The following is a 72,089-nucleotide window of genomic DNA, read 5'->3' as shown; positions in this document are numbered from 1 at the left end:
ATGACTTCAACTTATAACCTACAATGCTCTAATCGCATGCAGGTCACAAATAAAGTACTTGCAAATGTAACTCTCAAAAAGTCGTTATTAATCATTAGGGAACATTAACTGGTACTTTAAATGCAAAATACACTAATGGAACAAAAGTGACTTGCTGTTATTGGTAGCTACGCTGGATTAAAATGCCACATTTTCCGACATTCCTTCTATTAAGATATAGAGACCTCTCCCCTTGAATATGGACAGATATTACATTAGTGATGCTGTTTCTGTTTCTGGACCCAGGCCTCAAGAATTGGTGGATTCATTTTCCTTCCTCCAAGAAGACCCTCTTAGGCACTAGATAAGAAATCCAACACCTTGAACATTCTATGTCATGAAGAAGCCCAAGCTGGCCACATAGACAGGCCCCAGGGATAGAAAGTGAGAGAAAAAGACCTCCATCAATTCCCAATTGTTCTATTCCTCCCAGCTTAGATACTAGACATGTAGGTGAAGAAGTCTTCAAATGACTTCAATTTCATCTGTCATCTGACTGCAATCACATGGAAGACCCTAAAAAGGAATCACTCAGATAAGCCTGTCAATGCTCAGGAACATGAGGGATAATAAATTACTTTAAGTCACTAAGTATTGGGGTAGTTTGTTATGTACCAATAGATGACTAGTGTAGTGACCAATAACTAATAAAAGAACATTATACTGTGGCATAATATTTTTACACTTTGGAAAAAATAATTGAAAAGGGAAAACATTTAAATTAAGTTATCCAAATTGGAAAAGTCTATTTTCTGCCTATCTTCTGGTTCTCTTTGTATATGAACTTATTTTTTTAAAAAAACACAACATATGTCTACTGCTACATAGATTAAAAAGCTGCTCAACATGAATGGCAATGTTATGTACATAGCCCCATTTTATCTTTTGTCTATATCCGGTGGATTTAGATGGGTGTGCCTCCTGTTTTAGAATATTCAGTCTTCTTTCTGTCATCCTGATCAGTGATGCAACCAGAAACTTGAACACTGATATAAAGATTTCCTTTTCCTCCTCCAGAAAGTTCTTGCCCTTGAGCAGGACTCAGTAGAAGCCTGCAATATTTGAAGCAGTCACCTACCAGTTGTTTAATGTGGATGACTATGCCCTGCAGGCTTATACAGAAGGAGATAGAGCAGGTTGTCAATTATTTCTGCACTCAGGGCTATAGACTAACAATATGCTTGAGTGAGGCAGAGGTTACGCATCAGCTGCAACCCCACAGGCAATCCAAATCTGCCATTAATGGTAAGGAACTAAGAGTTTCAACAGGGTTGAGTTTCCTTGGTTGTGAGTTCCCAGTGAGGCAAACTTGGACCAGGATATAACAGTTCTTGTTAAGATAAGTCAGTGCATCAGCTAGAAGACGAACAGGTAGGAATGGCAGCAACATGTCATCAAATTATAGTTCAAACTCCAAGGTCTACGTGTTGTTAGGCTTTTATGACTCTGAGGCCTGCATCTTACTGACAGCACATGCAATCGGAGAGTTCCTGTACATGTTACTTCCTCGGGAATAAAACTGTTGCATGAATTTATCTTATTGTCTTTCCAAAGTATAGCCATTTTACAATGAAAAAACTATGGAAATAACCTAATGAAGTGATTTGGGCATCTAATTAGAAGCCTCAGATTCAAACTTTGACATGATTTAGGGTAGTCTGTGGTAAACATATTTGTTAAGTTATAGAATGAGGTGGTGAAGACATGAGCTGTAAATATTCTGTCACCTGTTGGTAGAAAGGACACTGATCTAACAAAATTTTAGGTTAAATTAGTTCCACGGCAACAAATACTGAAATAGTCCCCAAGGCAAGACCATTTCACGTAAACATCATTTATTTTTCTAACAAAATGAAGTCTCCTCTTCTTTGAGAATGCTGTACTCCTTTATAGCATATTATGGGGATAGTTTCAGTTCACATGCTATGGGATGGTCACAGTCCTCCAAGATCTTTCTTTTGATCTTTCCCATGGTAGATTCAAAAAACATGTTTCCTTTTTCACACATTTATCCAGATATGTGGATAAATCTAATGAAATAAGAAACACAGGTTATTCTACTTTTAGATCATATGAAATATTTATCATTTCTCCCCTTGTTGAATTAAAACTTAGTGGAATAGGTTAACCATGGTCCCATCAAGGCCCTGCCTTTCTTTTCCACTCCTTTGTCTCTCACTCTTCTGCTGTTTCCCTCAGAATCATAAAAGCAGATTTTAACTAGTCTTGGAGTTTAGGAGATAGTTGAGAGAAAATCATCCCTGGCAGACTTTTTTTTTTCTTCTTCTGAATTACTCATTATGCATTAGCTTCTGATATTCACAAGACTGGGATTTTGCAATGCTTCCATGAAACAATGGATGGTTCTGAGTTTAGTCTAAATGGGGAAAGGACCAGGAAATAAACAGGAATTAAAGGAAATGAAAATCACAAGGAACAAAAACACACTAATATGTAAAAATATTGCTTTCCTCCTACATCAAATACAGTGAATCCACTGTAGGTAGAACCTTTCTTCTTTTAGCTACATCCTCGTATCATTTTTTTTCTCCTTTCTCTCTCTCTCTCTCTCTCTCTCTTTCTCTCTGTCTGTCTCACTGGAGTGCAGTGGAGCTATCCGGGCTCAAGTAATTCTCCTGCTTCAGCCTCCCGAGTAGCTGGAATTACAGGCACCCACAACCACACCCTGCCAATTTTTGTTTTTTTAGTAGGGACAGGGTTTCACCATGTTGTCAAGGCTGCTCTCAAATGCCTGACCTCAAATTATCCGCCCACCTCAGCCTCCCAAAGGGATGGGATTATAGGTGTGAGCCACCATGTACCCAGTCTTTTCATATCTTTTTAAAAAATGTCTATTTCAGATTTCTGGATAGGGACCTAGGATACTTATACTCCACAGGGTGTGACGACATCTTCTCTCCTGGCTATTAATTTTCTTTGTTACTATTACTATAGAAAACTAAAGCAGTCAACTTTTAAACAATTTTGATAGGAAATTATAGTGGTTAGGTTTATGTGTCAGCTTGGCTAGGCTTAAGTCCAATCTATACTTATTTAATCAAGCATTAATTAAGGCATTGCTGTATTTTGCAGGTGTGATTAAGTGCATAATCAGTTGACTTTAAATAAGATTTCCTGAGTGGCCCTGATTCAATCGGGTGATAGGTCTTAAAAGTACAACCGAGGCTTCTCTGAAGAAGAAATGTCAGCCGTGGGCAGCAGCTTCAGCTTGTGCCTGAGAGTTTTCAGCCTTTCCTTCCTGAAGGCTTGTGAACATGCCTAGTCACCCCCCATAATCTGTAATTTATAAGCCAATTGTCTGCAATAAATCTCTTAATATCTATCTCCCGCTCGTTCTGTATCTCTGCTTGGACCCTGTCTGATACAGGGAGAAAGAGTTAATGGGTGATAATGGCTGAAGATGTTGTCTTCCTATAAAAAGAAATGCTTTTTAAATGCTTTCAAGGAGACTTTAAATGTTGGCCTTATAGGTTCTGCCCTGTACAGTTCTCAGTGGCACCGTTTGTGTATCTTACGTTTTAAATGCCACCTCCTGAGGATTTTCAGTGTGATAGTTTTGGTTTTAATGCTGTTCCTTGAAGTAGTGAAAGTGTGGCAATTTGAGTCACTGTAGACGTCAGCTGTCTTGGGCTTCAGCCACTAGATGCTGTTGGTGGCTTCTCCACCTATGCATAAAGGCAGCCCCAGTGTACCTGGATTCTGAGAGAGTATTATGGAATCCATCTATTAGCCAAACTGCAGAGAATGAAGGATGAACCTTGCTCATAAAGAATTGCTGCCGTCGAGGTTAAATAGTTGTGTTCCTAACAGCATGACATTCTTTAGATGGAGACCTTGGTGTTTGGAAAAGGGCTGGGTACTGTAAATTAGATTTCTAGTCCTGGTATTGGAAAACAGCATATAAGTCATACTGTTCTGCAGGGCTGGTGGTCTAACCACCAATCTAATCACTGCCAAGTGGAGTTGTACTTTCTGGAACCTCTCGGGGTTACTCCTCTCTCAGAGATGACACAAAACATTTACTGAGTAGAATATGTATCTATTTTTTTTCAGTATTTCCTTGCGTTTCCAACTTTCTTCCTGTCTTTCATCCTCACTTCCTGATTTCTCTTAGTTTCACTTAAATGATTCAGCAGGGAACTCACAGTTCTGATAAATTATTCTTATAAAAATAAGATTGTTTGGCTTATGATAAAATGGCTATACCTTTGTCAGGGCTTCAAAGGAAGTTTTACCTCAGATGTTTCAATGTCAGAGCACCCTATAAAATTATCTAGAAGCACTGAACTATCTGAAATAATTTTACAAAACCCCCCATCTTTTAAATTCCATCTAACAACTGTCAGTATTGCAGTGTCAGATCACCCAGCAGTATATGTGTGACCCCGCAGTATGTTGTCTTTTTAAAAAGCATGCACTCTTTCGCTTCCCCTAGTCCTTTTCTCCATCTGCCTGCTGACCCATGTGGCTGTTTTAACATCCACCTCAGTGGAAGCCTCATACCTGCCTGGCCAGCAGAAAGTAACACAATGACAGCAGTTTCTGTGGGACTGAAGAGGAGGGGATGAAAAACCTTGGATGTCCTGTCTTTTTCTGGACAGCTAAAATTAAGATAGAGGACAGCTCCAGGAAAAGTCATGCCCTGGAATTTTCAATCAGCATGCGTCGGTTTAGAGAGTGGGTGAATAAATGGGCAATCTATTTCAGGGCAGTTTCCCTTCTGGAAGAAGGGGCAATTTGTTTTAGGGTCACATGCTGGGTACCTATCTGCATAAGAAACCCTAATAGTTTCCAGCACGAGTGATTCACCGGAGAATCTTGTGACGACTTTCTCAGGAAGGTTAGTTTATAATGAATCAGAATCTGTCAACAAACCGATCACAATTGTGTTCACCCCAGCAATCACCGAAAGTGTGTTCAGGGTGTAACTGCTTCCTTTGAGAGGACACAAGATTATTTACAGGCTAATTTTCATCCGAATTTCTTCCACACTTTTTAGCATGACATTTAACTGATACAATTTCTTCAAACGATCATGTAGCCAGTTATGTTGAGAGACCAAATCCTCTTTGCTGAATTACATGAAGCAAAACAACATTTTAAAAGGAAACTAGCAAAAATGTTATTTTTACCCCTAACCCCCAAAATGACCTTTTTTTCATTAAATGTTGAGATAAGTAATTTTTCTCATTAGAAAAGGATGTCTTTTTTTTTTTTAAATAATTGGGCTCAGTAGATTGAAATTATTGACTCCAGAAGACTATATAAAAGCCTTTTTATACTAATATAATTCAAATGTATTGATAGTTTTAAAAATACTTAGTTGTATAAACTATCTAATGGATGTGTTCAAGGCTAAGTTATATTAATGCTAGTGGACATTACACCAAACATACACGTGATTGCCAGATTTTATTTTGAGATTTCAAATTTATTAGAACCTCAAACTCACATTAAAGCTTTTACCATGCGTGGTAAAAACAAAGATTCCCTTAAACCTCTGTGAACTGAAATTGCCATGTCTCATATAGCTGTAAAATCTTACACAGGAACGCTGTGGTGAGATGAAAGCTCTGTTCTGTGACAGCCTCTGTGGTATTGTTCTGTCTCCAGCTTTCTACCCTTGAACAGGCCCGTTTGGTGACTTCTGTGTCTTTGTGGGTAACTCAGGAGATCTGTCTGATGTAACATCTCGGAAGGCACAACTCCAGGCTAACTGATCAGAAAACACTTACACAGCTAGCCCAGACTATCAGTTAGCTCTCTAAATCTTCATTATGTTAAAACAGAAATTGTCATAGTGAAAAAGAAGACAATCTGTCCCCATATGTCTGTCTCAAAAAGTATGTTTGTTCACTGATGACGCAAGGACTGTTCCTAAAAAATGAAGTTGGTCAAAGGCAATCAAAGGCAACTCTTTATTTTGGAGAGAATTCAAACTTTGAGCAGCTGACTCCTCTCTGTTCAATAACAGCAATCTCTTTAATCACTGTTAGGTCGATAGTGAAATATTTACTGTGGATGCTTCCAGAATGATTTGAAGCCAGCTCTTTGGAGAGCATTGATAATCTCAGGGTAATCTGAGCCATCCTTATGTGCGGTGTCAATGTGCTGAACTGAACAATGCCTCTGATACAGATCTGTGGGTCATAAATAATAAAAAGCTATTTTAAGAGGTTTCATAGCCCTAATATAAAATCACCTCTGACTAAGTACATGACAGGGCAGATCTCAGTGGGGGAGAGGAGAAGTGTAAGATTTTAGAATATCAGTAGTAAAGATCAGCACATGGTAAAAGCCCAATTACATCAAAGTTGAAGGACCTTTACAAACATATTTTTAAAGTGGTGTGTGTTTTCTTTGTTATTGCTATATGTGCTAAAACTTTTGCTCTATCTTTTGTTAGCTATCAGTATTTTAACTTTTCCTCTCATTACTAAATGTGCTTCAGCACTTCTGGGACAGAGATTATGAGATTTTCTATATTTAGTTGATCTCACCCTGTGAATTTACTCAATCATTAAACTTCTAGGAAGATACATTGCTAAAAACAAGTGATGGGTCAGTTTTGACTGCAATGCTGTATAAATTATTGAAGTATATCTCTAGAAAACAAGCTTAATAGCCTATTACAAAGCTTATTTGAATAAAAAGACAAGAATAGTCACTGACAGAAATTGTCTAGCAGCACTTCACAGACAATTGCACAAATTATCCAAAGGTGGCCATGACATAAGCTCCATTCCATTTATAATATGACATAGTTGATATGGACCACTGCTTGCGGGGCCATATCTCAATTATTTAAATGGAAAACTTTAACAAATGCACTCAATTAGAGCTCAGTTTTAATCAGTTGCAACCTGGCCTAGGCAATGTCACTTTTCAAAGGAGCAAAACCTTTCAAACAATTACGGGACTTAAAATATTGTATGCATGGGATGAAGCTGTAATTCTAAAACACTAGAAGTGCTCCTGCAGAAACATTTAGTAGTAAATTTGCCTGTGCAGCATACAATTGTGAAGAAAAAAGCTTGGGCAGGCTGTGACATGTTACCACTGCAACATTTAGAGGTGGCTTACTAGTAAGTTACAAATTTCATCTTCTAAATTCAAAATCTACACTATGACAAATTACTGTATAGAAACATTTCATTTTATATATTCCTGATTAGGAAGATTAATGATTTATAACGATAGAGCATCAAGGAATGAGTTACGGTTTTGAATTAATTTACAAAGGAAAACATTTGTGCATAGTAATATTGCTACATTCACCTAAGCTTAAAGTATTTCTTATGTTTACAATCAAACCTGGTTGATAATACCTGCAAGGTGTTTAAAGATACCCGTTTCATATTATTATCTGTATCTATTCAATCAGTCATTTTCCAGATATTGAAAGTCTTCAGAAAGATACAGGAATCCTCCATGTGGGCACAACACAATGTTGTACAAATAAGGGTTATTGGTTACATTTTTAGAAAGATGTCAATGGATATTTTAATAATTTAATGTCCTTCTTGATTGGATTATAATTTGTAATGCAAACACTACAAAAATATGAGAGTCAGAGTTACACGATGCTGCTAAAAACATTCTATAATTTATCAAGATATGCATGCATGTATACGTAAATATGTGTGTGTATACATGTAATATAATTATGTATAAAATTTAATATTCGCCGGGCATGGTGGCTCACGCCTGTAATCCCAGCACTTTGGGAGGCCGAGACGAGCAGATCATGAGGTCAGGAGATCAAGACCATCCTGGTTAACATGGTGAAGTCCCATCTCTACTAAAAATACAAAAAATTAGCCGGGCGTGGTGGCGGCGCCTGTGGTCCCAGCTCCTCAGGAGGCTGAGGCAGGAGAATGGCGGGAACCCGGGGGGCGGAGCTTGCAGTGAGCCAAGATGGCGCCGCTCACTCCAGCCTGGGCGACAGAGCCAGACTCCGTCTCAAAAAAAAAAAAAAAAAAAAATTAATATTCAACTTCAGACTCATATTTAGTTGCCACCCCCAGTAGAAGTCTAACTGAACTGGTGTCTGCTCTGATATAATTATCCTAAACAGATGTCAAATCTTTTAAAATATTACTCTTTGGCCGGGCGCGGTGGCTCACGCCTGTAATCCCAGCACTCTGGGAGGCTGAGGTGGGCGAATCATGAGGTCAGGAGATCGAGACCATCCTGACTAACAGGGTGAAACCCCGTCTCTTAAAAATACAAAAATTAGCTGGGCGCAATGGCAGGCACCTGTGGTCCCAGTTACTCGGGAGGCTGAGGCACAAGAATCGCTTGAACATAGGTGGCAGAGGTTGTAGTGAGCTGAGATCACGCCACTGCACTCCAGCCTGGGTGACAGAGTGAGACTCTGTCTCAAAAAAATAAAATAAAATAATAAAATAAAATAAAATATTACTCTTTGTAAAACAAGGTGATCACGATAAGCAATACTGCTTATTCTAAGTCTCTGGTATATATTAGTAAATTTTACTGTTCATGTGACTTCTGATCAGATTCTTCATGTATTGTGAGGTTCAAACACAATTGGTGCAAATAATGAAAATTTTTCAGAAAAAGATTTATAACAGCAAGATAAAACAAGGCGATCACTTAGCTAAGAAGAGAGGGGGATGAGAGGTTCAAGTACTTAATGCTGAAAGTATGATAACCAGAAGCTGGATATATACACAAATGACAGATCAGAAAGACATTGGTGTAACTGCCAAAAGCCATGAGCACCCACATATAAAATATCTTTGCTTAACCTGGAGGTTGCTTTCATCCCTGAGAAGTTCTGCGTTAGCAAAAACAAGTTTGAAATGTTCAGAACTCAAAATAGTGTTTTAAGGATCACGTTTCAAGATTGTTCTTTCTCTCTCCCTTAAAAAATTTTTTTTCAATGAGACATTTATAGCTGGAAATTTAACATCTTTAATACTTGTATTCTCCTTGTTTAGTTTTCACAGGAAGTAAACTGCCTGAATAATGCCTATTTAAAATAAAAAAATCGTGGCCTCTTGTTTTTTCAGAGCCCAGTAATTCATCTATCTATATATTTATCAGTCAATCAACTATCAGATGAAGAATAAATTGATCTTTTTTTTTTTTTCCTGTGTCATCCATTCTTTCCCATTCTTCAAGTATGGATCATTGATTGCTGTCAAGTTTTTATATTTAAGACAATTTTATGGACCCGGATTATATAAAAGGAATCACATGTTTAACATTTTCAGCATACAAACATAAGACTGTTATTTAAAACACAGTAGTTGAGAGTTAAATGTACATCAATTACAACTCCCAACCCATTCCTGTCTTTCTCTTTAGTTATTTAAACTACAAATTTATGAAAAGAAGCAGACATGATGGTTTAATTGTTTACTTCTGCTATGAGACATACAAATTTGGTTAACTGCTTGGTGATAAAATTAGTCCTACCTAGATCTAAATAATAGATACTTTTTGTTTGGTCCTGCTTATTCCTCTTACTCATATTCTTCAAAAGTTTGATATTCTAAACCAATCATTCCCTGTCTTCTTCCTAAATTTACCATCTTGTACCCGCTTTCGCAATATGAGAAGAAGATGTATATACACACACATATTTGAGAAATAATTCTATTGTGGGTGAGTGGCTAAATGCTGACATTCTATGTACTGGAGAATCTTAATTCTCTCCCTTAGCTTCGTGATTACAGGCTGCAGTTTTATTCTAGACTTTTTATGGAGTTCAAATATTTATCTAATATAAGCAATTGATTATCTAATATAAGCTAATGATTATTGCTTGGTTACAGAAATTGAAAAACTATTTTCATTAAAACGTATGAAACTATATGACCAATGACAAATGTCAGATCCCCACAATTATTCATTAAGATGTTTTGTAAGATTATTTTTTGAGCAGATATCTATATCTATATCTATATCTATCTATATATGCATACACATACATATGCAACTTGGGATAAAAAAAATCATGCCTCTTTTTAGGGATCCAGCTGGGCCATAATTTAAATCATGAAAAGTATCTTTTAATGCACCCAAGTTTGTTCTTTAAAATTTACCCCAGTGCTTTCCCTCTCTGAATGTAACCTGGTGAAACTTTTTCACTTTGTAGTTATTCAGCTCAACTAAATAACTTTCTAGATTGACACACTGAGCATTAGAAAATCAAAAAGAAGATGGTGAAGTTTCACAGTCAGTACTTGATTTGATATTCCTTTAAATTTAAATCATGACCCAGCTGGATCCCTAAAAAGGCAAGATTTTTTATCCCAAGTTGCATTCTATTGAGCTGCTCTGTGAACTGACTTCAGAAGCATCTGGGAACACAGAGGCAGGTGCAGGAATGGTTTAGAGACTGAGGTAGAGATTAAGTTTTTCTGTCTCCTCCATGAGCAAGGGGAAATAGTGTTTCCATAACAGTTAAAGGATTCCACATGTGAAAAGGGGAAATAATGAATTGTCATTTCTACTCAGTTTGTGGAATTTCTCTAATCAGGTACTTTCTTAGGAATCTTGCCTTCTGATTTTGAATAGAAGATAAGATGTCAGTTTATGTGCCAAGAATAGGTCTCTGAAGCTGTATCTTCTTTAGAAAGCCAATTTAGTTTGTGACTATTATGTAATTCATTTGAGTAGGCTGAGAGTAAAAATAATGAAAAACTCAAGAAATCAACTCAACTGATTTTAGAATCAGTCATATAACTAAACCACCACCATCTTTTTTCCCTTTAGGAAATGACTGCTGGAGTTGCCAAGAACTCCTTCCTGTCCTGTTCTCTCCGAAGATCTCTATAAAATTATATTTTCCTGTACAGCTCACAGTACACTTTCATTTCCAAGAGCCATGCAGAGATTTGATGCATTTGCAATTGTGTAAAACTCTCTTCTCTAAAACACTTTGGTGTCTGAAATTGAAAGTTCAGGGAAGTTAAAACGCCACCCATCAGCATTCTTCGGAACACAGGGGAGGCTCTGAGGGGTGAAAGTCAATCACTGGGACCAGGACTACTGCCAATAATCCTACACCTGGACAGACTCATATTGAATTTCAGCCACATCCTGTGCACATGCTCAGCTCTTGAAAGGAAAAAAAAATTTTCCCCTCACATGGGGGATGTAGGCAGAAACAGTGGCTAAAATGGAATCCATTGCATCAAATGGCTTGTGTGCTGACTGAATTTAAAATTGGACTTTCTTATTGCCCGATTTTTGCTTCAGAGATGTGAGAAGGGGGAGGCAGGTGTCTTGTAAATAAAAAATGTGACTCAGCTGTAAAACATGGAATGGGGGGAGTAAAGAGCTCCATTGTTCATTTTTAAAAAGGAAGAAGAATAGGAATCTGTGTAACAAACGGTCTTGGCAGTTACCAGAACTCAGCTTCTGCACAACAAATGCAAATATCATGACGCTTCTCTGATTCTAGATTTTACTAAATTTTAATGAGTGTTGAAATAACTTCATAGGAAAAATCTCACTGGCATCTCTAGAAATCCTTTTCCTTTTATTTATCAAAGCTTCTTTAACACTTTTAAAGAAATAGAAATAAAACAAAAATATCTTCCAAAATATTCCTTGCAAATAAAATATGTTTGTACTCTGACAGAGGGCGAATGTTTACACAATGGCCTACCTATTATGCTCCACTTAAAATTTGCAGTGGAAGTTTAATCTAATAATTTGAAAATGTTTTAGTTTACTTAAATGATTTTCTCAAACTCCATTATTTGAGAGAGGAAGAGATAAAGCAGCCAGCTTCTGTAGGAACAGACATCATTTCATTGCAATGTAGCAGATCCGAACATGCTATTTTCAGTATGTATTAGAGTTTCCTTACTTTGGTTTTTCCATCAGAATCATACACTAGAATTCGATATTCTCCTTTCAAATAAAGCAAATTCCCTGTTGCCTTGAAGAAAGTTGTTCTTAGCCACCTTGAATTTAAAGAGGAAAACTCCAACAGCAGTCAATAAATAAGAAACACATTGGTTACTTAAAAATTCTCTCTTGGGTATTGTCCAAGAGACTCTAGGGACCTGGGGAAATAGAGTATTTTAAGAGAAACAAAAACATACTTCAAAGAAAGAGGTATTGAATTTCTTCATGAATGTTTTTATGTTTAGGTTCTGTTGAACTAGGGAATAGGGATGTAAACAGCCTATATCTTCTTTTAATGGTGGATCTTGGTTGCATACCCATCAAATGGTAAGAATTACAGGAACACTGGGTGTTCTATTCAATTCTAAAAAAAAATAAGACTATGAAAAAAGTAAAAGTAGATGGATGATGGGCAAAATCTTGTCTAGAAACTAAGTTTGCAGTGAGAGGTACAGCAAATAAATCATGGTCCAAAGACGCCTAGGTGCTACAGGTCCTGTAATTTATTTTGTTGTATTGAAAAAACTTTTAAAATATATACAAGATATTGTGGTACCACTGAGGAAAATTAGAAGGCTTTATTCTTAATCCAGAAGAACATAGATTCAAGTGATGGGAGTGGGATGAAAAATCACCTTAAAAAAAGAAGCAGGTATCCTAATTTATTAACAATAATATCAGGCCAGGTGCAGTGACTCATGCCTATAACCCCAACATTTTGAGAGGCCGAGGTGGCAGGGTCGCTTGAGCCCGGGAGTTTCACACCAATCTAGGAAACATAGTGAGACCCCATATCTACATTAAAATAAAATAAATAAATAAATTAGCAGGGTGTGGTGGTGGACAACTGTAGTCCCAGCTACTCAGGAGGTAGAGGTGGGAGGATCGCTTGAGCCCAGGAGAGAGGCTGCAGTGAGCTGTGATTGCACCATGGCACTCCAGTCTGGGCAACAGAGAGATACTCTGTCTCTAAAACAACGACAAAAACCAATAGCAGTATTAGAAAGAGTGAGGAAAAAGATGTCCAGAATAGTCACAGAAAAAAGTAATTGAGTATCTTTGAGGATAATTTTATCAAACACAGAAGAAACGTATCAATTATTGAACTATTCTTATAGAAACCTAAAAAAATGCAATATGGACACAACCACTGTAAATATTTTTAGCATATTTTCTTTCATTCTCATTTCTGTGTTTGCATAAACAGATTGCTTACTCCAATCCTTTTTATTTTTAATCACGTTATCCCCTATTCAGTGAGCAGAGTTAGCTTTAAATACTCCTTGCCCTGCATATGAGGTTATATACAACCTAAAAAATACTATGTTAACTAAAGTGCAAAATGAATTTTGAAATGTATCCCGAGAACAGGATATTGAAATGGAATCCTGAGAAGAAAGCTTTCTTTTGCAGGAACCAGGCTTTGATGAGATAGAATAAGATTCCTATGTTTCAAGAAGTCAGAGCCTCAAAGACTTAATGTGAGTATTTATAATATGAACAAAAGAGTGATTCTCTTAAGAGCACTTTCCTTTCTAAAATTATGTAAGTACAGCTGATTGGCCGGGGATGGGATGTTAGAGAGCTTTGCAATAGAGAAAACAAGGTTGTCACTGCCCACTTCTAGCACTAAAACTGTAGATGTGAGGTTAGTGGAGCCCAAGCAAAAGACTTTTCATGGTCAAATGGTGGTGACTGCAGGTCTATGACAGTTTTCACATACAACCCAATATCTAAGTGCTGTCTGAGCCATGGCAAGAGAAGTGTCTATGTGGAAAATCTCAAGCATGCCACAATAGTGCAGGAAAAATAGCTTCGTTAGTTTCAGGTTAGAAAGAAATTAAAACATGCTGAGAGGAGCAGCTAACTAGTAGAGGACTGAAATTGTGACTAGGCCAACTCAGAGAACACGGGTTTTGAGATCACAAGACCTAACGAGGCCATGGACATAACTAGGAGGCGCGGTGGGTGTGGTGGACACCAGAATCTGCTTAAAACCAGGGCAGGCAGGTTTGCAGGAAAAGGGATAGTGACTCAAACACATGTGTATCTACTGAATCAGAGACATTAAGAAAGCTCCCTAAGAACGTAGGTCTTTCTGGAAAAGAAAAATAGAGAATGAGAAGAGGGAGAATCTTGATTTAACTTAGTTGAAATAATAAATTGAACACGTTAATGACAGAGTTATTGTCTACTTTAACTTGAATTATTTTTTTCTTTGCTTCTCAACTGAAATGAGGACTTATGAACTAAATTGCTTTACATTTTTGTCAAACAAAAGTTGTCTGGCATCCTGATCATATAATTTATTTAATGATTTTATATTGATAGACATTTTTATTATTTTTTCTATTTTAAGTAATATGCTATAAACATTATATATAGATTAGTATGTCTCACTGATTATCTTACAATGACAAATTCCTAGTAGTATAATTACTGAATCAAAAAATCTGATTATTATTACATACTTTAACTTTCACTTCTGAATTAACATATCAATTTATTCTCCAATTAACATTGTCTAAGAGTTTCTGTTTCCCTTGTTCTAACTAACACAGGCAGTTAAAATTATTTAATAATTTGAAAGGCCAAGACATGACAGTTTTAATTTTGTTTCTTTGATTGCTAGAATACGCCAAAGCCTCTAAAGACACTGAGAATACATTACAGATTTTCTAGTTTTCTTCTGTTTCTTGAAGTAAAACAAAAACTACTACTCAGGGAAGCATTAGTTTTGCCTCTTAGATTGGCCCTGTTCATATGTCTGGGTTTGTCTGTTTGCTCATACTAAATAGGGGAAGTGACCTGTGTTCAGAAACGAAGTTAAAATCAGTTGGCTCCAAGAATGTGGAGTCCCTCTTCAAATGTGTCCATGATAAGGGAGAAGAGAAAGTTAAGATTTGCTAAAGTCTTGATTTGCTACATTAAATGATCTGGTTGTCTGAAGGAAGCAAGGAGGGAGCTTTAGCTTAATGTGCCTATCTAGGAAGTATCTTCATTACTGTTCTGAAGATTTTCTTTTCCATTTTTGTTACAGGAGGATGAAGTGAGTGAAAGTAGTTTCATTCTTTTCTATTTGGCATTTTGAGATACGGGGAGAGAGTTTAACAACACATGGACTCAGACTCCCAACGGAGCAGTTGAGTATGTGTTAAGGCTTTTTCCCTTCAGAGGATTTTATGGTTTATACATTCATTAGCAATGCATGAAAATATCTATCCACACCCTCACACGTTCCAACGTATAATGTGATAGACAAACATTCTATGCCAATATTGTGTAAATTTGGATTTCATTGAATGAAAGGTGATTATTTCATATAACTTTTATTACTTATTTTCTTTTCATATATGCTAGTCTAATGAAAGATATAATAATGCCAGAATATCAAACATGTATAATACTGTGGTAATAAATTACTCCGAAACTTAGCAACTTAACCACAAAACTATCTCAGAGTGTTTCTGTACCTAGGGTACAGAAACATACATAGGGTATTTGAGGGTTCTGGATCAGGTTCTCTCAAGAGGTGTAGCAAACATGTTGCCTGGGGGTGCAGTCTTCTGAGGGCTTGACTGGGACTGTTGGATGCACTACCAAGATGGCTCACTCACATGACTGTTGGCGAGTATCCTTGGTAGCTATTGGTAGGAAGCATTAGTTTCTTTCAATGAGGATTTCTCCATAGGCCTGTTTGTGCTGTTACAATATTGGCTTGCTCCAAAGCAAGTAATCCAAGCTAATAAGACAGAAGCCTCATTGTCTTTTATAACCTAGCTTCAGATATTACATTCCGTTACTTCGACAATACCCTCTTGGTAACATGCCAGCCCTATTAATTGTGGAAAAGGACTGTAGAAAGATTTCAAAAGTCAGCCTCCTGATCCCTCCCACAGGGATGCTATTCTCACCCTACTTGAATTGTGATAACCACACCTGGCTGTTCTCTTACACAGACACCTTCATGTCCAAATGGGTTTCAACACCCTGCAGTGTTCTAACGTTTAGTAAAGGGCTGTGTTCACCCCTTATGAGCTGTGAAGCTCAAATTCAGGCTTTCCCAGCATAAACACACTCTCCTTACTATAACAGAACTCTGGCCATCCATTTTGGGCCATTGTATCAACAACGTTCCCAACCTCTTGAGGGAATACCTACTTTCTTCAGTTCCATGAAGTAGGCAAAAGGAAGGATCAAAAGGGAAGATACATTTATTAATGGGAGGAATGCTGGTAGCATTTCCTGAAATAACAGGAAAAAGACAAGGTGCTAAACATCTACATTTCTGTCTAACACTATGCTGAAATTTACATTAATACTAAAATAAAACAAATCAGTAGCGTAAGGATTGGAAAGAACAAGTCAGACTGTTTTTATTGGAAAATGATAAGGCCCTCTTCCTAGAGAAGCCAAAAGAATTTATGAACAAATTATTAAGAATCACAAGGGAGTTTAGCCAAATAATGGGATATATTCGTACATCGGTGCATACAAATACACCATTGTCTTTCTACACACCATTGACAATGACAACAAAAATAGAAAAAATAATTAAAACTATAACTTACAACAGCAATAAAAATGTAAGATATCTTCAAATAAAAACTAAAAGACATGGGTAAGACCAAATAAAATTTTAAAAATTATATTAAATATATTGACAGTCTTAAATAAATGAAATGATATGTCATGTGCATGGAAAGAAGACCCAGTATCATAAATTTGTATAGCTTCTCACTTTGACCTGTAGTTTTGGTGCAACCCAATTAAAATGTCCAAAGGCGTTTCATAAATATGAATTAGATGTTAATTCTAAGATGTTTATTAAAGAGAAAAATTCTAACAATAGCCTAGTCAGCCTTGAAGAAGAAGGAAAGTTATGGGAAGGGGGCAGTTGCCTTATCTGATAGCAAGGCCTCTTACAGAGATAATGCAGCATTAGGCCCAATAGACAGATATATTAACCAACAGAACAGATTATAGAGCACAAAAACGTATCAATTTAATTAAAAATTAAGTGCGAAACATTAAACATTTTAGAAAGAATTAGAAGTCTTTCTTTTTAAATAAGTTTGAAAAAGCAAAAACCATACACACAAAATTAATAAATTTGATTCCATTAAATATAGAATATCTGGTTTTTCATTATAATGAAGTGAAAAGGCAAGTAGCATACTAGGAAAAAATATACACAATATAGATAGCTGACAAACTAACATACAAAAACATATAAATTGTTAAGAAAAATTTCAAGTAAAATAGACATAAACAGGTATGGCAGACAGACGCTAGGGTTGCCGACGCCATGGTCCCTGCCTCCTGGCTGTTCATGATTCCCCTTAAGCATGGGCAGTACCAGTGACTTACTTCTAATGGATAGAATATGGCAACGGTGATTGAATGTCATTCCTGGGATTATGTTACATGACATAGACTGTTTTCCAAGCAGACATGTGCTAGAGGCACTTCCTTTTTTTTTTTTTAATTTATTTTTTATTATTATTCTTTAAGTTCTAGGGTACATGTGCATAATGTGCAGGTTTGTTACATATGTATACTTGTGCCATGTTGGTGTGCTGCACCCATCAACTCGTCAGCACCCATCAATTCGTCATTTATATCAGGTATAACTCCCCAATGCAATCCCTCCCCCCTCCCCCCTCCCCATGATAGGCCCCAGTGTGTGATGTTCCCCTTCCCGAGTCCAAGTGATCTCATTGTTCAGTTCCCACCTATGAGTGAGAACATGCGGTGTTTGGTTTTCTGTTCTTGTGATAGTTTGCTAAGAATGATGGTTTCCAGGTGCATCCATGTCCCTACAAAGGACGCAAACTCATCCTTTTGTATGGCTGCATAGTATTCCATGGTGTATATGTGCCACATTTTCTTAATCCAGTCTGTCACAGATGGACATTTAGGTTGATTCCAAGTCTTTGCTATTGTGAATAGTGCCGCAATAAATGTACGTGTGCATGTGTCTTTATAGCAGCATGATTTATAATCCTTTGGGTATATACCCAGTAATGGGATGGCTGGGTCATATGGTACATTTAGTTCTAGATCCTTGAGGAATTGCCATACTGTTTTCCATAATGGTTGAACTAGTTTACACTCCCACCAACAGTGTAAAAGTGTTCCTATTTCTCCACATCCTCTCCAACACCTGTTGTTTCCTGACTTTTTAATGATTGCCATTCTAACTGGTGTGAGATGGTATCTCATTGTGGTTTTGATTTGCATTTCTCTGATGGCGAGTGATGATGAGCATTTTTTCATGTGTCTGTTGGCTGTATGAATGTCTTCTTTTGAGAAATGTCTGTTCATATCCTTTGCCCACTTTTTGATGGGGTTGTTTGTTTTTTTCTTGTATATTTGTACGAAGATTAATTCAAGATGGATTAGAGACTTAAATGTTAGACCTAATACCATAAAAACCCTAGAAGAAAACCTAGGTAGTACCATTCAGGACATAGGCATGGGCAAGGACTTCATGTCTAAAACACCAAAAGCAATGGCAGCAAAAGCCAAAATTGACAAATGGGATCTCATTAAACTAAAGAGCTTCTGCACAGCAAAAGAAACTACCATCAGAGTGAACAGGCAACCTATAGAATGGGAGAAAATTTTTGCAATCTACTCATCTGACAAAGGGCTAATATCCAGAATCTACAAAGAACTCAAACAAATACAGAGACACTTCTTACTTGTGTGATGAAGTAAACTAACATTTTGACAAAACCTTCATGGCAAAGAACTGTCAGCAACCTCTGGAAGCTAGGGATAACCTCTAGAAGCTGAGGGTGTTTTCCAGATGACAGCTAGGAAGAAGTCCCTGCCCTTAGTCCAACAGTCGAAGAAAATGAAGTCTGCCAACAACCTGGGGGAGCTTTGAAATATATTCTTCCCCCGTTGAATGGCCCAGTGAAAATGCAACCTGGCCATCAAGCGGACTGTAGCCTAGTGAGACTCAAAGCAGAGGACCCAGTGAATCTATTCCTTGATTCTTGACCCATGGAAACCCTGAAATGACTGCTTTTGTTTTCAGTTACTAAGTTTGTGATAAGTTGTTACACAGCAGTAGATAACTGATACAACATGCAGTTCACAGAACTGGAAAGACATATGGCCAAAACAAATATATGTAATCTTATTAGTCATCAGTAAAATGCAAATCAGTATCACAGTGAAATGCCTTTTGTCTATCCAATACATTGGAAAAAAATCTAAAAGTTTGCAAATAACAAGAGCTGATGTAATAGTGAAGAAAATAAAAACTCATTTCAATTTATTTGAAAGTCTAAATTGGTTCACTGCTTTGTAAAACGGTTTGGAATTATCTTGGAAATATGATCAGTAGAGTTGCTCTAGGGTGGGAAGATTAAGAGGCTGCAGCTTGGAAGGAATGAGTTGGCAAATGAAAATTCATGGTACTGTTCTCATTCTTGTGTTGGGTGGTGATTGGCAAGTGTTCACTTTGTTATTATACTTTATAAATAACTTATATGATATAAATATCCCTTTGAATGTTTTATTTATTATGTGATTAAAAAGTAATGAAGGAAAATAATAAAAAAGAAAAGTTAAAATTATTTTAAAGATTTAAAGGGATAAACATGGACAAACTTTGTTCTTGAAAATATCAAAACTAGACACTGAATTCTACTGTCAGTGTGTATGTGGGGGGTGAGGGGGGTGGAGAATAAGAAAGTAAATAAATCAGCAACATTTTGTTGAATCATAAATAATACCATTAAAATATTCCAATACCATCTTTTCAAGAGAAAAGACTGAAGATTTATACAATAAAAATGAAATATTTGGAGTATTTTCATCTCAGATAATAATCGCTCTCGTATATCTAAAATTTAATTTCTTTCTTTTCCTCAACTTCTATTTTAGATTCAGTGGGTACATGTGCAGGTTTGTTACCTGGGTTACCTAGGATGCTGAGATTTGGGGTATAATTGATCCCATCATTCGGGTCCTGGTCGTAGTACCCTTGCCCTACTCCTTCCTCCTCCCTCTAGTACTTTCTAGTGACTATTGCTGCCATCTTTAAGTTCACATGTACCAGTGTTTAGCTCCCACTTATAAGTAAGAACATGTGGAATTTGGTTTTCTGTTCCTGTGTTAATTCACTTAGAATAATGGCTTCCAGCTGTATCCATGTTGTTGTAAAGAAAATCATTTCATTCTTTTTTATGGCTGTATAGTATTCTATGGTATATATGTCCCGTATTTTCTTTATCCAGTCCACCACTGATGGTCACCTAGGTTGATATTTTCACTACTGTGAATAGTGCTGCACTGAACATGCAAGTCCACATGTCTTTTCAGTAGGACAATTGTTTTCTTTTGGATATATACCCAATGATGGGATTGCTGCTTCAAATGGTAGTTCGGTTTTAAATTCTTTAAGAAGTCTTCAAATTGATTTCTGCAGTGGCCAAACTAATTTAAATTCCCACTAACAGTGTATAAATGTTGCCTTTGCAGCCTCACCAGCATCTATTGTTCTTGACTTTGTAATAATAGCCATGTTGTTTTGACTTTCTAATAACGGCTATTCTGATTGCTGTGAGATGGGATCTCCTTGTGGTTTTGATTTACATTTCTCTGCTGATTATTGATATGGAACATTTTTTCATATGTTTGTTGGCTGCTATTATGTCTTCTTTGGAAACATGTCTGTTCCTGTCTTTTGCCCATTTTTTTAAAAATGGGGATTATTTTGCTTGTTTAATTTTTTAGGGTCCTTGGATTCTGGATATTACAACTTTGTCAGATGTATAGTTTGTGAATATAAAATTTAATGTCTACTGAAGCTATTTACAACTCAACATCATATATTAATACTCTTCATTGAGGAATAAATATTATGGCCTTCATTCAAAACTGGAAAAAATATTATACCCCCAGTTCCTTTATTGTGTTGTATAGCTTATGGAAAATATATTAATTTGCTTTCCTCTTGCAGAAGAATGTTTAATGCTATTAAGGAGTCAATGATATAAACTTTAATGCTATCACTATTGAGTAATTACTAACATGATATATGGCCTGACCAGAAAGGATATATTAAATTTATATCAAATTAATTCCATATTTTAGTTTCATTTTCTCCATATAATACATGATAATGAGATCTCTCAAAATTCTAAAGCCAGTGCTACACATAGTATCTTAAATATTAGGCCATGCTAAGTTAAATTGGAGTCTTTGCTACACTAGGAATTTTAAAATCACATTTTTGTTACTTGAAGTCAACTTCACTGACCCAGTAACTCTATTTACTTCCCCATTTTTCCCCAACAATTGAAAAATGGTAACATTTCAATGAAATGTTTCCTAAATGAATAGCAGGAATTTTTTAGTTTGTCTGTATTTTCCATAGGTCCCCAAATTTATACACACAAACAAACACATATAACTGTATATTTTTACAATTTTTAAGGTTAAAAAAATTGTTACAGTTGCCTACTTTAGTGGTCATGTCTTATTTAAAATAACCTTATGGAAGAAAATGAACAACTACAGTATGTATACAACTATAGTATGTATACAAATTTCCTGTAAGATGGTTTTAAATAAGACATGACTACTAACATAGGAAAGAATAACAAATTTTTAACCTTAAAAATAAAAAGATAAACTAAAAGTGTCCTTGTATAACTTCAAGATCTGTTTGACTTTCAGGTGAAATCAAAGACTTTTCTATAGTTTATTCCCATCTTTATATTGAGCTTATTTTAGCCTCAGTAGATCTATGATATACTGTTCTCAGCGGAATAAGAAACAAGTAACATGTGTGGCTTAATAGAGAATTTGACTTTGAATTTATTTCCTATTTAAACTCCAAGAAATTTTCACAAAGACTGAAATGTTTTGGACTATTTTTAAAAGAACAAACAGAATTCTCCCTGCTCATACACTATCTACAGGCTAAAAAGCACTCTGACAGCTAAAAAAAAAAAAAAAAAAAATTCCCTTTGAGATGGCAAAATGGAACCCCTAGTCGAGTACTTCCTCTAGAATAATGTCATTGAACAGTTCTAAGTCCTTTGTTCTTTCTAAGCCTACTTTGAAAATGGAAAAGTTAAAGATGTGCATATAATAGAATGGAATTCTTTGTGCCCCCTGCATGAGAACAGGATATTTCATGATTGAAGGAATCCATTCAACTTTGCTATTGTAGGTCCATCCTTTTCTTTGAGTTTGAACGAAGTTACTTGTTGTTCTTCCTTGTATTTACAAATCCATTATCAATTTTCTTTATGATGATTACATTTCATTTTCATTTAATGTCTCCTTCAAGACAGATACAACTTCTGAGCATCAGATATCCAAGGTAACCATTTTTTTTACACTAAAATGAAATAGATTAAATAGGAAATTATTTGTTCTAAAACTTGTTGTTCATGTTTTAGCAAGTAACAAAAGAACAATTTGTTTCAATGGTGTTTAACTACAGAAAGATATGTTAATATCATTATTAAAGTATTTACTAAGTAAATGTTTATGATCTGGTTGCTTTTGCAAAGGAAGAGAATCTTCCTATGTAAAGTCATAAAATAACACATTTTTTAAACCATTTTCAAATATAGCATTTAACAGGTGCTGTGCAGAATATAACACAGACACTTTTCATAGATATTTCAGGTGGCAGTTTAACCATGGTTGCAGTCGGTGTGTAATATCTGACTGCAAATATAATGGGAAAAATGTTCTCTTAAACACCCCCTTACGTTTCTCCCATCCAAGTTTGAAAAAAAATTATTTCATAAATTACTTGAAATAGTACAGCTAATTACATTAATTTTCTTATTCTTCTTTTAAAGGATTTTACTTTATTATTTTAATAGTCTTGATTTTCAACACCATAATATTAAGAAAAAGAACACCTTACAGCCATTTCCAAGTTTGATTTTACACTTAAATCCCTGGAAAATGTACTGCTACACAAGGGAATAGTTTAACTGAGGCTTGGCATATGTAACTAAAAAAGTAATTTTCATTTGAGATTTACATGTTATATTGCCATTTTTTAGAAACTAATTATACAAAAATATATTCCAGCAGGTTTTACAACAAACTCTATTTTGTTTTTCTTGTCCAACAGTCCAGTACATTTGAACAGTGACTACTGAAATAAAACTAATTAAAGCATAATAAATACATGTACTTGTTTGGTGTTGCTTGGAAGACTTATGATATTAATTTGAACAAAAGCTGGAATGGGGAGCAACGTGATTTGCTGGTAATGATTTAATACCACATTTTATTTACCATTTTAAATAACAAATATTCTAATATTAAAGATAGAGGTACAGTGTCCTTACAGGCTGAAGTTATTTTTAAAAGTGTTATCCACAGCTTGAGACAATGTGAATTTATTCCATAGATACAATATGTCACTATTTGAATATTAAATGGAATATTAACTAGACCAAGGAATAACATAGTATAGTTTAAATTCTATCCTCAGTAGACATAACTAAAGTGAGATGAAAGATAAAAGGTCTCTCTGGATCAAGAGTCAGTTAGAATGACATAAAAATAGTGAGAATCTGATATAGTTTATGATCTGATAGCAGGTAGTAATTTATTTGTTTTGTTTTGTTGTTTGTTGATCCTATTCCTTATGAACTGTGTTACCTTTCAGCTCTCTGTTGTTGTTATAGTTGTGAAATCTCAGTATATATTTGTTCCATTACTTCAAGTTATCTTCAAATTCCCCTTAATCATATGGCCTTTTTGAAGCTTTTCTGGATGTGATTAGTCTCCTTTCCCAAAAAGTTAGATTGTCATTCGTATTTGATGTTAATCACATCATCTGGAGTTTCAATGATGGCTGAATTATTTTGATCTCATTTTGCATAGTAACCAAGCATATGAACATATATTCCTAATAATTGATCTGGTAAAGAATATTTAAAGGCAATTATAATTCTCCTGTAAATGATTGTTGGTAAAGTTGGATGCAGCATAAAACACAACTAAATAGAAACACTCCTGGGATTGTATGTATACCTTATTTAATAAATTGAAAATACGAACACCTATAATTCAACCCTTGAATGATAACATTAAATTACTTCTAATTACTTATTTAAAAGTTAATTGACTACTTTTATAAGAGTAACAAATGAAAAGAGATATTGCATTCCCCAAGCATTTTTCAAAAACTTAATGAGGCAATAAAAGCTATGTAAAGCAGGTAATCACTTATTAATCGATCTGTTATTAGGATCATATTAGAACTAGGGTAATATATTTGCTTTCAGCTTTCTTTAAAATGGACAAGGTGGTCACACCCTTCCTGAAAAAGCTTTAGTCTGTTGCTCAGGTAACTACTTAGCCATTTATTACAATAGAGAGAGTGGTTGACAGATCATTAGTGAAATAAATATATGATCTCTATGAACTCATACCTATCTACATGTACTAAATGTCTTGTGATGTGAGAATACATCACATCCCTCAATAGGCATTATTCCAAAGTGTTTGATGCGAAGAGTGTTATGCTGGGGAAAATATATGCAAAAAAAATCACCAACCTGTGAGAATTAATTTGCTTTGATTTCATTTGCAAATTTCTAGACATATTCAGCAATATTCCTTAGTGAAGCCCACTTGCGAGTTTGCTAGAAGGATAAATGGATTAATTCACCTTTCAGCATTACTTTGTTGGCATCCTTCAAACATGAAAAACTATCAGAATTCATTACAGTGCTTGTACCCCTCCCCCACTCCACCTTCATATTTTAGCCCTAATTATCCTTTGAGCAAGAGTATGTTTTCAGATATTTCAATTATAATAGATTCATCCTCATCTACACACCAACATCATCGTTCTTTCCTTTCATCATATAATTTGGGGGGAGGTTCTTTCTTCTCTGTACTAAACTTAAAATCTGAAGTGCCTTTTTGTGAATTGTCTCTCCTCCTTTTATAAACTTTTCCCCAGCATAACACTCTAAACGAAAAGGAAATATAAAAATATTTTCCCCATGATTTTGAAGTAAAACAAAACAAAACAACAAAACCTTTTCGTTTGTTGTAAAGTTTGAAAGACCTATAATAGCTGACCTGTCCAAATCAGGCATGCTATTTCTTTTCCATCCTAACAAACAAGAGCATATTAATCATGTAGTAAACCAATAAAGATGAATGCCTGATTAACTCCATGCCCAGAATTAATTACAACAGAAGCAGTTGTTCTTACAACTTAAATTAGAGCTTGTAGATGATACGGGTAGTCAATAAATCACCCTGCTTCGGATAAGGTGTTCAAAAACTTGTATTAGACAATCTAATTAACAACAATAACAGTTCTGTTATCCAGTGGTGATGAGATCCAGACTTATTACTTACATATTAGTCTATAATTATACTAGCCATTTTTTATTAAAATTGAAATAAGTCAATCAGCATTGTAGATTCATATTTTACCTCCTGTGGGCAAACTAGCCGTATCATTAGTTCCGATTGGGTTTTGTTGCTCATTGTTTTATTAAAGCTTAGGATTGCTAGTGTGTCAAACTGAATATGCAGTACTGAAGCATTTTATAAGAGGCATAATAAAATAACAGGTACCAATCATTTGGCATAATTATTTTTCCGTGTTTCTATAACTTTGCTTATTCTTATTTTCTCTTCTGATAGATTCTCTTCTACATCCTTTTTCATAAAGATGTTCCTTAGTTTAAAATAAAGGAACTATTTTTATTGCTTTTCTGGACATTTATCATTGCATTTCCTTGTGGAAAAAGTTGAAAAAAAAAATTCCTCACTAGTTTTATTTACAAACTTTTTTTCCAGTTTATTATGATTGATTTTGTGCTGCTGGGCTACTTTTATGACTGTCCTCAAGGTCAAAAACAACTGCCTATTTCCCATCAAACCTATCTCCAACAACCTACAATCAAAGTATTTTGCTTGATATTTTTTATTACAAGTTCTCTTTACAAGTTTATTTTGTGTTTGTGTATCATTTTTAAATGCTTATTGATCTGTGCATCATTAGGTTATTAGGTTATTTGTGGTGAGATATAACCATTGTGGGTTTTGGTAGTGCCTATCTTATTAGGTGATTTTTTCTCCTATTTAAACTTTTTAAAGCTGAAAAAATATTTTCTAACAATTTGGCAATGACTAAAATTCAAAAGGAAATTACATGATTAGTGCTTTGTATGCATGATTATGTTTAATATGTATTTTTAAAGTTGTTTATTTACTGATTTGGAGGATGTTATAGTAGAAGTAACAAATGTTTAAGAATTTATGGATATTAATGCAATTTGTTGTGAATTTTAATGTTCTGCGCTTAGTAATACTTTATTTTTTAACCTTTTAAAAATATCCCTCACAGTACATATATATAGTTAGATTAAAGAAATAAATTCAATGTTTGATAGCAAATAGGATGACGTTATACTTAACAAAAATATATTATACTCAGGTAATAGACTGTCTAAATACCCAGACTTGATCACTATGCATTACATACGTGTAACAAAATTTCTCATGTACCCCATAAATTTGTACAAATAATAATTTTTAAAAATTCCATTTAGCTGGGCTTGGTGGCTCATGCCTGTAATCCCAGCAGTTTGGGAGGCTGAGGCAGGCAGATCGCTTGAGGTCAGGAGATCGAGACCAGTTTGGCCAACACAGTGAAACCCGTCTCTACTAAAAGTGCAAAAATTAGCCAGGAGTGGTGGTGCACACCTGTAATCCCAACTACTTGGGAGGCTGAGGCAGGAGAATCACTTGAAGCTGGAAGACGGAGGTTGCAGTGAGCCAAGATCATGCCACTGCACTCCAGCCTGAGTGAGAGTGAGACTCTGTCTCAAAAAGAAAGAAAATATGAAAAATAATTAATAAATAAAAATAAAAATTTCATTCAAAGATGTTTTAAGGTTGTAAGCATAAAGTTTTAATATATTAATGATTTTCAGAAATTTTCTCTTCTTATGATAGAGGATTAGGTAACTAAGACTAAATCCACATCAAGAATAATTAGAAAATTGGGCAAAATATATATTAAAACAATTTATCTGAAGGCATATTAGTTATATCTTGCTGTACAGAAAACTAACCAAAACTTAATGGCTTAAAATGGTATCAATATATTTAATTCATAATTCTGTGGGGTTAGAATTTAGGTTATCACACTGGTATGAGCTATGTTCGGTTAATCATGGCTGAACTCACAGACCTGTCAGCTCATGTGTTGACGGGAGCTGCTTGGCTGATGGTTGCCTCACTTGGAATGTCTGGGATGACTGGAATTTCTCAGGACAGGGTTTTTCATCCTCCAGCAGGCTAGCCTGAGCTTGTTCCTAAATTGATGGCTTTATTTCCTCAATGTATACTAACCACATAATCCTACTCTTTCAAACTCAAGCACACAACTGAAATCTTTCTCATTAAAGCAGTCAGTGTTTCCTGAAATATATGAATTATCTTTCCTTATTTTGTTTCCTGTTTAACCTCTCCGCTACACTGTCACTACTGATGCTTTTGCTCCATGCTCGTGTCTACCTGTATCCTACTCATTAGTTCCTCATATATTATTCTATTTAATAGGCATTTTCTTCAATTTTCCTTTTTTATTTCATTTTTCATTATATTCATCTATTCCTGGCTCTCACTCATTCTATATCGACTAATACCTCAATCTATACTTCAGCTTTTCCTTTTTCTCCTTATATCTGGACTAATATTACTAATTATCAGATGGGCCTTTCCAACTGTCTTTTTAGCATTACAAACTCAGTATCCCCAAATGTGAATCTATCATATATTTCCATTTATTTGCTCTTTCTCTTGAAGTCCATATTCAATGAATGCAAGGAAAATAAATTAATTACCCAGGCTTGAAACCTGAAATTATGCTTGATTTCTCCTTTCGCTTTTTCTGTATGTCCAAATGAATCTTCCTCTGAAATTCCATTCTAATAATTTCTCCTGGTTTTCACTCCCTGCAGTGAAGTTTGGTTGTTTGTGGTTTCTTTGCCTACTTTCTACTTTTCTTTCTTATGAAAGTATATTCCGAATTTGATTTGAGAAACTAAGTGTTTTGGGTAGAATTACAATAGTATGTTTTCTCTATTCATGGATATTAATTGTAAGCCTGGAGTTCCATACTTTTATCCACAAAAACTAATTTAGTTAGGATATGTACAAATTTTGACCAAAGAGAATCAATCCCAATCTTACAGAGAACTTGAAAGTACAGTTCAAATATATTTTTATACCTGTGAACCGCTTGAGAATAAGTTGTTGGCTGAATGCTCCGTCATTCTCTAAATTTATAGTAATACCTAAAAACAACATTCTCCTATATAGCAACAATACAACTATCAATATTAGGAGGTTAACATCAATGTGCTAATACCATTGTATTAATTTCCTAATTGTTTCTGCACAATTTACACACATTTATTTTGTTACAGTTCTGTAAAACGAAATCCAAATAGCTCTCAATAGGCTAAAATCAAGATATTGGCAGGCCGGGCAGCATTCTTTCTAGATGATCTAGGAAAAAAAAAAACAAAAAACTTTTTTTCAGCTTCTAGAGTCTGTCTTCATTTCTTGGTTTACAGCCTCCTCTTTCAATCTGCAAAGCCAGTAGCTTAACACCTTCAAATCTTTGTAATTCTCTCTCTTTTTATTATAAACATTTTTATGATTACGTTTGGTTCGCCCAGTTACTCCAGACTATTCTCTCTATCTCAACATCTTTAATTTAATCACCTCTTCAAAGTTTCTTATACCATGTAAAGTAACATTCTAGGTTCTGGGGATTAGGATGTGTAAATAATTTGAGGACCACTTTCTGCCTACTACCCCACCTAATCTTCAGTACTCATTCAAGTTTTGCCAGTAGTCCCACCCAATGTGATACTTATAGCAAAATAATAAATCTTAAGTCATGCATTGCATTCAGGCCTCATCTAATATATCCTCAGTATGTGATGTACTTCACTTTACATCTTATCAGGAGGTCAACAAATTTTAATTTGTCACATTTCTGATAATATTCACTTTGATCACTTAATTAAAGTAGTGTCTACTTAGCTTCCCTACTTTAGACCTACCCCTTTTCCTTTTGACATTAGTGAGCATTCTGTGTAGAAGTATGTTGAGACTATACAAATATCCCATTCTTCATCAAATTTTTGATTTACTGATTTCTTTATATCAATATGGATACATGATAAAGACTGACTTCCTATTTTATTCAGTGGGTTATATCCTCTTACTATCATTTACTTTATACTCACATTATCTCTGTTATAGACAGTGAAAATCCCTTTAAACTAATTTCTGTGTTCCTTTGACAGGACCTACCATGCACTGAGAACTTCTGTTTTCTAGCTGTGCTTTGAAATAAGTCATTTCCTTAAGGGAGTTCTAACTAATTTTGGTGCAGAATAATAGCCAGAAACCAATATCTGGATCTTAAGTGTGTTCATTACTGTTGAGGCGCCACTGCTTTTATGTTCTGTCAGAAGACAGAGGAAGAGAATATACATAAACACACATGTCAAAAATTATGTATTGATACCGAACCATCAATTCAAGTCTAATACCACTTTTCAGTTACCCGGGACTATAATTTTTGGGAAACAGGAGAAAAAGAACAAGGGAAGGAGAAGGAAAGGCTCAGGAATTATTTTTTCCCACATGTATTGAAGTGAAATCTAAATACACACACACAAATTCCCTCATTTTAAGTTCAAGATAAGGAATATTTTTCATCCCTAAATGTTCCTTCATCCCCTTGGAAGTCTTCAATCCTCACCTCTAGTTTCTTTTCTTTCACTTTGATTTTGCCTTTACTAGAATTAGACACAAAAAGAATCATACAGTATGTAGTCTTTTGTGTTTAGCTTTTTCCATTTAGCATAAAGCACTTTAGGTTTCTTTTTGCGTGTTCAGTAGTATGTTCTATTACTGAATAAGATCCCGTGGTTCAAATGTATTGCATATATATTGGATATCTGGTATATTTACTCGTTAGTTGATGATCCTATGAGTTCTTCCTAGGTTTTGTTTTATAAACAATTCTGCTACAGACATGTGTTTACAAGCCATCATGAGAGCATAAGTTCTCCTTCCTCTTGGGTAAATAATTAACTTGCCAGCTAAGGGGTATAAGTGTATGTTTATATTATAAGACATTGGCAAACTGGTTTCCAGAGTGGCTGTACTATTTTGTTTTCACCAACAATGTATGAGAGTTCCAATTGCTCCATATTCTCTCTAGCACTTGGCATTGTTGTTCTTTTATATTTAATCATTCTTGTGGGTATATAGTGATATCTTATTGTGGATTTACTTTGTATACCCTTGATGGCTAGTAGTGTTAAGCATCTTTTCTCATGTTTATTGGCCATCTGGGTATATTCATTAATCAAGCATCTTTTAATGTATTTTGCCACTTATAAATTGGTTGTTTATTCTGTTATTCCTGAATAATAGTTTTGTTTTTGTTTTTGTTTTTTTTCTAGTGACAGAGTCACATTGTGTTACTCAAGCTGGAGTGCAGTGTTGCTATAGTAGCTCACTGCAACCTGGAACTCCTGAGTGCAGGCCACCCTTATGCTTCAGCCTCCTGGAGAGACGAGACTATAGGCATGTGCCATTACCTCTGGCTATTTTTTATTTTTTTTAATAAAGATAGGGTCTCACTATGTTGTCCAGGCTGGTCTTGAACTAGCAATAGGAGTCTTTTTTTTTTTTTTGTATTTCAGAAAGTTTGTACTAATGTATATTTACTTCAGTAGAGTATCTACTTAGTCTGTAGAATTATTCATAGTTTTTCTTAATTTTAATAGGTGTTTGTGAAAAACAGTTGCTTTTAATTTGCTTTTTTTTCCTTTTTTTTAAATTTTACTTTAAGTTCCAGAATACATATGCAGAATATGCAGGTTTGTTACATAGGTATACAGTGCCATGGTGGTCTGCTGCACCTATTGAGCTGTCCATCAAGTTCCCCCCCGACCCCCACCCCCCTGACAGGCCCTGGGTGTGTGATGTTCCTCCCCCTGTGTCCATGTGTTCTCATTGTTCAACTCCCGCTTATGAATGAGAACATGGGCTGTGTGGTTTTCTGTTCTGGTGTTAGTTTGCTGAGGATGATGGCTTCCAGCTTCATCCATGTCCCTGCAAAGGACATGATTTCATTCCTTTTTATGACTGCATAGTATTCCATGTGTTTATGTACCAGATTTTCTTTATCCAGTCTATCATTGATGGGCACTTGGGTTGGTTCCATGATTTTGCTATTGTAAATAGTGTTGCAATAAACATACATGTGCATGCGTCTTTACAGCAGAATGATTTATAATATATTTCTATTCTTTTGTCTATATATCCAATGATGGGATGGCTGGGTCAAATGGTATTTCTGGCTCTAGATTATTGAGGAATTGCCATACTGTCTTCCACAATGGTTGAACTAATTTACATCCCCACCAACAGTGTAAAAGCATTCCTATTTCTCCACAGCCTCACCAGCGTCTGTTTTTTCTTGACTTTTTAATAATCGCCATTCTGACTGGCATGAGAGAGTATCTTGTTATGGGTTTGATTTGCATTTCTCTAATGATCGATCAGTAATGTTGAACTTCTTTTCATATGTTTGTTGGCCGCATAAATGTCATCTTTTGAGAAGTGCCTGTTCGTATACTTTGCCCATTTTTTGATGTGGTTGCTTGTTTTTTTCTTGTAAATTTGTTTGAGTTCCATGTAGATTCTGGATATTAGACTTTTGTCAGATGGGTACACAATAAAAAATGATAAAGGAGATATCAAAGGATTGCAAAGACCTTTTCTGCATCTATTGAGATAATCATTTGGTTTTTGCCTTTGGTTCTGTTTATGTGATGGTCTGAAGTTTGTTTGTTTGTTTTTTTATTATACTTTAAGTTCTAGGGTACATGTGCATAACGTGCAGGTTTGTTACATATGTATACTTATGCCATGTTGGTGTGCTGCACCCATCACCTCGTCAGCACCCATCAATTCATCATTTATATCATGTATAACTCCCCAATGCAATCCCTCCCTCCTCCCTCCTCCCCATGATAGGCCCCAGTATGTGATGTTCCCCTTCCCGAGTCCAAGTGATCTCATTGTTCAGTTCCCACCTATGAGTGAGAACATGCGGTGTTTGGTTTTCTGTTCTTGTGATAGTTTGCTAAGAATGATGGTTTCCAGCTGCATCCATGTCCCTACAAAGGATGCAAACTCATCCTTTTTTATGGCTGCATAGTATTCCATGGTGTATATGTGCCACATTTTCTTAATCCAGTCTGTGACAGATGGACATTTGGGTTGACTCCAAGTCTTTGCTATTGTGAATAGTGCCGCAATAAACATACGTGTGCATGTGTCTTTGTAGTAGAATAGTTTATAATCCTTTGGGTATATACCCAGCAGTGGGATGGCTGGGTCATATGGTACATTTAGTTCTAGATCCTTGAGGAATTGCCATACTGTTTTCCATAATGGTTGAACTAGTTTACACTCCCACCAACAGTGTAAAAGTGTTCCTATTTCTCCACATCCTCTCCAACACCTGTTGTTTCCTGACTTCTTAATGATTGCCATTCTAACTGGTGTGAGATGGTATCTCATTGTGGTTTTGATTTGCATTTCTCTGATGGCCAGTGATGATGAGCATTTTTTCATGTGTCTATTGGCTGTATGCATGTCTTCTTTTGAGAAATGTCTGTTCATATCCTTTGCCCACTTTTTGATGGGGTTGTTTTTTTCTTGTATATTTGTTTGAGTTCTTGGTAGATTCTGGATATTAGCCCTTTGTCAGATGAGTAGGTTGCAAAAATTTTCTCCCATTCTGTAGGTTGCCTGTTCACTCTGATGGTAGTTTCTTTTGCTGTGCAAAAGCTCTTTAGTTTAATTAGATCCCATTTGTCAATTTTGGCTTTTGTTGCCGTTGCTTTTGGTGTTTTAGACATGAAGTCCTTGCCCATGCCTATGTCCTGAATGGTACTACCTAGGTTTTCTTCTAGGGTTTTTACGGTATTAGGGCTAACATTTAAGTCTCTAATCCATCTTGAATTAATCTTCGTATAAGGGGTAAGGAAAGGATCCAGTTTCAGCTTTCTACTTATGGCTAGCCAATTTCCCAGCACCATTTATGAATAGGGAATCCTTTCCCATTTCTTGTTTCTCTCAGGTTTGTCAAAGATCAGATGGCTGTAGATGGGTGGTTATTTCTGAGGACTCTGTTCTGTTCCATTGGTCTATATCTCTGTTTTGGTACCAGTACCATGCTGTTTTGGTTACTGTAGCCTTGTAGTATAGTTTGAAGTCAGGTAGCGTGACGCCTCCAGCTTTGTCCCTTTGACTTAGGATTGTCTTGGCAATGCGGGCTCTTTTTTGGTTCCATATGAACTTTAAAGCAGTTTTTTCCAAATCTGTGAAGAAACTCATTGGTAGCTTGATGGGGATGGCATTGAATCTATAAATAACCTTGGGCAGTATGGCCATTTTCACGATATTGATTCTTCCTATCCATGAGCATGGTATGTTCCTCTATTTGTTTGTGTCCTCTTTGATTTCACTGAGCAGTGGTTTGTAGTTCTCCTTGAAGAGGTCCTTTACATCCCTCGTAAGTTGGATTCCTAGGTATTTTATTCTCTTTGAAGCAATTGTGAATGGAAGTTGATTCCTGATTTGGCTCTCTGCTTGTCTGTTACTGGTGTATAAGAATGCTTGTGATTTTTGCACATTAATTTTGTATCCCGAGACTTTGCTGAAGTTGCTTATCAGCTTAAGGAGATTTTGGGCTGAGACGATGGGGTTTTCTAAATATACAATCATGTCATCTGCAAACAGGGACAATTTGACTTCTTCTTTTCCTAACTGGATACCCTTGATTTCTTTCTCTTGCCTGATTGCCCTAGCCAGAACTTCCAACACTATGTTGAATAGGAGTGGTAAGAGAGGGCATCCCTGTCTTGTGCCAGTTTTCAAAGGGAATTTTTCCAGTTTTTGCCCATTCAGTATGATATTAGCTGTGGGTTTGTCATAAATAGCTCTTATTGTTTTGAGGTACGTTCCATCAATACCGAATTTATTGAGCATTTTTAGCATGAAGGGCTGTTGAATTTTGTCAAAAGCCTTTTCTGCATCTATTGAGATAATCATGTGGTTCTTATCTTTGGTTCTGTTTATATGCTGGATTACGTTTATTGATTTGCGAATGTTGAACCAGCCTTGCATCCCAGGGATGAAGCCCACTTGATCATGGTGGATAAGCTTTTTGAGGTGTGCTGAATCGGTTGCCAGTATTTTATTGAGAATTTTTGCATCGATGTTCATCAGGGATATTGGTCTAAAATCTCTTTTTTGTTGTGTCTCTGCCAGGCTTTGGTATCAGGATGATGTTGGCCTCATAAAATGAGTTAGGGAGGATTCCCTCTTTTTCTATTGATTGGAATAGTTTCAGAAGGAATGGTACCAGCTCCTCCTTGTACCTCTGGTAGAATTCAGCTGTGAATCCATCTGGTCCTGGACTTTTTTGGTCGGTAGGCTATTGATTGTTGCCTCAATTTCAGAGCCTGCTATTGGTCTATTCAGGGATTCAACTTCTTCCTGGTTTAGTCTTGGGAGAGTGTGAGTGTCCAGGAAATTATCCATTTCTTCTAGATTTTCTAGTTGATTTGCGTAGAGGCGTTTATAATATTCTCTGATGGTTGTTTGTATTTCTGTGGAGTCAGTGGTGATATATCCCCTTTATCATTTTTTATTACGTCTATTTGATTCCTCTCTCTTTTCTTCTTTATTAGTCTTGCTAGCGGTCTGTCAATTTTGTTGATCTTTTCAAAAAACCAACTCCTGGATTCATTGATTTTTTGGAGAGTTTTTTGTGTCTCTATCTCCTTCAGTTCTGCTCTGATCTTAGTTATTTCTTGCCTTCTGCTAGCTTTGGAATGTGTTTGCTCTTGCCTCTCTAGTTCTTTTAATTATGATGTTAGAGTGTCAATTTTAGATCTTTCCTGCTTTCTCTTGTGGGCATTTAGTGCTATAAATTTCCCTCTACACACTGCTTTAAATGTGTGCCAGAGATTCTGGTATGTTGTATCTTTGTTCTCATTGGTTTCAAAGAACATCTTTATTTCTGCTTTCATTTCGTTATGTACCCAGTAGTCATCCAGGAGCAGGTTGTTCAGTTTCCATGTAGTTGAGCGGTTTTGAGTGAGTTTCTTAGTCCTGAGTTGTAGTTTGATTGCACTGTGGTCTGAGAGACAGTTTGTTATAATTTCTGTTCTTTTACATTTGCTGAGGAGTGCTTTACTTCCAATTATGTGGTCATTTTGGATAAGTGTGATGTGGTGCTGAGAAGAATGTATATTCTGTTGATTTGGGGTGGAGAGTTCTATAGATGTCTATTAGGTCCACTTGGTGCAGAGATGAGTTCAATTCCTGGATATCCTTGTTAACTTTCTGTCTCGTTGATCTGTCTAATGTTGACAGTGGGGTGTTGAAGTCTCCCATTATTATTGTATGGGAGTCCAAATCTCTTTGTAAGTCTCTAAGGACTTGCTTTATGAATCTGGGTGCTCCTGTATTGGGTGCATATATATTTAGGATAGTTAGCTCGTCCTGTTGAATTGATCCCTTTACCATTATGTAATGGCCTTCTTTGTCTCTTTTGATCTTGGATGGTTTAAAGTCTGTTTTATCAGAGACTAGGATTGCAACCCTGCTTTTTTTCTTCTCCATTTGCTTGGTAGATCTTCCTCCATCCCTTTATTTTTTGAGCCTATGTATGTCTCTGCATGTGAGATGGGTCTCCTGAATACAGCAGACTTATGGGTCGTGACTCTTTATCCAGTTTGCCAGTCTGTGTCTTTTAATTGGAGCATTTAGTCCATTTACATTTAAGGTTAATATTGTTATGTGTGACCTTGATCCAGCCATTATGATATTAACTGGTTATTTTGCTCGTTAGTTGATGCAGTTTCTTCCTAGCCTCGATGGTCTTTACATTTTGGCATGTTTTTGCAATGGCTGGTACCGGTTGTTCCTTTCCATGTTTAGGGCTTCCTTTAGGGTCTCTTGTAAGGCAGGCCTGGTGGTGACAAAATCTCTAAGCATTTGCTTATCTGTAAAGGATTTTATTTCTCCTTCACTGATGAAACTTAGTTTGGCTGGATATGAAATTCTGGGTTTAAAATTCTTTTCTTAAGAACGTTGAATATTGGCCCCCACTCTCTTCTGGCTTGTAGAGTTTCTGCCGAGAGATCTGCTGTTAGTCTGATGGGCTTCCCTTGTGGGTAACCGACCTTCTCTCTGGCTGCCCTTAAGATTTTTTCCTTTATTTCAACTTCGGTGAATCTGGCAATTATGTGTCTTGGAGTTGCTCTTCTGGAGGAGTATCTTTGTGGCGTTCTCTGTATTTCCTGAATTTGAATGTTGGCCTGCCCTACTAGGTTGGGGAAGTTCTCCTGGATGATATCCTGAAGAGTGTTTTCCAAGTTGGTTCCATTTTCCCCCTCACTTTCAGGCACCCCAATCAGACGTAGATTTGGTCTTTTTACATAATCCCATACTTCTTGCAGGCTTTGTTCATTTCTTTGTCTTCTTTTTTCTTTTGGTTTCTCTTCTCGCTTCACTTCATTCATTTGATCCTCAATCGCTGATACTCTTTCTTCCAGTTGATGGAGTCAGTTACTGAAGCTTGTGCATTTGTCATGTATTTCTCGTGTCATGGTTTTCATCTCTGTCATTTCGTTTATGACCTTCTCTGCATTAATTAGTCTAGCTGTCAATTCTTCCACTCTTTTTTCAAGATTTTTAGTTTCTTTGCGCTGGGTACGTAATTCCTCCTTTAGCTCTGAGAAGTTTGATGGACTGAAGCCTTCTTCTCTCATCTCGTCAAAGTCATTCTCTGACAAGCTTTGTTCCATTGCTGGCGATGGGCTGCGCTCCTTTTCAGGGGAAGATGCGCTCTTATTTTTTGAATTTCCAGCTTTTCTGCCCCGCTTTTTCCCCATCTTTGTGGTTTTATCTGTCTCTGGTCTTTGATGATGGTGACGTACTGATGGGGTTTTGGTATAGGTGTCCTTCCTGTTTGATAGTTTTCCTTCTGACAGTCAGGACCCTCAGTTATAGGTCTGTTGGAGATTGCTTGAGGTCCACTCCCAACCCTGTTTGCCTGGGTATCAGCAGCAGAGGTTGCAGAAGATGGAATATTGCTGAACAGTGAGTGTACCTGTCTGATTCTTCCTTTGGAAGCTTCCTCTCAGGGATGTACTCCACCCTGTGAGGTGTGGGGTGTCAGACTGCCCCTAGTGGGGGATGTCTCCCAGCTAGGCTACTCAGGGATCAGGGACCCACCTGAGCAGGCAGTGTGTCCGTTCTCAGATCTCAACCTCCGTGTTGGGAGATCCACGGCTCTCCCCAAAGCTGTCAGACAGAGTGGTTCGCGTCTGCACAGGCCCCCGCTGCTTCCCCTGTTGGTCTTCAGCTGTGGGCTGTCCCCAGAGGTGGAGTCTCAGTTGAAAATGCAGAAATCACCGGTCTTCTGTGTCGCTCGCGCTCGGAGTTGGAGACTGGAGCTGTTCCTATTCGGCCATCTTGCTCCGCCCCTCTGAAGTTTTTTTTTTCATTGTTGTTGTGGTGGTGTCTCTGCCAGATTTTGTTATCAGGATGATGCTGGCTTCATAAAATGAGTTAGGGAGGACTCCCTCCTTTTCAATTGTTTGGAATAGTTTCAGAAGGAATGGTACCAGCTCCTCTTTGTACCTCTGGTAGAATTCGGCTTTGAATCTGTCTGGTCCTGGAATTTTTTTGGTTGGTAGACTATTAATTACTGTCTCAATTTCACAGCTTGTTACTGGTCTATTCAGGGGTTCAACTTCTTCCTGGCTTAGTCTTGCGAGAGTGTATATATCCACAAAATTATCCATTACTTCCAGATATTCTATCACAGTTTATTTGTGTCAAGGTGTTTGTAGTATTTTCTGATGGTAATTTGTATTTCGGTGGGATCATTGGTGATATCCCCTTTATCATTTTTTATCATATCTATTTGATTTTTTCTCTTTCTTCTTCTTTATTAGTCTAGCTAGTGGTCTGTCTATTTTGTTAATTTTTTCAGAAAACCAGCTCCTGAATTCATTGGTTTTTTGGAGCGTTTTTTTGTTTTTCTAGCTCCTTCAGTTCTGCTCTGATTTTAGTTATTTCTTGTCTTCTGCTAGCTTTCGGGTTAATTTGCTCTTGCCTCTCTCGCTCTTTTAATTGTGATGTTAGGGTGTTGATTTGAGATCTTTCTAGCTTTCTGATATGGTCATTTAGTGTTAAAAATTTCCCTCTTAACACTGCTTTATCTGTGTCCCAGAAATTCTGAGATGGTGTCTCTTTGTTCTCATTGATTTCAGAGAACTTCTTGATTTCTGCTTTAATGTCATTGTTTACTCAGGGTTCATTCAGGAGCAGGTTGTTCAATGTCCATGTAAGTGCGTGGTTTTGAGTGAGTTTCTTAATCCTGAGTTCCAGTTTGATTGCACTGTGGTCTGAGACTGTTTGTTATGATTTCAGTTATTTTGCCTTTGCTGAGGAGTGTTTTACTTCCAATTATATGGTCAATTTTTAAATAAATGCCATGCGGCACTGAGAAGAATGCATATTCTATTGATTTGGGGTGGTCAGTTCTGTAGATATATATTAGGTCCACTTGATCCAGAGCTGAGTTAAAGTCCTGAATGTCCTTGTTAATTTTCCATCTCGTTGATCTGTCTAATATTGACAGTGGAGTATTAAAATCTCCCACTATTTTGTGTGGGAGTCTAAGTGTCTTTGTAGGTCTCCAAGAATTTGTTTTATGAATCTGGCTGCTCCTGCATTGGGTGCATCTATATTTAGAATAGTTAGCTGTTCCTGTTGAATCATTCCCTTTACCATTATGCAATGCCTTTCTTTGTCTTTTCTGATCTTTGATGGTTTAAAGTCTGTTTTGTCAGAGACTAGGACTACACAACCCCTGCTTTTTGTGTTTTCCATTTGCTTGGTAAATTTTTCCTCCATCCCTTTAATTTGAGCTTAGGTGTGTGTTTGCACATGAGACGGGTCTCCTGAATACAGCCCACCAATGGCTCTTGACTCTTTATCCAATTTGCCAGTCTATGTCTTTTAATTGGATCATTTAGCCCATTTACATTTAAGGTTAGTATTGTTATATGTGAATTTGAACATGTAATCACAATGCTATCTGGTTATTTTGCACACTGGTTGATACAGTTTCTTCATAGTGTCATTGGCCTTTATATTTTGGTGTGTTTTTTACAGTGACTGATATTAGTTTTTCCTTTCCTTTCCTTGCTCTTGCAAGGCAGATCTAGTGGTAATGAAATCCCTCAGCATTTGCTTGTCTGAAGAGGATTTTATTTCTCCTTCACTTTTGAAGCTTAGTTTGATTGGATCTGAAATTCTGGGTTGAAAATTCTTTTCCTTAAGAATGTTGAATATTGCCCCCCAGTCTTTTCTGACTTGTAGAGTTTCTGCTGAGAGGTATACCGTTAGTCTGATGGGCTTCCTCTTGTAGGTGATCTGATCTTTCTCTCTGGTTGCCGTTAACATTTTTCTTTCCTTTTGAACTTGGAGAATCTGATGATTACGTGTCCTAGAATTGATCTTCTTGTGGAGTATCTTAGTGGTGTTCTCTGTATTTCCTGAATTTGCATGTTGGCCTGTCTTGCTAGGTTGGGGAAGTTCTCCTGCATAATATCCTGAAGTGTGTTTTCCAGCTTGCTTCCACTCTCCCTAACTCTTTCAGGTGCTCCAATCAATCGTAGGTTCAATCTTTTTACAAAGTCCTGTATTTCTTGGAGGCCTTGTTTGCTCCTTTTCATTATTATTATTATGTCTAATCTTGTCTACATGCCTTGTTTCATCAAGGTGGTCTTCAAACTCGGATATCCTTTCTTCCACTTGGTTGATTTGTCTATTGATACACGAAGTTCTCGTACTGTGTTTTTCAGCTCCATCAGTTCATTTATGGTCCTCTCTAAACTGGTTATTCTAGTTAGCAGCTCCTCTAACCTTTTATCAAGGTTCTTAGCTTCTTTGCATTGGGCTAGATCATGCTCCTTTAGCTCAGTGGAGTTTTTAATTACCCATCTTCTGAAGCCTACTTCTGTCAATTCATCCATCTCATCCTCCATCCAGTTCTGTGCCCTTGCTGGAGACACATTGCGATCATTTGGAGGAGAAAAGGCACTCTGACCTTTTGGATTTTCAGCATTTTTTATTGCTTGTTTCTCATCTTCATGAGTTTGTCTAGTTTCAATTTTTGAGACTGCTGACTCTAGGATGGGGTGTTTGTGGGGACTTTTTTTGTTGGTGATGCTGTCATCGTTGCTTTGTGTTTGTTTTCTTCCCATGGTCAGGTCCTTCTTCTGTAGGGCTGCTATAGTTTGCTAGGGGTTCACTTTAGGCACTATTCATCTGGTTTGCTTCCGCGCCTGGAGATGTCACTCAACAAGGCTGGAGAACAGCAAACATGGTTGCCTGCTCATTCTTCTGGGATCCTTGACCTTAGGGGCACACACCTGATGCCAGCAGGATCACTCCTGTATAGGGTGTCTGTCAACCCCTGTTGGAGGGTCTCGCCCAGTTGGGTGGCACAGGGAACAGTACCTATTTAATGAAGAACTTTTACTGTCCCTTGGTGGAGGGGGTGTGCTTCGCTGGGGGAAACCCGCTCATCTGGGCTGCTTGGATTCCTCAGAACTACCAGGAAGAAAGACTAAGTCTGCTGGTCTGCAGAGACTGTGGCCACCTCTCACCCAGGGGCTCGGGCCCAGGAAGATCCGGGTTCTGTCCCTGAGTCTCTGGGTGGAGTTGCTGGAGTGCCTGCACCCTCCGCCCCAGTGAAGAAGGATGTGTCAGGGTCAGCCCTGAAGAGGCGCTCTGGCTGCAGTCTGCCACAGGTGGTATGTTGGGCTCTGGGGGACATCTCTTGGGGACCAAGCCACCCAGCCTCCCTGGCTCCAGCAGGGAAAAGAGTAGCCTGGAGCTATAGAGATGGATGCTGCCCTTCCCTCGTCCAGGAAGCTTCGTGTGTTAGGCAGTTATGAGTCCCAGTCCTGGCTGATGCCCCTCCTCCAAGGAGCTCAAAGGGCTTAGGCAGCAGGCAGCCACAATTGTGGTGCTGGTCACCTTTCCTCCTGGGGAGCTGGCAGGCTTATGCAGATTTCAGCTGACAGGCTGTTGAGAATCTACACAGCTCCGGAGTTGGGAACCTAGGCCCCAGTGACGTGGGCTTGCCAGTGGGATTTTGCAATCTGTGGGTTGAACAGTTCTGTGGAAAAAACACAGTTTCCCCAGCTGGATAGCACACTCACTCACTGCCTCCCTTGGCTAGGGGGCGGGGGCTCCCCTGATCCATGTGGCTCTCAGGTGGGCGGTGCACCACACTGCTCTTTCTTCCTTTCTGTGGATCACAGCCACCTAGTCAGTTCTGATGAGAGAACCTGGATACCTTGGTTGACAGTGAAGGATTCATGTGCTAATTGTGGTTCTTTCTGATGGGAGCCTCTGATATCCACTTTTTCTAGTTGGCCATCTTGGGCCCATCCCCAGGAGTTCTTTACATGTCCCTTTCTAGGTATGCTTTGCAAACATTTTCCCATAGTCCGTAGTTTGCTTTTTTAACTGTGTTTTTCAAACAACAAAGGTTTTTAATTTTGATAAAGTGTAATTTATAATTTTTTTCTTTATATAGCTTATGCTCTTTGTGTTCTATTTAAAAAATTATTGCCTACTTCAATGTCTCACAAATACTTGTTTTCCTTCTTTTTCCAAACATTTTATTGTTTTAGCTTTTACATTAGGATACAGAATATATTTCGAAGTGATTTATGCATATAGTATGAGATAACATATGAGGTTTATTTTTTTCCCACATAGACATTTGGGTGTTCCATCTCCATTTCTTGAAAGACTATTCTTTTCTCCATTGAATTATTTTGGCAACTTGATCATATAAGTAACAGTCTATTTATAGATTTTATTCTATTCCCTTGATCTCTAGATCTATTAAACTAGCTTGATTATAGCAGTATAAGTTACTCAGCTTTACTTTTACTTAAACAATTTTTATTTTGCCAAGTTCTTTTTCTTTCTGTGTGAATTTTGGAATAGGCTTGTCAATTTCTTGAAAAAAGATTGAGACATTTTATTCAACATTTTATAGGTCATAAATCTGGTATAATGTATGCCTGGACCTATTGCTGACATCTTGTAATTACATGGAGGTTAAGAACGAAGCGGACATTGAGTAGTGTAGAAATAGGAAGATAAATTGGATTGAAGTGACATCTTTTGAGCCTGCAGAATTAAGCAGCTGTTTGATTTTCAGTTATATGATAAAATAAATTCAATTTTTTGAATAAACGAATCTAGCTTGTTTTAATTTTTTGATCCCTTACAAATAACACTTCTAAATTTCACACAATAATTCTAGTTCAGACTTAAAAAAAAAAAAAAAAATCTCTTCCAGTGCTATGGTCCCCCATACAAATCTATTTTCACAGCCGTGAGCTCAGATAATGTTAATAAGCTTCTCAACACCTGTTTTAAAAATCCCAAATTTTTGATCATGGAATTTAAGACTGTCCTTTATTGGGCCTTGTTATAATTTTTAAGTGCATCTCTTATTGTCGTCTACCTCACCTTATACAATGTTTTGTCCCATCATACTTTCTCATTTTATCTCCAATGCATCCTGTAAAAGTTCTCCTCTGAAACTCTTTTTAAAAATTTTTGCTGCTACTTCAAAATTGGGGAGTTTATTCCATCTGTCTTTGACAGTTGAAATCTTAGATGTACTACATGTTCATAATCCCCACATGTTTTGCTAGATCTCACAATGAGAATGAATCCTTCCCTCATCCATCCTCTAGGTGACTAGAGGACTTTCTGCCTCTATGATAACAGTTATTGCAACTTGCGGGCCTATTCCTGTAACTATAGAAGTTCTTTAATTCAGGACTTTATAAAGATGGCAAGAAGGTAACACAAAATGAATTTACACTATGTCGTTTTGTGTACATCTCTCTGTCCCTCTAGAATGTGAAATTTCTAAAGAACAAGGACCACCTTTGTGTCCTCCAAAGCACCTGGAAAAATGCCTTATGCAAAGTATTTGTTAAATCAATTCCAAAATGAAACTAATAGCAGGGCCTTTTTAATTTTTAAAATTGTATTGTAAACTGAAAATGTATAATTATATATTTATGGGATAGAAAGTGATGTTAACATTTATGAATACAGTATGAAATAATTAAATTGAGCTAATTAACATACCCAACACCTCAGTAACAACAGCAATAACAACTTTGAAGCTTTAAATATGACTGATACTTGTAGCCCTGTTTCTTCGTAGTTCCCATGAAGTTAGGAATTTGGGGGTCCATTTTAGATACTATAGGCCTGTTAGTTTTGAAGGGAAACTTTGTTGCTATTTCTGGTCCTTTTTTTTTTTCTAAAGCATGGATGTTATTTATGGTTTCTCCCCTTTAGGATCATATGGACTGACAAGTATACATTCTAATGAAACCAAAGGTACTTAAACTGTAAGCAATTTACATTATTTATATATAAGTTTAGAGATATTAATACACTTCTATACATTCATTAACAAACATATGTTTTCAGAATAACATTACACAAGTAGAAAATCCTGTTTGACTACTTTAAACTTCATATGGAACCAAAAAAGAGCCCGCATAACCAAGATAATCCTGGGCAAGAAGAACAAAGCTGGAGGCATCATGCTACCTGACTTCAAACTATAATACAAGGCTACACTAACCAAAACAGCATGGTACTTGTACCAAAACAGATATATAGACCAGTGGAGGAGAACAGAGGCCTCAGAAATAACACAACACACCTACAACCATCTGATCTTTGACAAATTTGACACAAACAAGCAATGGGGAAACGATTCCCTATTTAATAAATGGTGTTGAGAAAACTGGCTAGCCGTATACAAAAAAACTGAAATGGGACACCTTCCTTACACCTTGTACAAAAATCAACTCAAGATGGATCAAAGACTTAAATGTAAGACCTAGGACCATAAAAATCCTAGAAGAAAACCTAGGCAATACCACTCAGGACATAGGCATGGGCAAAGACTTCATGTCTAAAACACCAAAAGCAATGGCAACAAAGGCCAAAATTGACAAATAGGATCTAATTAAACTAAAGAGCTTCTGCACAACAAAAGAAACTATCATCAGAGTGAACAGACAGCCTACAGAATGAGAGAAAATTTTTGCAATCTATTCATCTGACAAAGGGCTAATATCCAGAATTTTCAAAGAAATTAAACAAATTTACAAGAAAGAAACAACCCCATAAAAAGTGGGCAAAGGATTTGAACAGACATTTCTCAAAAGAAGACATTTATGCAGCCAACAGACATGTGAAAAAATGCTCATCATCACTGGTCATCAGAGAAATGCAAATCAAAACCACAATTTGATACTATCTCACACCAGTTAGAATGGCAATCATTAAAATGTCGGGAAACAACAGATGCTGGAGAAGTTGTGGAAAAATGAGAATGCTTTTACACCGTTGGTGGGAGTGTAAATTAGTTTAACCATTGTAGAAGACAGTGTGGTGATTCCTCAAGGATCTAGAACTAGAAATACCATTTGACCCAGCAATCCCATCACTGGGTATATACCCAAAGGATTATAAATCATTCTACTATAAAGATATATGCACATGTATATTTATTGCAGCACTATTCACAATAGGAAAGACTTGGAACCAACCCAAATGTCCCTCAATGATAGAGTGGATAAAGAAAATGTGGCACATATATACTATGGAATACTATGCAGGAATAAAAAAGGATGAGTTCATGTCCTTTGCAGGGACATGGATGAAGTTGGAAACCATCATTCTCAGCAAACTAACACAGGAACAGAAAACCAAAAACCACATGTCCTCACTCATAAGTGGGAGTTGAACAATGAGAACACAAGGACATAGGGAGGGGAACATCACACACCAGGGCCTGTTGGGGTGTAGGGGTTGGGGGAGGGATAACATTTAGTAGATATACCTAATGTAGGTGATGGGTTGATGGGTGCAACAAACCACCATGGCATCTGTATGCCTATGTAACACAACTGCACGTTCCGCACATGTGCCCCAGAACTTAAAGTATAATAATAATGAAAAAGAAAATACTGTTTGAAAATTTACTGTACTTTATAACCAGACCAGGAGTTTTTAATCAATCTTGAAAGATTTTTCATTTCTTCATTTTAGTATAAGAAGTTGGACGGGTCTACTTAGTCCATACATAGCCGTGGGCCTATTCCTGTAACGGTAGAAATTCTTTATTTCATAACTTTATAAAGATGGCAGGGAGGTAAAATAAAATGAATTTATGCCATGTACTGAGACTACAGAAGATATGATACATAGTTTACTTAATAAGCACTAACATATAAATGTAACCAGCACAAACTCTATAGTATAGTTTTTCTATTTTATTTCTAATACTCTGTATTAAAGAAGAGGTGAATATTCTAAGCCTGCTGTGGCCAAGGTAAGTGTGTATGTGTCCTGTTTCTTTTATTGTCATTGAAGTTGTGGCATGCCAGAACTGGCTTGGATAGCCCCCAAGGGACACATGTTAAACGTTCAGGAATTTTGCATGTCAGTTGTTAAAACACTGGTAGCTTGAAATTGGCCCTAGTGTAAGTATTCACACAATGGATGTTGGCAACTGCTGCAAATTAGAGATCATGTCTACCTTTTCAACCAGGAAACTGGTTTATCAGTATTCTACTGATCGTAAGAGTTCTGGGTACTCGTACGTTTGTTTCATGCTATTCTTGTTCCGGACTTGTCTGAGCACTGGCTTACCTTGAAGATCTTGCCATTTTTCAGTGTAATTATCCTCTTGGGTCCAGGGTTTCCCCAAAATGCTGGGTGTCCAAGAAGCCCCTTCTTGCTTATGTGTGACCTTGGGAAGTTGTCAGTTGCTACCCAACTGGTATTAAGCAAAGTCTGGCAGATCTAATGTGCTTTGTTATTGCAGCTTAGTCAACCACGGAAATGTTAGTCCGAACAGCGTCATCTAACTGAAGCTGATTCAGACTAAGTTTTCTGAGGCTTTGGCAAAAGAGCAATTTTTCTGACAGTGGTCCTTACCAGGACTCTGGTTATAAATTAATGATTTATCTTCTTTATTTGACCTACCTTGCCTCCATCCTCATCCAAACTTTTTTCTCTTCTTACAGCCTTAAACGAAGAGAGGAAATGTTCTTTTCTTGTATTTGTAGTTGCGGAACAATTCATAATGTCATTGAACGTTCTAATATTTAGCTCTTTCCCCATGCAGTTTGCTGAATGTTCCTTATCTGAGAATTATCTCTCTAAATCTGCAACAGAGACTCCCCGTCCCAGCTTTCTGAATACCTCACCCATCAGTGTTTAGCCACTACTCCACTAAAACTGACTGAGAGATACAGCACATGGGGGTAATTGGAACTGGGAGTCTGGAATAGTTAGGTCCTTTGGTCTTCACCATGGGCCAGGGTCCTCCCACCACCTCAGCCTCTGGGGTCAGAAAGAACTGTCAGAGAGAACACTTGTTCTTAGTTATGGGGAGGGGTGAGAGAGTATCTACCCTTCAAAGCACCCTGACCTGATTCCTCAACCCTAGCCATACTGTGGTAGAGAGCGTGGATCACTCTGCTGCGCTGGGTTTGGGTGAAATGGTCCATTTAATTCAGTAGTCTCCAACCTTTTTGCCACCAGGGACTGGTTTCCTAGAAGACAATTTTTTCATGGACTGGGTCGAGGGATGGTTTTGGGATAATTCAAGTGCATTATGTTTATTGTGCACTCTATATTATTAATTCATTGTAATATATAATGAAATAATTATACAAGTCGCCGTCATGTAGAATCAGTGGGAGACTTGAGGTCATTTTCCTGCAACTAGATGGTCCTATCTAGAAGTGACAGGAGACAGTGACAGATCATCAGGCATTAGATTCTCATAAGGTGCATGTAACCTAGATCCCTCACATGCACAGTTTACAATAGGGTTTGTATTCCTAGGGGAGTCTAATGCCGCTGCCTCTGACAGGAGGCAGAGCTCAGGCAGTAATGAAAGTGACGGAGAGCAGCTGTAAATACAGATGAAGCTTCACTTGCTTGCCCGCTGCTCACTTCCATGGCCTGAGGGGTTGGGAACCCCTGGTTTAATTGATGTTTACATCATACTCTTGCTTTTAGGGAACTGGGTAACCTGTGTCTTCCTTCCTGCCCAGCATGGGGGTCTGAGACAGGGAGGTCACATATTTGGAGGGCATTGAGTATCTCTCTGGGCAGTACTGAGTTTAAGTTAGTCTTGTTACCCCATTAAAGAGACAGAATCTTCATCTATCTGCTTCTCTACCAGAAGGATAGGTATATCATGTTCTCAGATTTGATAAACCTGTACACGTCTATGAAATCTGAGAATAACACAGAAAGTTATTGGAGAGAACATAACCGACAGTGAGCTCTGCCTTCCTTCCCCAGTTTTGTTCATTGTTTCTTGGACATTCTCCTCCTTATCATTTTGCACTTATTGGTATATATGGGAGCTTTCATTTTAAAACTAGAAGAGGAAGAAATTCGGATGGGATGGAGAAAGTAGATAGAATGGATAAAAAATGTAGAGAATGATATTTTGTCTAATATTGTCTGACCCTTTATAATGGGTATGAACTTCTCTAGTTAACATATAAGAACAGGAAATGGATGGATCTTTATTTCATGAGAGTCTTAGACTAAATCTTGCAAAGACAATTGCTGACAAAGACAAACTCTTTCTTACAACCTTAGAGAGACTCTGGACTCTTGAGAAGGCAGCAAATCATAACGACCTATTAGAGATAATTTATCGGGCTGCGTGATATTAAGGAGGTCATGTGAAAATGGCTTCAGCATGATGTAGAGGATGTACCATATATCAAGAGACATGAATCCTGAACCCATTTATACTCATATTTTTAACTTACAATTCAGAAACCTTAAGTTTCTGAATGAGAAATCTGTACTTTCCTTTTTCTCACCTTCCCACTCAGCTTTTCTCAGCCCTCAGGGTCTACTTAAAAGGCCTAGTGACTACAGTGGTTAATCCTACAATTTTTTTTTTTTAATAGAAAAAGGTATTTACGAGAAAAATCAATTATGCTATTTAAAACTTAATTATGCTCAGTACAAATGTATTTTAAAATCTAAAAAGAGTGAAATTTTCCAATTTGAAGTGCTTATATGTTTGGGAATAATGGGTGAAAACATACTGATTAAGATAAATGAATCTAAGATTCATACCCTTTTCTTGCAGAATTCTTACTGACTTCTTGTGTAGAGCTCTGTTTCTTGGTTCTTTACTCCCAGAAAACAGAAAGACATTTTAAAGAACATTATTATAGGGCAGAAGGCTTTTTTTCTTCTATAGCTAGAGGGGTTATATTATAAATTAAAATGGATCTCTTTTTAGTAGATTTTACATGCTGTTATCATCCTTTACAAACTCAGCACCTGGAGACAGATGTACAAATATATTAAATTAGAAGATTATCACTTTAATAAAAAGTTTCCACCAAGTTATTTATAGTGGCTGGTGTGGTATATCACCCAGAACCTTCCTCCGAGATCATCTCCCCAACTGTCAAAAGAGTTGTCAGGCACTGCTTATAACTAATTCCATCCCCAAGGAATGCTCTCAGCCAACGGGATTTGCCTTCCCCGTGTTTATGCTTTCTTCCCTGGGGTAGCTCATGTATATTTACTGACTCATGTAGGTAATCAAATGCTTGGTTCCCTTGTGTTGTCTGGGGACAAGTAAGAACCACTGTGGTTTTCGTAGTCTCCATGGAATTGGCCAAGCCTTGTGTGACAACAGCTTTGTAGTTCTGTTTCTTTCTCTCTTCATTCCTGTTACTTCACTCCTGTCCAGGTGTTAATCCCAAGCATGTTAACATTCTTTCATTCAAATCTGTGTTTAAGATTCTGCTCACCGGAAATGAAGCCTGACCTAAGACAGTTGGTACAAGGAGTTGTTTGGCTCAAGGAAACAGACCCTAAAGGAGATTTGGAAGCTTGGTCATCTCCTGCCCATTATGGGTGGGAGATGAAGTGCTGACATTCCCTGGTGAACTGTAGCAGGGCAGTTGTTAAAATGTTCACTAGTTGTTAAAATGTTCACTAGTGGTAACTAGGATAACCCATCAGTAAAAGGGAAGGCCCTGATGAATACAATAACTCAGATACTTGAGAGGCTCAGAAAAAGCCAGTAAATACAGGACAATGAAATTGGATGGCGGCTGCTACTGAATGCTATCAATTTACTTGGGAAAGACAAAGAAAAGCTGATGTGATTAATCACCAGGTTAAAGCAAAATGTGAAAGCCAGAATATTCTCCTTGGCTGAATTAGAAGAGACTCTCATTTCTTATAGTCAAATATAAAAAGCTGAGGGTCAGACCCAGGACTTAATTTAAAAGACAGAGAAGACTCTAGAGAAGATTGAATTATCGACCTCAGCAAATCTGCTATGCCAGAGTCAGGGTCCTGATTGAGAAGGGGTGCAGCCTGAAGGCTTGAGATGAGGAAAACCGGGTCAATGCACTTGAAAAATTTTAATCTATATATTCCTCTGTATTATTTATGTCTTCAAAACTGGTCCACTCTTTCATACTAAAGGTCAGTCCTTCCCTTTTCCTTGCAAACAGTGCAGGCCTCTGTCTCGTAAGACAATATACAACCCAGTCACTTAGGATCCACTCTGCCTCCAGTCTTGATGAAAGACTAAAAGGGATAAGTCGCCGTATAATCTAGGCAGATATGTGCTGTGCCTACAAAGGGAGAAAAAGGATAATGTGCTGAAGGAACTACAGGACTTAGCTAACAAGTACTGGCAAGAGCCATGTATGTATGGTTCATGGCAAGCATTCTGTCATGATACAGGTAATACGCCCTGCAAGGATGACAGAGGATAGAACTAACATACTGCTAGGTGGGCTCTTCAAAGTTGAAAGTAAGTGATGGCTTTCACCAAGTGAGATACAAATGCCAAAACTAAGATGGCAGAGAGTGGAAGAAAGGATCAAAATACTCTAAGAAGTTGGCCTACAAGAGTTGATAGACCACATGGGGCTTGAAAACTTACCTATGAGTATATCCTACAAGAGTTTGGTTGAAAAACATTTTATTGTTTTCCACCAAATACAGCAATAAGGTGAGAAAGACATATTGTTGTGAAGGTCAGTGGTGACTATACTCTGAGGACCAGGACTGATGGTAGAAGATATTGTTATATAATACAGAAAAGATGGCAGATTAGACATTGACATCCAGTACCTGACACGTCCCTTATAAAATGGGAAATATAGAATCCTGAAATAGGTGGCAGTGCAGCAAAGTCACAGTAGCAGCCAGGGGCAGCTGACTCTCAGAGATATGTTGATATTTAATAGAACATGGCAGGCCTAGGGGAAAAAAAAGCTGGACAGCTGACAAGGATATTGCTCATTTGTAAAAATCAAAGGAAGTTAAGGAGGGATTATTAGAAGGTCGAGGTTTGCTATCTTCCATGAAATATTACAGTCAGGTACCCCAGTTTCATGATCTGAGCCAGTTTTCAGTTCCAGAACCCACTGACTAAAAAGACCGGTTCCCCAGGAGGGAGGATTTTGCAAAACCAAGCAAGCATATTGTGATGTAACAATTCCCAGTTCTTATTCAAATGACCTTACATCATTTATCGTGAATAACCATAAACTGAGGAAAGGGGAATACTCAGTTATTTACAAAACAGTGGGGCATTGGAGGTTCCGATGATATTGTTACACAGGTACCTGCAATTTCACCACGGTCCCCCAGTGAAGCAGGAGCATATATAGGCAGGTAATAAATGGAGTCTTGGGTACACTGATTACATAAACCCACTAGACATTTCTCTCATCGCCAAATGCATACTTAGAATGCAAAGACTACATTTAATTCCACTGGCCTGTGGAATAAGAGCTATTGGAATGGAAAATGTTAAATAGAAGCCTCTGAAACTGTTTCTGAACCTGGCCAAGACAGTAAACCAAGAAAATTTTGCATAAAATTTGCTTAAAGTTAAAAAAGATGCAGGAATGATGGTTCCCATCATTCCCCCAATTTAATTTGGTAGCCTTGCTTCAGCAACAGAAAACTCAGATGAATTCTGGAGGATGACAGTGACCTACTACAAACTCAACCAAGTAGTAGCCACAATTGTAGGAGCTATGCCAGATGTAATAAACTTCTAAAGGAAGACAGAATCAGGAATAGCACCATGCCAAGCCAAACTGAAGCATGGGACAAAAGAAAAACTTAATGCCAATATTGTCCTTAACAATTTTAATATTTTGCTCATCATGGATTTTTTGTACTAATTTAACTTTTAAAAATATTTACCTTGTAATATTTATCTTGATTACTGATTTTTTGATGTTCCCTCAAAGTTTTGTATCTGATGCAAGTGTCTTACTCACCACATATTAGTCCTGGCTGTGTATTTCATGTTTCCAGGAACTTGGTAAACAGTCACTGTTCTGTTGAATGCATTATTTCCCATCCCTAAAAATATGGCTAACCAGAAAAAGTGAATATTCATATGTGATGGACCCATATATACATTCGCAGTGCTATCCTAGGGATATGTTAATTCTTCTACCCTATGTTATACATGTAGTCTAAAGAAAACTAACCTGTTCGAACATATAATATTACATTGGTCTACTATTTTAATGGCATTGTATTGAGTGGACTATATGAGGTAGAAATATGTATGTTGGTGGCCTTGTTAAGACACATGTAATCCAGAGGATGGGAAATTATAGCATTCCCTATAAACTCTATGAAGCCTTAGGGACATGCTATATCAATAAGCTGTATGGTCTAGTATATGCCAGATCATCTTCACAGTAAAGGATGGTGTGTGTGTCTTTCATCTCCCACCACTAAGAAGGAAACATGATTCCTGGTAAACAAGTAACATGTAAAACCAACATCTTTGAGTTGGACGCAGAATAAGAAGGGACTACTCTTCAGGAAGTTCTGGTTTTGAATTCAGTTTTTCTGGGTAAGAGTTGATTCATTTGTTAATTGAGAGGATTATACCAGGCGACTGATCTTTAAAACATCTTGCAACTGTGAAAGTTAAATATTTTCCTTTCATCAATCTTTTGTATTTGAAATCACATTGCAATTTGGGTCATAGAATTGCTGAAAGTGGGCTGAGGCAGGAGAATGGCGTAAACCCGGGAGGCGGAGCTTGCAGTGAGCTGAGATCCGGCCACTGCACTCCAGTCCGGGCGACAGAGCGAGACTCCGCCTCAAAAAAAAAAAAAAAAAAAGAATTGCTGAAAGTGGAGGAAAACTAATGAAGAAATGTTTAAATCTTACAGGATAAGGTCCTAGTCATTCTAAAAATAGGTGCAAGTTTCATGAACACGGTTTGATAATGCTGAGATGGTGCTAATGAGACAGAGAAGCTTCCCCATGGCAGATGACTTGCAACAAACAGATCTTGTAACACTGATGCAAATAGTTCATTACATTCTTCAAGCATCTGCAGTATTTGTGACTTAAGAATTTGTAGACATGATTGAATTAATGATTCCTTCATTCAGCAATTATTCATTGAGTGCCTATTTTGTGCCCAGACTATACTAGGCCCTGGGGATATAGCGATTAATAAGATAAGATCCCAGTTCTTCAACAGCTCAGTCTAGTGGGAAAAAGAGGCATATACACAAATATTACAGTGCGTAAGATCTGCTATAATAGAGGGTAAGCAGAATGTTGCTGATGGATTTTGTAATGATCTTATGCGGACAGGATACTTTTCTTCTATGAGGATTTACTGTCAATCAGTTTGAGTGTGTCTGCATTTTAATAAAGGCGATCTGATCACTCTATCCTAAGTCAGCAAGGCACCCCCTTGAAACCAACAATTGTCTTTATTCACATCAGCTCTGCAGTTCTACTGGGACATCATAAGTCCCTTCTTTTTATAGCAGACCTTCTGCAACTTCTATTTTAGCTTAAATATCACACAAACAGTTCTTTCTGAGGACAAGCAAGGGAAAGGCCACTAATTCAAAATAGCATTTTTTAGACTAGAATTATGATTCCAGGTTGCATACCTCCCAGGCAGCTCAAAGTGGCGAAGGGAAAGGTTGCAGAAGTAAAAGGAAAGAGAGAACTATGGAAAAAGAAAGACTATAAAGAAAACGAGGGATTATTTTATGGCTAGAGATAAGTAATGTGTCGTGTAAGTTGTCAGTTTACACAACACCTGCGTTTTATCCTTCCTCTTTTTAACCAATGCACAATGTCGTGCTCACTGTTAGCTAAAAAGCAGAAGTTGCCTGAAGTCAATAGTTTTTTCTACCATTTCCTAAATTCTGACCTCACTGGTGAGCTCCTGCTAGTGACTTGAACTGGTGGTAACTGATAGGTCTGTATCCCTGTAAAAAAGAAGGAGCTTCTGGCAAACTGAGGAGTGCCTTTGAGAAGGAGGGAAGGGAGCTCATCCTAGACCGTAGGGTAATAGAGGTGCATGTGTCTCAGGGTAGCAAAAAAACATCATATGTCTTTTGAACAGGGACAATTTTATGAGTTAAATCTGATGCAAAAATGTAATTAAAATTAATTCATGTTTTGAAATATTTATTAATGGACTAATCAACTGGCTTTATAATATTGTTTGGCCTCTCAAATAGTGTCATTCAGTAATTTTTTTCGTATCTAAAAATCTTTCTAAAAATTAAAAATAATATATATCATGTATATTAAAGTCAACTTAAAATATTTCATATGAATTATCTGAATATAAAAATTAAATTATGCAGAATAGTTCTTGTTATATACTCATACACTTTATTCCGTTTCTGTCTCTAATCCTGAGTCATTGGCATTTTTCTGAAAATACATTTTAATTGATTATTATTAATTACTTAAAAAATCTCCTGTAGTCATAAATTCAAGTGATCTTTCTATATACTGTAATACATTCAGTGGAGGAAATACTCTTCCTCCAGGTGCTGAGGTACACACAAGTGTAGAGAGCATTCTGCTAAATGCAGGTTATTACCAATTCTAATTCTTTCCATTTTGAAATGTATAATTTTTTCAGAACAAATATTTTCACAGGCTGTCTTTCTGCCTCCATTCAAAAACCTTTTTTTTTTCAAAATATATTTTTAACGATAGGATGTGTCAAATTAAGTTTCCACTACTTATAATTCATCTAAATGTTTTGTCAAATTCACATCTATAATATCCTAGGCAATCTGCATTTTATTCCACTTTGTGCAGCATGTAAATTTTTAAAATCAAAACTCATTTTCATGAATTGATGTATCGCCAATCACAAAACAAAATTTTAAAAATTAAATTAAGTTCACTATTTGTGTTCTCTTAATGTGTTCAGTTCCTCCTTTGCTTTTGTGGAATACATTTGAATGGCTTTCTCCTTGTAAGCTTTTGTTCAATCATTAGAGTTTGCTAAAACTTCAAAATTGGAGATTATTGGTGAGCCACTTGTTGAATAATTGGATTAAGTTTTGCCAGTTGACTCTGAAGAAAATACAACTAAAATTTAGAAGTCCCACTGATATGGGTTAAATTTATGTCCCTGCCCAAATCTTATTTCAAATTGTAATACCTAATGCTGAAGGAGGGGCCTGGTGGGAGGTGACTGGATTATGGGGGCAGATTCCCACTTCTGGTTTTCTGATAGTGAGTTCTCATGAAATCTGGTTGTTTAAAAGTGTGTGGCACCTCCCGCCACTTCTTTTCCTCCAGCTCAGGCCATGTAAGATGTGCCTGCTTCTCCTTTGCCTTCTGCCATAATTGTGACTTTCTTGAGGTTCCCCCAGCCATGCTTACTGCACATTCTGTGGAACTGTCAGCTAATTAAATCTCTAATCTTTATAAGTTAACCACTTTCAGGTATTTCTTTATAACAGTGTGAGAATGGACTAAAACACTGTATAAAAGCATTTAATGCCATTGCAAGAAAACTAGAATGAATTACAAAGTAGTTGTTCAAATGTTCAAACATCCTAAAATCTGATTGATGCTAGCCAGCAGAGAGGAGAACCTTCAACCTCTTCTAAGTTCACTTCCACATCATAAGGTCCTTTGTTTAGCTCAATTTTTTTGTCCTTAATAAATTATGCTCTCCCCAAATTGGAATTCACATAATTCTAAAACCAATAAGTGAATCTCTAATTTTTCACTTTTTAAAGGAATTTATAATAACATTAAAACAATGCAGTATTTTAATCTTTAACTGAATAAACTTCCAAAGTTCCCCAACGGCTCCCCACGCCTTCATGTTAGAATCTGTGACTGACTTACAATTAATGCCAAGAGAAAAAGGAAGAGCTTCTCAGTTCTAGTCTACGATAGTCACTTCTGGTATCCTTAGAATCCAGCTACGCATGGCTCTGCCTACATGCCTTGTGTGTGTGAATCCCAGGCCACGGCTAGAGACAGCTAGTGGTGCACTGGAGTCAGAGCCTACCAGCTTGTTAGGAATGATTGTGAGCATCTCTTCCCAATTCCACATTCAGTGACTTTAATTTGGTAGCTTGAAATTGTTCATGGTAGAAATATTTACATGCAGAAATTAACAAATGCTACAAGTCGTATTTCCCAACCTCACTCCTCTATCCTTAGAGCTAGTCGTTAAACATTTACCAGCACTCTACTGTAGGAAGCACACAGCCTTCCTGGCACAGCATGCAGCTATTCCTGTCTGAGGATTCCCATTTGGAAACGGCTCTGCAATAGAGTGGCTCATGGTAAGGGCAAACCACAAAGCCAGGTTTGGCTAGGACAATCTTGTGCTAGAGTCCTGTTCTGTGTAGCATTTGAACCTGAAATATGCACTTTTGTAATAATGGATGGAATACAAATAATACAATTAATGGTGGCATTAAAATGAATCAGGATGGGTTTGGTAGAACTCCACTGTCTACTTCCAGCTTCTGCCATGATTTTGCCTACTAGTATATAAAATATATGCTGAGATCAGGATTTTCTCTTAATATACAGGGAAATAAAAAAGATGACCTTACAACTCCCAATTCTATTTTTCAGACCCCTCTCACACACAATATAATTTTTATTTCTCTTTCAGCTACAGTATGTTAAGTGCTTGCCAATGATAAAGTGAAATGTACTCACACGTGAGCAGGCTTAGGTTCAGCTAACTTCATCTGGTTTGGATGGTGGGAAAAGTTCCACACTGCCGCCCCTGCTGGACACTTAGTGTAATAGAGTCCCATGTAACCAACGAGCAATTCAGGTAGGAAGTGAATCAGAATGAAGTGAGTGCCCCTGTATCTTATTTCTTAGAAATTATCCCAGTAAAAAAAAAAAATACATATTTTGCAGCTTCACCAAAATGGAGTTTTTCAAAGGGCTAAAACTCAGCTTTTAAATGATTGGGAGCCAGCAGTGTTTGCCATCATAATTAAGTGTTATGTGTATAATTTACAATTGTTCTATTACATAGCCAAATATTTTCATATCCTACTAGGTTTTGGGGGATGAGCTCAAAATAATATTTTCATCAAGTACACACTAGTCACTATGACCCTAACTTCAGCTAAATAGATAGTAATTAATTAAAATTTATGTAGAATATCTAAAGAATAATCAGGTATTTAAAAATAAAGTAAAAACAAAGGTACATTGGTTTTCTATAACTGTTGTAATGAATTAGCACAAATTTAGTGGCTGAAAACAATATAGATGTATTCTTTTACAGTTTTATAGGTTGGAAGATCTGACAAGGGCTAAAATCAAGGTGTCAGCAGGGCTGTGTTACTTCCCAGAGGCTCTGGGAGAAAAATAATTATCTTGCCTTTTCCAGCTTCTAGAGACTTCTTGCATTTCTTGGCTCATGGTCCCCTTCCTCCAGCTTCAAAGCTAGCAAGGTTGCGTCTATCTGGACATTCCTTCATAGTTATATCTCCCTCTTCTGACCACACCTTAAAAAGATAATCTAATTTTAAGGATCCATTTTAAGGACACACCTGAGTAATCCAGGACAATCTCGTCATGCCATGGTCCTTATTAATCACATCGTGAAATGCCCTGTCAGATGAAATAGTCACAGGTTCCTGTGATTAGGCTGTGAATGTCTTTGAGGGGGCTGTCATTCTCTCTACCACACAAGCAATGTGGTTACAGCAAAGAATATATAAAGTCCCCAAAAAAGGCTGCAGAGCTCAAACTTCTGTCACTGCTCTGAAAAGATAGACAAAAAATGACCAAATTTGGAATAACTTTTAGAAACATCAGTCAAAAATGTGGATGTCAGTGTTGATTTTTTTGTTTGTTTGTTTGTTTTGTTTTTTTAAAATTTTTCCTACATGTATCAGCTACTCCTTTCCCATATAATATCCAGATGAGATACTAGCCCCACACAAGACCAAATACTGGATAATTTCTTCATTACTATAATTCCTTGAAACTTTTGTTCATGGTGGCCAGATATCTATTGTTTGGTTAGGAATTAATTCTGTAATTGTTTTAAAAAAAGAGTTTGCTGTCCAAGGCAACACATGTGGCTCAGGTGCATTTCAACAGCTCTGCTGTTAGTTTCTCTAATTAGAGCCAGGGTTCTGGATGCACATGTAATTTTTTTTTTTTTTTCCTAAAGGCTTCATGCCCACTTAATTAAATGAAAGAAATAATCACAGAATGGAACTCCTTTCGATCTTGGCCAAATACTGTGTAAATTTTAATCCAAAGTTTACTTCAAAGATAAATATAAAGAGAAATATATATGTGATACAATTTTATTTTAAATTTTAATAATAAACTTTGGCAAAATTTAAAGTCAAATAGATGTGATTGACCATTTACATATAAATACATATTTTTGTTTAGTATTCATACATAAATAAACATGAATCTCCATAAATTAAGGCATATACAATTTTAGAAAAAAGTTTCTCAAGGGCAAAACTTCTTAAAATTGTCTTATATAATCATTAGTAAGAAAGCAAAGAATATTTTAAAAATAGAAGTTAATCAACACAACTGAACATAAGGGAATAATCCCTGATATGGATGTCAGAAATGCAGAAAATTGAGTGAATTCATGAAGGGAAAACAATCTATAAAAGCATGAGATAAATTCAGTTGAACATACTAATCAATTTTACTCTCTGAAGACGTAATTCTGCTATCACCATCTTGAAATATCTAGAGCAAAAGGCTTTTGAAATTATAAACTTCCAATAAAAATAAAAATAAAAGAGATACAAAAATGGTCATTTAAAATTAAAATTTAATATGTATTTTTGTTACTTATAAATAGCTTATTTTTTATTTTGAAAATTCTACATCCTCATATTAGTTTTTAAGGGCTGCTGTACCAAATTACTACAAACTGGGTTGCTTAAAACAACAGAAATTCTTTCTTCCACAATTCTGGGTGCTAAAAGTCAGAAATCAAGGTATAGGCCGAGCTCATTTTGAAACTTCTGTGGAAGAATGCTTCCTTGCCTCTTCTATCTTCTAGTATCCTAGATTTTCCTTGGCTTGTGGCAGCAAAACTCCAGTCTCTTCTTGTCTCCACATGGTCGCGCTCCCTCTGTCTCTCTCTGTTTCCTTTTATAGGGATACTTATCATATTAGATTAAGGGTTAACCCTACTACAGTGTGACATCATTTAACTGATTACATCTGCAATGATCCTATTTCCAATTAAGGTCACATTCTAAGGTGCTGGAACTTACCAACATATCTTTCTTAGAGGGACACAATTCAACCCTATCAATATCCCATTATATAAAAATACTGGTTCTCTTACAAGACTAAAGGAAATGAAACTGGTGTGGATGTTTCTATCTCATTTTTTAGTAGAACAAGAATTAGTCTAAATTACTACATGTTCATACTGGCTCACTCATTCAGTTTTTTCCTAATTACATTAAAATTATTTGGATATGGTGTCAGGGAACTGATAAAACTGAATATATTTTATAGCTTGTGTTAAGATTAACATGTACTATTTAGTCAATAATGGAATGAAAATATTGATAATATGGGCTAGATTCTAGACTTTATTTTCTGTTCTCAAATCCCAGTTCTGAATAAGCAACTATCATCTCTCTTAGTGTACTTGCATAAGAAATTAAACTAATAGGGTTGGGTGTGGTGGCTCACGGCTATAATTCTAGCACTTTGGGAGGCTGAGGCAGGAAGATTGCTTGAGGCCAGGAGTTCAAGACCAACCTGGTTAACATAGAGAGACCCTGTCTCTATTAACAACAAAAAAAGAAGAAATTAAAGTAATAGGCAGGTTTTTAGTGCCATCCAATCTGCTTCACAAACCTGATGATACACTAAATTTTATGAAAATTACATATGTGCATGTGGTTGTCTCACATATTTTATGGAACAAGGCAGAGTATGAGTGAATAAAATGCATATACATGTTGAAAAGTCATCTTTCTTAATTTAAGCAATGAATAAGGTATGATAGATTTCTATTAGAGAAAACTAGACCAATATGTGACTATTATTCTGGGTTTTTTTTTGTTTTGTTTTGTTTGAAACTCACACATACAGCAATACAACTGAATTAAAAACTTGTCTATGCAGAAATATTCTAAGTAGTCACCAACCAAAGTTTATAGAGAGTTTCAGAGAAAAAAAGCCCATTTATTTTTCTTTTCTCATCCAGGGCATTTTATAGTATGGTGGAAATAATTGATTTGTGGGTTTATTTTATTATTTTTTTTTTAAGAGATGGCTGCAGTGGCACAATCATAGCTCATTGCAGCCTGGAACCCTGGGCTCCAGGGATCCTTCCACTTCAGCTTCCCAAGTCTCTGGGCGTACAGGTGTGTGCCACTGCACTGGCTAATTTCTACAAATTTTGTGCAGAGATGGAGTCTCATCATGTTATCCAGGTTGGTCTTAAACTCCTGGCTTCAAGATATCCTCCCTTCTCTGGCCTCCCAAAGTACTGCGATTGTAAGTGTGAGCCACTGCACCTGGTGTCATCATTTAAATTGTACAATTTTCTACTAATTTATAAAATACATTTTTCTTTAAGTTGCTACAAATAAATACATTAAATAAGTAAATAGGCTCCTTAACTCATTATTAAATGAGTTAGGCTCCCTAACCTATTATGAAATAAATAATAGGCCCAGTATGGTTCCAAGGATTATATGACAAGATAGGAACCCCAGCACCCAGTCTCCTTAGGCACACTATACAACTGTTTTTCTGAGGTATTACCACTTACCAAGGGTACTGTGATAGTGTGGTATGTGGTCAGAATGAAACATTCTGGTTTGCCTGGTACAGTCCAGTGAACACCTGTTATGTTCACTTCTGCAGCACTTGTCCTGAATTGCTTATTTTATAATGAGGCATGAATTACAAATAAACGCATGAAAATAAACCAGAATAAGTTTGGTAGACTTTCATGTTATAATTCCACCTTCTGCCAAAGTCTTGTAATCTAGGGCACAAAGCTCATAAATAGCAATTAAAGTTCTCTTTTAACATGGGACTAAATTTAAAAAAAACGAGATAACCAGCAATAACTCATTACTATTTCCTGATTCCTCCCAGATACAGCGCAGAGTCTTTTTCAAGGAGAATATGCCAGTGTTTTGACTGATGCTAAAATAAAATGCACTTAGAGTTAAAAGGTCAGTTAACTCTTTTGACAATGGATGGTGGTAGGAAAAGAATTCCACACTACTGCAGTAATGATGAATAGTTTTAGATTTTTTTTCTCATCAAAATATCAGTATGTCACATAGAAACTCATAGGCATACTAAATCAACTTTGCATGTCCATTTCAGCAAGAAAATATTTTGAAAACTGGGACTTTGTTTTTTCCATTAGCAGGAAAGGGATAGTTTTTAAGGTAAAAACTCACAGTATGATCCACTTGGTTATGCCTAATTTTGTCAGTGAGTTTCAATCAATCAACTAACAAAAAATGAAGAAACAGAAGGACCATATAAAATGGCATACAGTGACATATCAGCAGAATTTGAAACAATCAGACAGCATGAGGGACCCCCAAGGGAGAAGAAAGCTATTTGGCTGCTTGGCTAATTATATGCGCTAATAGATTTCCATTGGGCCCTCTGGTTTTTAAGAGTTCATTTAATTGCTGGATCAAATTAGATGTATTTCCAGGCTCTTCTCACGGCTGGGGCATATATGCAGAAATAGAGTAAAATCAGGGTTCAGAAAACTGGAATTCAGACTTTTCCACTTTCCAGTAGCCTTTGAATATTCTGATTCTCACTTTCATTATCAATAAAATGGAGATAGTAATAATTTAACCCCCAAAACTGATTTAAGGATAACTCTAAGAAAGATAATTATTGTCTGTAAATAATTATACAAATATTACTATTAATCTGAATTGACTTGAACTGTCCAGCAATTCTTCACAGCAATAGCATTGCGTTTAATTTACTCCCTTAACATGTAAATAAGTTTCTTTGCCTTACAGATCACAAAAAAAGTTTGTTTTCCTTTAAAAATACAAACAAATTTTCCTACTATTTTTTTAACCTAGTCCTTAAAAAGTTTTGTTTCGTAGATAATGCTTAATATATACAATCAGATTTGCTGCCTGGGAATTCTGAGTCAGTAAACATCTTGTGTTTAACTTCTACAACCAAACTTATTGAAGAATCACCACTAATAAAACTTGATCGCTAACCTCATTTGGTCCTGTTATCTAAATCACCCCAGCTTTAGCTGTGATGTGAATGAATGTCACTTGATTGTATGTGATTTTTATATGAAGATGTTAACATTCATTTAATTACATTTTTCTGTTTCTCCTCTAGTAAAGAAATTTTCTTCGAGGCAGAACTATGACATCTCTTGTCATTTCTTTTGATGTGACCATCCCTTAAATCTCAGTATACTTTGAAAGATTGATAATCAGAAGAAATTCATATGAGAGATCTCTTTGCAAGTAGTATGCAATGATTGAACTTTCCTCGTGTTGAAATGGGATATAGTTCCCTTGACCCCTTCATGGACGTGCAAAGGGGTTGGCTCATTTACTCAGCTTATAGCTGTCAACTTCTTGCAGGAGGGGGAGCACACAGGTGAGTGGGTGCAGAGGCCAGGATGAGAGCTTCAGGGCAATTGGCAAGAGCAGAACTTTTTGTGGGCCCGTGGTAGCATCTAGGGGTTGCCATGACCCCTGGAGCCCCAGAGGGCATGTGTTAAGTGTGCCCTTTTAGCTTTGCCATCTGTACATGGCTTAAGTGTTAAACAGCTCAGTGGAGGGTCAGTGTGGCAGCCTCTTGCACCTGCATCTGGCATCCAGGAAGAATCAAGTCACCTGAACGAATCGAAGGGTGGTATATGTGGAGGGTTTTATTGAGCTGTGGAAGTGACTGTCAACAGGATGGGGAGCTGGAAAGCGGATGGAGTGGGAAGTGGTCTTCCCATGGAGTTAGACTGTACCTGGCTGAACTCTTCCCTGAGGTCAAGCCATTCCTCTGAAGTCAAGCTGCTTCTCTCTGATGCCTGGCTGCTCCTCTCCTTCTCTGCTGCTTGCCACTCTGCCAGTAGGGCCTGGGGCTTTTATGGGTACACGGTGGGGCAGGCTAGCATGGTTCTAGAAAAACAACATTCAGGTGGGAAAACAACAATACATGTTCTCACTTTGGGCCATGGGTCCAGGCTTGAGGGAGTAGCCCTCACTGGGGACTGCCCTCTTCTACACCTTATTTCTCTACCTCCTTTCCATATCAACATAGCATATATGATCACTAGATATTACTGTATAAACATGATTGGTAAAGAGGTGATAAGTATGACAATATATAAATGAAGACAGAATTAACCATAGATTTATGGTTATTAGTGTATTGAATTTATAATGGTGTTCCACATCTTCTTTTATGTATGTATTTTCCAGGCTTATGGAAATTTATGATTAAGTGACACAGAATTTAAAATTAATTTCTCATAATTTTCTCAAAGTACCAATATGTGCCAGGTTTCATTAGTAAGGTGAAATGGAATTCAGGGACATCATTTTAAAAATGTAAATAATTGTTGTCTATTTATCTAGGTAAAAGCTTCATGGGCCACTTAATTTTTTCCCCCATTGTACCTATGGCCTTTGTTAAAATGCTACTGTTCCAAATAAAAAATATATATATATGAGTTATGAATTCCTCATGCAAATTTGTAACCTAGTATGACTTGTGAGCTCATAATGAACTACATTATTGGAAGGAGCATTTTGTTATGGAACATGGTTTTTACTTGCACACTTATTTCTGTTCATTAAAAGAAGGAGAACATCATAATGAATAAAACATTTGTATTCCATTTATTGCATCTACTACTAAGGTGCCAATACTGACCATAAATTGAACTCATGCTTTCCCACATCTATGCTGATATCCACTGAACAGTCATCTAAAAATTATTGAGAAACAAAAGGTTGTTTTCCAGAGGCTGTGAACATCTGTATATCTTTCAGTAACTAAACGCTATTCACTTTAGAAAGCAGAGAAACATGAACAGATGGAATTTGACCTTTTGTGGCATATGGATAAAATAAATCTAATTTACTTTGTGTTAAATATCATTCTGTAATTATAAAAAATGCACTTTTTAAGGAATGAAACTAACTAGAAAGGATTTTTTAAAGGTATGGGAAATTATGTTGCCTTGAAGTCAAACATTTGTGTAGAATAATAAGTACATATCCTAATATGTATGGTAATATCTCACTGACCTGATGCCGTGAGGAACTAAGTAATTATACCTTAGTATGTTTTCAAATTCTGAATTTTGTCACTTTAAACACCATTTAAAAATGTTACCTATACTTTAGAATTCTTTCTAACATATGTGATGTGCTTCTCAGCCTAGGGAAAAAAATTGTATTACCTTTTATACTACCAAAAATTAAAAACAAACAACAAAATGAGTGACTGAAAATTTTGGGTTAGGGAGAATTTTCAATTCACCCAAAAATATAAGAAATATATAAAAATATAAATAATATATTGCAAAATAATTGAAGATTATTACTAAAATTACCATTCTTAATGTGAAAACTAAGTGTAATTAAAATGATCAAAATTGTTAGACTTCTCCTCCTTAAGTTCGGTTAGAAAATATCAGCTAATTACAATGATGAAATTAGAAGGGTTGAGAAGAATAGCCAGCTATTTCTAAATGTATTTTAATATTATCTCCACTGATTTTCCACGCTTGCAGTATCAGTGGAAAGATGGGTATTAGGGAAAGTTGGTATGAATAACAATGTGGGTCAAGGAAGGGTAGCAAGTAGTAATGGCAAATGCTCTCAAGTCTCTTAAAGAAATTTGAGACATCATTACACTCATAATTAATCAGTAATTACTTCACAAAGTCAATTTATAGTTAAAATCATCACCACTATCATCATCATCATCATCAACACTTAAGAGATGAGATAATTCATGTTAAGTGCCAATTAAATGGACTACAGGGGTTCTTGAAAAGCTTTTTGAATTAGGTGAGACAGTTTGACCCATAAGTTAAAAAAGGACCTAGAGAAATAGAAAGGAAGCTAGGCAGTGCCTTTCAGCTGAACATTGGTGTGCGCAATAACAGTGTCTTTCAGCTGAACATTGGTGTGCGCAATAATGCTAAAACATGCATTTCTCTATTTGGGGGAATGTGTGCAGCTTATTTCTCATAAATAAAAAAGACTGTGCTGACTTAGAACGGAGTTGAGTAAAAACATTATATTTACATAGCTATTAATTCAGTGCCTCCATTTGCATATCATTTGTGCATGATTACCATACCTGGCAATCAATTCTGGACACAAGCCAGTAAAGTGGCAAACATTCAGGCTTAAATTACAATAAGAAGAAAAAAAAACAAACAAATGTGGCTTTAAAATGCCTATATACCTCTTCTTAGTGAGAGAGTATGTGGATTTGGTTATAATTATGAATGAATCCTTTCAATATTTTATGAGCAATAGAGTTATCAATCACATAATTTAAAATAAAACAACATCAGGCCAGCCGTGGTGGCTCACGCCTGTAATCCCAGCAATTTGGGAGGCCGAGGTGGGCAGATCATGTGAGATCAGGAGTTCCAGACCAGTCTGGCCAACGTGGTGAAACCCCGTCTCTACTAAAAATAAAAAAATTAGCCAAGCATGGTGGCAGATATCTGTAATCCCAGCTACTCAGGAGGCTGAGGCAGGAGAATCTCTTGAACCCGGGGAGGTGGAGGTTGCAGTGAGCCAAGATAGTGCCATTGTACTCCAGCCTGGGCGACAACAGCAGAACTCCTTCTCAAATATAAATAAATAAACAAATAAAAATAAAAAATGAAAATAAAACATCTTTCAATTAAATTTTAGATTGCAGTACAATCTACATAAAATATGAGTTTTAGTGAGAAAAATTATTCTTGGAGTCTAGGTAAGTACTCTGTTTTCTTTTTAAAGTGTTTTGTGTAATGATTTTTTAAATTACAGTATCATAGAGCTACTCATTTATGATTAATAGGAGATTAATCATGATTAATAGGAAATTATTTATTGCTTAGTGGTAAAAAACTTGAGCTCTGGAGATGCACTTGGATCCAAATCTCAGTTCTTCTATTTACTCCTCTTTGAACTTGGTGAAATTTGTTTCCTCATTGATAAAATGAGGATGATAAAATTTGTTTCCTCATTAATAAAAAGAGGAGAGAGAATGAGAATTATTCCAACCCTGTCTAGCTCAAGTCCACAGAAACCAGGAGTAATTAGATATGTTTGCATTTAGTCCAAGGCAGTAGGCTTTATTTTCCTGTAAAGATATCAAACTTTCTTGAATGAATGAGAATAACCTGTCTTCAATTTTTAAAGTTTTTTGAAACTTATTCTCTTTAGGTTTGTGTGTGTGTGTGTGTGTGCGCGTGTGTGTGTGTGAATTAACAGGTTAATGCTTTTAATGTACTTAGTACTGTGCCTGACTCAGTAAGAGCTCAGTGAATGTTAGCTGCAGACACCATTCATTCTTTACGTCTTAATAGCACACTCTGTATATTATGTATATTTGCTATTAGCATAGTTGAAAGTATGGGACATACGAGAAATTTGGCACCATCCTAGATGTGCTACTAATTGATCGAATTAGTCACTAGCCTCCCTAGCCTTCAGTTCTAGCTTCCCCCCACAAATTCCTTCCAATACTTCTGAGATTACTCCTAGCTCCCTTTCAGAATTCTTCTTGCACTAGTTGTGTTACAGGCTTAACCTTTAAACTTCTTTGCATTTTTAAAAATAAGATATTTGAAAACAGAGACTGTATTTGTTACTTAGGTCAGCACCTTTTTTTCTTACCTCTTTCAGTGAGGCTTGGTCAAACGTTTGCCAAACAATTAGATATGCATGTCATAAAACACCCAATTTTTTAAGTGTTTTGAAACATTGTTAAACGACTCTTAAGAAATGTTACATATTTCTGTCAGGGAAATGTAAACATGGACAATATTTTAAGTCTAATGGTTTTAGAAGCTTTTGTTCTTCTGAGAAAGCCCTTCACTAAGATGCAATAGACATTACAAAGGTGCTACCTGAGATGCTAAGTACATTGTAAATGCTCTGGGCATCCATTTCCCCATCTTCACTATAAAGACATTGAATTACATTAATGTGCATATCCACTTAACAGAAATTCAGTGTTATGTGTAAAGAGTATCTATGTCTATGTATTTATGTATGTATGTGTGTGTATGTGGCCAATATACTGTACTAAAACAAGTCAAAAAATAACCCTTACATCTGTACAAGAACAGATTTTCTTTTGTAGTTAGGTAAAAGAAGAAAGTTATTTATCATGCAATGATGCAACATTTGATTTATCAGGGCCTGAGTCAATAGGCAGGCCATAGTCTATTTCCTAAGAACAGAAATTACGTGAGAGAGAAAAAGAGAGAGAGAATGAGAAATATTCCAACCCTATCTAGCTCAATTCCTCTGAAACCAGGAGTTAGATACGTTTGCATTTATTCCAAGACAGCAGGCTTTATTTTCCTGTAAACATATCAGACTTTCTTGAATGAATGAGAATAACCTGTCTTCAATAGGAAGCAGAGCCATAAAAAAACCTCAGAAACTTCATAGGTTTCTGAGTGGATAGTTTTTAATCATATAGGTCTGTGGCTATGTGATGAAACACTTGCTTCCACTTGTCTGGTAATCTCCTTTGTTTCAGTCTTTTCAGCAGGTTTGTTTGCTTGCCTTCCTCTTGGCTGGCTGTCCAGTCTTTTACCAGTATGACTACACAACTTGCTTTCCCTCCAATTGTTCTGTTCTGAGTTACTCAGCTGATCTTGCTTATCTTGAATCTCAGTAAACCTGGGTCCAGATGCCAATTCCCTGTCGTGGATTCTGGGTATATTTTCTGGGATTCTGGATATATAGCAAATATTTTAACAGGATAAACATAACAATTTTAAAACTAGGACAGAAGTAACTAATACTTTGGAGAAAAGGTAGATGAAACAGTTTGCCTTTCATCACAATTAATTCTATTAAGTTGAAAAAAATAATTACCAGTTTGGTGAAGGAAATGTAACATGGTGGTTTGGCTTCCAATCAGGCAGTTAAAAATTTTTCAGCTAATAAGTAAAACTGTGAAATTAAAACGAAAAATACCTCAAACTTGACAAGGATTGGGAAATGTTAATAGTAACATTCAAATCTGTAATCAGTAGGAGGGTAAAAATCAAAGGGCTATTCAATCATTATTAAAGAAATAGTTCATGAATTTATTATAGACTAATCTCATTTTCATTTCTGATTGGTAGTTTAAGGCAAGTTATACATAATAAATATTAATATGAGCCATCCTTTTAACATAGTAATTCATGAACTTTTGAATGGTTGTCCTCCTCCACTGAGTGTACCAACAGCTTTGGAAGGAACACATAGAGAGCAGGTGAGGGAGAGGGAATATCTGTAGTGTCTACTAGAGCAATGGAGCTGATTGAGGCAAGAGATAGGATGGTAACAGCCTGACAGCCCTCACAGCCCTGTCATGATATCTTTGTGGATAAGATGCAGAAACACACTGGATGCTAGTGCAGTACAGTGAATTGAGGGACAGGTGATTGCTGATTAATGGATCATTGTCTATGATGATAAGGTTTTGAACAATATGTTTCAGAGCTCTGTTCCTTTAAAAATGTCTCAACAGTTTTATCAATGGCTTTTCGGCACACAGAGAAGTCATGATCATTTTATTTGTGAGTGACACAAATCTAGATTGGTAGGTAATACATTGGATGCAAAATTTTGATTCTAAGCTCTTGCTAAGTTGGAAGAATGGCCTGAATCAAACAAAAAAGAAATTAATGGATAATATAAAGTTCTACTTCTACACTTTTAAACAATTCAAATGACAAAACAAACAGAACCTCCAGATAAAATAAAATTAAAATCAATGAATTAATGTCATTTGATGTAAAAATATTTTGGAGGACCTGCATATCTCTAAGATTGACACAAATTAATATGATCCATAACTAACACAAATGGATTTAGGATGCTTTGATGGAGACATAGTGTAGAGAACAAGGCTAGATTATACTGTGAACTCTACTAATGAATGTGAGGTGCATTCCTGGAAACATAATGTACAGAACAAAATTAAATTCAGTCTATTCTACTTTGGATTCAGCTTTGCAAATCACATATTAAGGAAATGGCAGACTGTGATGGTTAATTTTGGGTGTCAACTGATTTAAGGGTCACGCAGATAGCTGGTAAAGCGTCATTTATTCTCCGTGCTTCAGTAGGTACTGAGCCCATCCCTTTTCTGCTAAAAGAGAAACCCAGGTGGTCTGACATTTGATTAGAATAATTGGGCTGCCCCAGGTGTGTCTGCGAGGTGTGTCTGTAGGAGACTGGTATGTGAGTCCGCTGACTGAATGGGGAAGAGCCACCCTTATGTGGTAGGCACCATCCAATTGAGCGAGAGATGGTAGTGATGAGAGGCAGTGCCCAGGCAGAAGAGAAGGATAGAGAAAGGGCAAATTAGAGCTCTTTCTACCAGAGCCAAGACACCCTTCTTCTCCTACTCTTGGATGTCAGAACAGGTAATTTAGTCCTTAGACTCCAGATCTTGCCCCAGCTGTCCCCCAGCCCCTCAGGTCTTCAGTGTCAGACAGTTAAACCGTTGGCTTCTTTGGTTGAGGGAGTCATGCTACTGGTTTCCCTGGTTCTTCAGCTTGCAGACAGCCCGTCATGGGACTTTTCAGCTTCCTCAAGTGAGTGAGCCAACTCCTCTAATAAATTTCATCTCATGTATTTCTCTACATATATCCTATTGGTCCTGTTTCTCTGGAAAATCTCACGGAAACACTAAATGTGTTTACTAGGATGATGAAAGAAAGGTGCTATTTGAAACACCTCAATGAAATAGGCATCAAAGCACATTTTAAATAGTTATGTATGGGAGAAGATAGCAAGTATCAATGGTAAAGCCTGAATAGGACATAGCCAGTGACTTACTTGGGCCCGAGTAGAAGAAGGTGATGCTAGGAGAAAACAATATGTATTTAAACTCCATGCCTGTTGATATGGTTTGGCTGTGTCCCCACCCAAATCGCACATAGAATTGTAATAATGCCCATGTGTCAAGGGCAGGACCAGGTGAAAGTAATCGGATCATGGGGGAGGTTTCCCTCATTTCGTTCTTGGGATAAAGAGTGAGTCTCATGATATCTGATGGTTTTATAAGCATCTGGCATTTCTCCTGCTTCCACTCATTCTCTCTCCTGCCACCCTGTGAAGAGGATGCCTTCCACCACAATTGTAAGTTTCCTGAGGCCTCCCCAGCCATGCAGACGGTGCGTCAATTCAACCTCTTTAGAAATTAACCAATCTCAGGTATTTTTTTTAAAGCAGAATGAGAATAGACTAATACCGCCATCAAATGACAACTTTGCTCAGGAAGTGTGTTTTAGTCACAGCTGTTATCAGTTGAGACTAGACTACCCAGAGGGAACACATAATTAAAGTGAAAATAGGTAAGTTGCTGCAGGGAAGCCAGGAATTATCAATAACATACCTTCCGTGTCAGAAATGATTTTTCTGACAATGTCTAAATGTGGTAGATTACACATTATCCCAAAGTATCAGAAAAATCATCTCTGACATTTAAGGTACATCTTGCACAGGAAGGCATTGCAGTCCCATGGCCGTCAACAGAGATATATAATCTTTCAGGGAGAGCCAAACAATTTTGTACTTCCTTGTACGTACTTCCTTGTGAGAAGAGTGTTCTTTTCTTTAGGCCTGGCCATGTGACTTGCTTCAACCAATGGAATGTGAGGGGTTGTCACATATGAGATATTGGAAAGAAACTGGAAGGGCTACTGGGAGTTTCCAGAACTATATCTTTACCTTTGCCAAGTGGACAAGATGGAAATCGGCATATCAGCCGGGATCCCAGGTGTCAAGACATATGGAACACAACTGAAGACTTGCTACAGATGCCCCGCTGAACTATAATGAGAAGAATAAATCAACCTTTATGGTTGTAGGCCATTAAAATTTAGGGGTGTTTGTTACTGAAAACTTACCTGGAAAAAATATGACTTATGACACAGCACAGAAGCCAGGGAAAGTAGCTGTGACTAGTCCCCGAGGTGAGGCCCTGGGATAGGCTACATCAAGTTTCCTTGATAGGATTTGGCTGTTTAAGCTTAAATAAGATGCTTGCAACACTACAGCCTTATAAACAGAAGGCCTAGAGGAGACAGGATAACTAACTGACTACACAGGTCTAAGAGGATTTAAAATTATTTAATTGTCTCCAGAAGGTAGGTCTAGAGAAAAGACAACAGACTTATTCTCAATTTAATTAAAAAAACATATCTAATAATTAGAAATATTTAAAAGTAGCATGGACTTCTTTTGAGGTGGTATACTTCCCATTAGTAAAGCCAAGTAGAGATGGAGTGCCTGATTTCCTAGGATTTGGGGAGAAGAATCACAGTAAAGCGTTAGGGCAGAATGATTCAATAAAACTCTACACTATAATGCAATGACTAACATTCCTTCATATGGTTTTCGTAAGAGGCCAAAAGACTTGCCTAAGTAAAATGGAAAAGATGGTAAAGTTTACCTTTCATTGATCTCCTCTCTAAGTGTCCTTTCCCTGTTATCATTTACTAGCAAAAGGAAACATGAGGACTTTCCTACTGCTTCTTTCTCTACCTTAAATAAGAGATCTGTACACATCATTAAGGTCATGAAGTCCTTGTCATAGAATAGCAAATAATTGGCCTAAGCTTGGTTCTGCTTTGCATGTATATTATTCCCTGGGACAGATCACTTTAAGCTCCCTGAGCTTGGCTTTTTTTTTTTTTTTAACTTTTAGTTTATGTTTTGAGATGGAGTCTTGCTCTGTTGCCCAGGCTGGAGTGCAGAGGCACAATCTCGGCTCACTGCAACCTCCACCTCCCGGGTTCAAGCGATTCTACTTCTTCAGCTTCCTGAGTAGCTGGGATTACAGGTGCATGCCACCATGCCTAGCTAATTTTTGTTTTGTTTTGTTTTGTTTTGTTTTTTGTTAGTAGAGACAGGTTTTCACCATGTTGGTCAGATTGGTCTCAAACTCCTGACCTCGTGATCTGCCCACTTTGGCCTCCCAAAGTGCTGGGATTACAGATGTGAGCCACCGTGCACGGCCGGCTTATTTTTATTGTTTTATTTTTTCTTTTTAATTGTTTATTATAGAGATAGGGTCTCCCTTTCTTGCCAAAGCTTGTCTAGAACTCCTGGCTTCAAACAATACTCCTGCCTTGGGCTCTGGAAGTGCTGAGATTATAGGCCATGAGCCACCAGGCCCAGCCATAAGCTTGGCTTATTAAGTAGGAGTTATTAAATTTCTTCTGCCTACTTCATAGTGATGTTGTAAGGATGAAATAGAATAATATAGGTAAACACATTTGTCAGAAATTTAGGGATACT

This window comes from Trachypithecus francoisi, unplaced genomic scaffold (genome assembly GCF_009764315.1).
Source record: "Trachypithecus francoisi isolate TF-2019V2 unplaced genomic scaffold, Tfra_2.0 Lachesis_group0, whole genome shotgun sequence".
Classification (NCBI taxonomy): Eukaryota; Metazoa; Chordata; class Mammalia; order Primates; family Cercopithecidae; genus Trachypithecus; species Trachypithecus francoisi.
The sequence above is the reverse complement of the archived record's forward strand: the minus strand, read 5'-3'. Positions refer to the sequence as shown.